The sequence below is a fragment of the Muscardinus avellanarius genome (assembly GCF_963383645.1).
Source record: "Muscardinus avellanarius genome assembly, chromosome: 22".
NCBI lineage: Eukaryota > Metazoa > Chordata > Mammalia > Rodentia > Gliridae > Muscardinus > Muscardinus avellanarius.
This window is the reverse complement of record NC_137808.1, coordinates 10,534,789-10,606,877: the sequence shown is the minus strand read 5'-3', so window position 1 is coordinate 10,606,877 and position 72,089 is coordinate 10,534,789. Positions and strand designations below refer to the sequence as shown.

At 43.4% G+C, this 72,089-nt stretch overlaps 1 protein-coding gene across 3 annotated transcripts; it reads right to left on the bottom strand.

The window, feature by feature from the left end:
* Positions 1 to 45,037: 45,037 nt before the first annotated feature.
* PPP4R2 (protein phosphatase 4 regulatory subunit 2) lies at positions 45,038 to 71,739 on the bottom strand (the record flags this gene model as incomplete). 3 transcript variants are annotated; one of them, XM_080718106.1, is made up of 9 exons in its annotated part: positions 45,038 to 45,357; positions 45,831 to 46,117; positions 47,282 to 47,425; positions 47,670 to 47,744; positions 48,594 to 48,631; positions 50,480 to 50,573; positions 58,006 to 58,176; positions 70,911 to 70,992; positions 71,706 to 71,739. In XM_080718106.1, the coding sequence occupies 9 exons, from the start codon at positions 71,737 to 71,739 to the stop codon at positions 45,038 to 45,040; spliced, it is 1,245 nt and encodes a 414-aa protein (XP_080574232.1). The 3 variants fall into 3 exon arrangements, with proteins under 3 accessions (XP_080574232.1, XP_080574233.1, XP_080574234.1); XM_080718107.1 differs by lacking the exon at positions 58,006 to 58,176; XM_080718108.1 differs by lacking the exons at positions 48,594 to 48,631; positions 50,480 to 50,573; positions 58,006 to 58,176; positions 70,911 to 70,992; positions 71,706 to 71,739 and having other exon boundaries at positions 47,282 to 47,363; positions 47,670 to 47,712.
* Positions 71,740 to 72,089: the final 350 nt, after the last annotated feature.

The window sequence follows — 72,089 nt, the reverse complement described above, 5'->3', positions numbered from 1 at the left end:
AAAAAAAAAACATGTGGTAGCTATTGGCATTGTGAATATCAAATTACAGCAGCCACAACAGGGAAAAAACTACATCTCTATGGTGTCATATGGATATTGATTGATAAGATTCCCATGGGAGGCACGTGCTTTCATGTAGACAGACCATATGAGGAAAGAGGAGGAGAGGGGGAGGAGGAGGAAGAGATGGAATGGAGAAGAGAAGAGGAAGAAAGGAGGAAGAGAAATGAGATTGGCAAAAAAGAGGAAGAGGAAAGACAGAAGAGGAAGGGGAAGAGAGAAGAGGAGAAAGAGAAAATAGATAAAGAAGGAAGAGGAAAGTTGAAAGAAAAAAAGAAGAGGAAAAAGAGAAAATAGCTGGCGTGAAGGAAAAGGAGGAAGAGACAGAAGAAGAAGGAAAAGGAAAGAGAGAACAGGGAGGAGGAAGAGGGAAAAGAAGGGAGGAGGAAGAGGAAGAAGACAGGCTATGGCCTCATAAGAGCTACAATGTCACTAGACAACAGGAATTTTTCAGCCCCATTATAATCTCATGAGACCACTACCATATATACATGGCTCATTGATGCCTGAAATGTCCTCATCTGGCCCACAACTGTATTTCAACAGTTCATTCAAGATCTCCTGAGCTGTTCTTCCTTTCTTGTATGAGGTGCTAAAATGACCATCTCTCTGAGATTATCTTCTGATCAGGCTTTTGTTAACCAGGCAAAGTCCACTGTGAGTTAGAAGTGATGGCTTCTAAAACCAAGTGAATTTCTTATAGCCACACACCCATGGCAAGAACCCACCACACTCCTTGAATTTTGCAGCTGCCAGCCTCAACTAGTGTATCCCTCTCTGGGCACCTTCCTAAATTCAAGAGCTTTATATGACGAGGAATTAGCTGTTTCTAGTATACCGAGAGAAATTAATTAGCACCCACCAAATGAACAACTATTTCATTCTCTGTGTGAATTTATATTTTGCTTTTGTCACAGCCCAGAAAACACGGAACAAAATCTCTGTGAAAATTAGCTATGCTCTCTGGTTTCTCATGGAGCTGCAGAGATTCCCCTTGGGCTGTTATTTGCAGTATTTACTTTTTTTTTTACTGAATTATCAAGTGAAAATCCAATTGTTCCTAATGGTGCTCACTCTGTGTGCTTCCCATTCTCATACACAAGAAAGGGTTTATTATCCATTTGTAGTAATTAAGGCACTGATGTTATATCGATCCATAAAAATCCTTCATTAAGCCAGTAAAGAGCTTTTCATCAAAATCATGGTACCTAAATATTTATTTAAAAATAAAAACCAAATTAAAATAAAGACTCTTCCACCAATACCACCAACCACCATCCAAAAACAAAAATGCTTGGAGTCTATTTTGAAAGGAGTGGACAAGTCTCCTGAGCAGTTTCAAAGCATTTTCTTACAGAGTAGGGAACAATCCTAATTGGTAATCCATCATGGCTGGCTATAAAGAAATGAAGTAATTAACCATGAGGAAATAATTCAGCAAGATGCTAACAGTTTAATAACACTGAAGTATTTGCATTTAAACATTATTGTTTTCAAATGGTTTCATAATTGTTTTAGATTTGCTAAATACTAATAAGAGAATAAAACAAAGAATGATACGAGGTTTTTTGATTAATATGATCAGTCAAATGTGTTATTAGATACTAGGGATGCTGTTATTAGGTATGGGGGACAGGTCTGCATTGTCCTAGGGGATTTAGAATATGGCCCTCAGCAGAGGTCTGTACAGCCCAAACTCTGCAGCTTCCCTAAGCCTGCACAGTGCCGCAGCCAGAGGCCAGGAGGAAACCCAGAAAATGTCATGCAGAAAAAAATCTAGGTTGCCATCCTTACTATCACAAGGGAAGGGTGTCCAGAAAGCCATAGCTGAGGAAGCACACATGCTGATTACAATATGTGAGGACTTCCCACTGGGTACTACTTGGGGATAAAGATTTTCTTAAAGAGGCCTTTTTTTTTTTTCTGTAATGCATCTGTTTACGAAGAGATATGTCTCTTTGTAATCAAGGTTTTGTTATCAAAACAAGGTTTTTGTTATCAAAACCTTCCACTACAGTGGAAGTTTTCTGTCAGTTCTGTGAAGGAACTAAGGGGCTGTTTCCAAACACCAGCCTACGTTGCTTTCAGCACTCCAAGGATGTATTTCAAGGTTCCATGGGTTCTGTACAAACACTTTACTATAATGTCTTAATTTCTCTGAAGTCTCTAACAATACCTGAAGAAGCAGGTATTGTCCTAGGGTCCTCTTGCAAAATTACATTTATGAACATATTGCAAGGCACAAATTAACATAGCTTCAAATGATGCAGCCTAATAATTACAGTAATAATGGAAGAATGTCTTTAGGTGAGAATTACATGAGTGCCAAGTAAAAGCCAACAGAACCCTGTGTGTGCCCCTGGAATGAAGGTTTCCTAGTAGCTTATGTAGAAAGACACACAAAGAGAAGTGAATCATCCCTCAGATATGGAGTTCAGATACATCAACAGAAAAGCAACTAGCTCCAAAGCAGTCATAACCACACTTGTGCTGCAAGTAGAAATTTGATTTCAGCAAAAGGAATACAGTTTACCGAGTGTGGTGGCACACATCTGTAATCCCAGTATTGGGGAGGCTGAGACAAGAGGATCCCAGATTCAAGACAAGCATGACTCTCAGCAACCTATTGAGATCCTTTGTGAAACAAAACAAAAAAATGGCCAGGAGTATATCTTGGAGGCAGAATGCCTCTGGGTCCAACCACCAGTCCCCCCCCCCATCCCCGCCACAAAAAAAATGTAGCTTTAACTTAAAAGTTTATAGGTTTGAATTTCAGTGGTTTTGTTGTTTTATTTATATGATGTTTGCAAATCAGTGCTCATTTTATGGTTGTATAGTAGACATGAGAATCTAAACACAGGTTCTCAAGCTCAGCACTGTTGGTGTTATGGGATGGATAATTCTCTGTGAGGGTCTGTCCTATGCATCATTCCATATTCGGCAGCATCCCTGGGCTCTATCTGCTGGATGCCAGGAACAAACACAAATCTTCATCCTGCTCTCAGATGCGACCGTCTACAGTGTCCCTAGACACTGGAAAACAAAGTAGTCCCAAATTAAAACCACTGGCCAAGAGTATGGGTCAGGGTCAGGGAGGAAGTGGATAACGTGCTCAGATCAGGAGTGTGTGTGTGTGTGTGTGTGTGTGGTACTGGGGTTCCTGGAAGCTCTTCTACCTCCAGGCTACACTCCCAGACCTATTTTTATACTTTTTGTAATCTGGAAAGTGTCTCTTAAGCCAGTGCAGCTGGCTTCGAACCTGCACGATCCTCCTGTCTCCGCCTCCCAAGAGCAGGGATTACAAGCGTGTGCCACCACGCCTGGCCAGATCAGTAAATTTTAAGAGAGTTTAATATAAAGACTATTTACAAAGGTCTGAGGAGGATGGGGAAAAACTATTATCAAAGGGTTAAAGAGACAAAATAACAGTGGAAAAAGAAAAGAGGGGAAAGGAGGAGGAGGAAGAGAAAGAGAAAGAGGAGGAGGAAGGAAGAAGAGGAGGAAGAGGAGGAGGAAGAAGCAGAGGAGGAAGGGGAGGGGGAAATGATGAGAAGCGGACATGCTATGAGCAGCTGAGACCTCTAGGTAAAGGGTGCAGTAGAAATCAATACTCTAACACCACCCCTTATGCAAACCAAGGGCTCCCCAAGGACTAACAAACCAGATGGCAAGAGACAAGGGAATCCACTGATAAGAGTTCAGATGGGCCAGCTTCCCAGGACACAGAGCGGAATGGAGGGCAAAAATGTAGTGGAGGACAGGAGGAAAACAGAAAAGGCAAACTGCACTTAGTTCTCTAGTTCTTGGATTTTTTTTTTTTTTTTTTTTGTACTGGAGGTTAAACTCAGAGGCCTTCTACTTCTGAGCCACATCCCCAGCCCAATTTTATTGTTTATTTTGAAACAGAGTCTCACTAAGTTGCTGAGGCTGGCTGAGAACCTGTGATCCTTCTGTCTCAGCCATTCAAATCCTGGGAGGACAAGCCTGCAGCCCCAAACGGGCTCAGGCTTGCTTCTTGAGTTCCTGAAGTATGATGCACCTCTAGCTGCTAGGGAGAATGAGCTTCCCTTCTACTCTGGCCTTCCTGGCCACTGGCTCCTGGTGGTCTCCCTCAGCCATCAGAGCAGATGGGGTGGGGGTGAAGGTGGCACACAAGTGGTGGTGAGGACACCCACAGGAGATAAGGAAAGTGGCCTATTAAAGCAGCTGGGGCTTCAGCTTGGACTTTCATCACCACATCCTCTGCGGGCAGGTCAAAGCAAAAGCCACCCCTGTCCCTCCCAGGGCACTCTGCAGGCGGCTGAGGTTTCTCTTTGCTGACTTCTCCGTTTTTTGTTTTTTGTTTTTGTTTTTTTTTTGGTGGTACTGGGGTTCCTGGAAGCCCGTCTATCTCCGGGCTACACTCCTAGACCTATTTTACTTTTGGAAACAGGGTCTCCTAAGCCAGAGCGGCTGGCTTCGAACCTGCGCGATCCTCCTGTCTCTGCCTCCCAAGCGCGGGGATTACAAGCGTGTGCCACCACGCCCGGCAGACTTCTCCATTTTAATGTCTACTAGTTTTCTTTATTCTGGAAGAAACCTTGGCTTTTCCCTTCTGCCTTTGTTTACAAAGACCTTCTCTTCTGTGCATCTTTCAAAGCTCGGCCCCTCCAGGAGGCTGACATCTCCTTGTTCACAGTAAGCTCCCATCCAGCCTCTGCTCTTGCTGGAGAGCCTGCTTCAGCCTCTCCTCTCCCTCCCGAGGGGCCCATTTCCTGTGCTCAGGATTCCTGAGCTGGCCTCCTGAAGCCCAGGAGCCCAAAGCCTCTCCACTCTGCAGCTGCCTGACACAGAGGCTGCCCCTTACCTGGAAGCTCTGTCCTCCTCCCACCAGTAGCCCGGACCCTCCCTGTGGTGCATGCCTGCAATCCCGGTACTTGGGAGGCTGAGACAGGAAGATTTCAGGTTCAAGGCTAGCTTCAGCAATTTAGTGAGGTCCCTCAGCAACTTCAGAGGTAGAATACCCCTGGATTCAATCCCCAGTATATACCTATACCTATACCTACACATCACACACACATACACACATGAAGTAAGCCTATCTGAAGCTATTTGCTCTAACACGTCTAGATGCTCAGGTGTCTTAGGAAAGGCTATTTTTAGCACTGCACCACATGGAGGCAAATCAGCAGGTGGAGTCTTTGGAAGTCGATGTGCAGCCTAACTGAGGCCAGCCAGGGCTCTGTTCAGAAACCAGGGATGAGGGGAAGTGTCTGCTACAAAAACAAGCGGGAATGATGGGATCCCACGTCACTGCCATCTCGAAAAAAGAAAAAAAAACCTTCTGATGATAGGAAAAGATGGTTTTGCTAACCTATGAAAAGGGTGAAATCTTAAATTGTATCCTATTTCCTATCACAGATTGTTTTTGGGGGGGGGTCCAATTTACAAGGTTGGTGAGACCTCTTTACTATTTTAATCTTGTGCATGTGTACGCACATGCGTGCACACACACTTGTGCTATATAAATATAATTTTTCTTGGGAACACAAATGAGCTGAAGAAACTAAGAAATGAAGTTTGAAATAAAGGTTAATTTAAAGAGGGAAAGAAAAAATTAGACTTATTGAAGAAAAAAAAGAGAAATGGCTGAGGCAATTCTCACTAAGCTGAATAAAAAGAGCTGATCATTCCTCAGGAAATCTTTACTGAGAATCCACTGTGTGCCTCTGGGGTGGTTTTACTTTTAGTGTGGTCACAGAATTTTTTGACACTGTTCTCTCAAAAAGTAGAACCTGCTTCCCCTTCTCCTGAACACAGCTGGACTTGAGTCACTTTCAACAAACAGATGTGGCAGAGGTGGCAGTTTGTGTCCTCCGAGTCTGTCACAGAACACACTACCAGCCAGGCATCGTGGCACACACCTGTAATCCCAGTACTTGGGAGGCTGAGACAGGAGGCTTGCAGGTTCGAGGTTACCCTCAACAACTTAGCAAGACCCTGCTTCAAAATAACAAATACAAAGGGCAGAGAGTGCAGCTCTGAGGTAGAGTGCCCCAGAACCAAGAGAAAAAAGTAGACATGTTAACTGGGAGTCCCCACACTTTGAAGTTCATCACCACCCCACCCATAGTTTGCCTGTAAATTCATTTTAACCTCCGTAGGCCAAAGAGCTATTTCATTCCTGGAGCCTGGGCTTCATCCACGTGAGAATTCAACATGATGAAAACCTGCCCGTTTTCTCTCCCAATATCCATTTATAAATAATTACATTCATATATCAAAGCTTAACTTTACAGTGAACATCTGCATGCTTGCTACATAGATTTCACAATTAATGTTTTACTATTCTTGCTCTATGCCACATCTATTTACCTCCATTCACCCACCTATCCATTTTTTAAATATATTTCAATATGGGCATAGTGGTGCACACCTGTAATCCTAGTACTTGGGAGGCTGAGAAAGAAGGATCACAATTCCTAAGCCAACCTCACAACTTAGCAAGGCTCTCAGCAACTTAGTGAGATCTTGTTTCAAAAACAAATAAAATAGGGCTGGGGTGTATCTCAGAGGAAGAACACCCTTGGGTTCAATTTCCAATGCCACATAATAGCTAGATAGGTGGATAAATGGATGGATGGATGGAATATTTTATAGTAAGCTGCAGGTGTAGGTACATTTCACCTTAAATATAACTTGCCACATACATAACATGTAGCCTGACTGTAAATGAGTAAAAAAAAAGAAAAAGAAAATTTTCACAGGCTAGAAGACCACCCACTTCACACAAGACAAAAGGGGGGACTTCAAACGGACTAATTAGATTCTGTTTGCTGCCATGGCCCAGGCTTTACCAAAAAAACACAGTAAAATACCACACCTCAAGAGCCAAACACCAATATGTTTGTCATTAGACAGAACTGCTATTTAAAGAATCAAAGGGAAAATAAGGATCTGGACGTATTTGTTGCTGTGAGCAGTTTCCAGAAGGAGCTGGTGTCTCCGACAGAGGTTCCCCCCAGGTTGGCACTGAGCCTTTGGCTTCTGGAGGGTAACACCAGCCAAGCATCCTTTCAAGTCCTTGAGATGCAGTCTGTGGCTGTTTTCCTACAAATATTTGTGTGTTGATATCCTTAAACATTCCCCCCTCTCTTTTTTTCAGGGACCTTCGTTCGTTCGTTCCTTCCTTCCTTCCTTCCTTTCTGTAGTGAGAATTGAACACACTGGCATTCTGTCTCTGTGCTACACCCCCAGCCCTTTTGATTTTTTTATTTTGAAAGAGTCTCACTAAGTTACTAAGGATCTTGCAACATTGCTGAGGCTGGACTCGAACCTGCAATCCTCCTGTCTCAGCTTCACAAGTTGTAGGAGTATAGGTGTGTGCCATTGTGCTCAGTTTCTTCTTCTGTAACTACAGAAACCACTCATGAAGCTGTTCATAGAAGGTACAATGTGTCAACCTTTCCACCCTGGCCTGAGATGTTTAAGTATTCATTGCCAAGATAGCCAGGGATCATTTCTTACTTGGCAGGTAACCTGGGGGTTAGTAAGCCATGCAAAGCACCTTCCCTTAGGAAAGCAAAGCACAGCCTCCTTCCGATGCCATGCGCCTCATCTTCCCCTGCACAGACCATAGTGTGCAGCAGGGCCCTGAGCAAAACCGTACTTGGGAGCAGAATTCAAGCTATTTGTTGTGGCGGTGCCATTGCACAGGTCCCATCAGCGGTGGACTTCCGGGCTGCCTGGGCCCTGCTCAGGAGCACAGTGCTCAGGGGGAGCGCCCGGGCAATTTTGCTTCCAGGGAGTAGTATTCTGCTTCATAGCAGAAACACCTCGGGAGTTGTAGTGGTGCACCCTCTAATCCCAGTACTTGGGAGGCTAAGACAAGAGTATCACAGTTTTGAGACCAGCCTCAGCAACTTAGCAAAAATATCCAATATGCCAAAGGTAAAAAAAAAAAGTCTGTAATAATTTTATTTATTGAAATAAAATTGGTATTAGAATATTTACCACAAAGATTTAAAGATCATTAGACTTGATAATTGTACTACCTGGACAGAATGTGTACCTCCTCTCCCAAACCCCAAATATAAAGCACAGGCGACATATTTAAGGGCAATAACGAACAACACTGAGAGGAGGGCCAAAGAGGAAAGAAGCAGCTGCCCTGCCTTTTTAACACAAATCTGTTCTAGCTTCCTTTTCATTTTTTTCTATTTAAAATTCAAGAATAAATCGAAAGCTAAAGCCACTAAGACTTTAATATGGCCTTCATGAAGAGAAATAAATGATACTACATTTATCTGTTGAGAACATCGATGGAAAACTAATTTGGGAAAGAAAGGACTAATTAATAAGAGCAAAAATGACTTCTTCACTTCCTTTGATCCCAGAAATTATTAAATAGTAAAATAACCACTCCGTTATATTAGGCGCAATAAAACCGAGAAGGTGAAGGCGAAGGAAGGAAATAAAGTTCCGACCTTGGAAGCTGGGGCATTCTCCGGCCCAGACAGCTCAGGCCTACTTGGGCTCACTGACCTCTGGGCAGCCGGGTCCAGAGTTCGAGCTCCCGAGCAGGTGGGATTCCCATGCTAGAACCCCAGGAGCCCGCCCTCCACCAGCCACACTTTGAGGGACTACACATAGAACTGGTGGAAGGGGAAAAAATATTTGAAAAACATATACCTGATAAGGGATTAATATCCAAAATTTATAGGGAATTCAACTCAATAGCAAAAAAAAAAAATTAAATTAAAATAGCCCAATTTAAAATGAGTTTTTAATATGTATTTAATTAATTTATTTATTTATTTCAGGGCTATGGATTGAACTCAGGGGCATTCTAGCGCCAAGCTAAATCCCCAGTCTTATTTTATTCTTATTTTTAAAAAGGGTCTCATTAAATAGGAGAGGGCCTCCCAAGTTGCTGAGGCTGGCTGCAAACCTGCGATCCTCATATACTCAGCCTCCCAAGTACTATGATTACAAGTGTGCACCGCCACACTCAAATGAGCTTTTAAAGGTCTCCATCCTCATTTCTTAGAACATGACATAAAAATGGCTGGCTAACAGGTATATGAAAAAAATTTTGCTATTACTAATCATCAGGGAGATGCAACTCAAAAACACAAGAGCCAGGTGTGGTACATGCCTACAATCCCAGCATGAGGCCGAGACAGGAGGCTTGTAAGTTTGCAGCCAGCCTGAGCAACCTAGTGGGAGTCCATCTCAAAATTAAAAGTGCAGTCGGGTGTGGTGGCGCACGCTTGTCATCCCAGCATTCGGGAGGCTGAGACCAGAGGATCAATCGCAGTTCGTGGACAGCCTCAGCTACTACTTAGTGAGGCCCTCTGCAACTTAGTGAGACCCTGTTTCAAAATAAAGAATAAAAATAGGGCAGGGGGTGTAGCTCGGAGGTCGAGTGCCCCTGGGTTCCATCCCCAGACTCACAAAAAAAAAAAAAAAAAAAAAAAAAAAAATTAAAAGTGCTGTGTAGCCTAGTGGTAGTGCTTGCCTAACATATGCAAAGCCCTGGGTTCGATGCCCAGTACCGTGAAACAAAAACAAAAACAAAAACAAAATCGACCTCAGGGAAGTTAAGAGCAGAATGGGAACAACTGGGGAGTTTTGGAGCATGAGATAGGGAGAGGTTGGTCAACAGGTACAAAGCTACAGTTAGATATGAATAAGTTCTGATGTACTATTGCATAGTGGGGTGACTATAGATAATAATGTACTGTATATTTTATAAAAAAGCTAGAAAAAAGATGGGGTGGTAAGGTAGAGGCAGGTGAGTCGCAGGTTGGAGACCAGCCTCAGCAACGCAGAGACTCTCAGCAACCTAATGAGACCCTATTTCAAAGAAAAAAATTAAAAGGGTTCAGCGTTTGGCTCAAAGATAGAATGCCCCTAGGCTCAATCCCCAGTACCCCCACACATACACACACCAAAAAAAAAAAAAAAAAAAAAAGCTAAAAGAGAGGATTCTGAATGTGCTCATTATACAGAAATGATCAAAGTTTAAGGCGAGGAAGATGCTGATTACCCTGATTTGATCATTACACAATATATGCACAAACCAAAACATCACATTGTTCTCAACAAATATGTAACAATTATGTGAACATCAAATAATTTTTAAAAATATACGACCACTATCTGAGAACTGTGAGCAAATTGTAGAAGCAAGCATAATCCCTGCCCTCAGATTCCTTACAACTAGCTGGGCGTGGTGGTGCACGCTTGTAATCCCAGCATTTGGGAGGCTGAGACAGGAGGATGGCAGATTCCCGGCCAGCCTCAGCTACTTGGTGAAGCCCTCTGGAAAACAGGAATGCAGGGCAGAGAGAAGCAAGAAAAAAAGAAGGTTCTGGAAAGAAGAAGGAATAAATCTCTGGACTCTTAGGAGACTGGCAAGTTAAAAGCTTGGGTCTAGCTGAGATCGCGCAGGAGCTCGAAGCCACACAGGCCCCCAGCTTCCGAAAGTCAGTTTGCCCACATATAGAAATGAATCTAACAGTAGAATTACAGTGTCTGAATCCCCAACATTCTACCCCCAACAAACATCATTGCATATCATAAAACTGTAAACACAAAGGCCTGTGCACAATTTCTATAAATTCTGTAATGGTGTAATTATATCTGAACTATTCTTTTGTTCCCAAGACTTAGCAAGAAATTCCTGGTACTTAGGAAGTAAAAGGTAAAGAAGATCAAATAAATGGTCACAAAGAAGGTAAAAAGAGAGTCTGGTATGGTGGTGCAAGCCTGTAATTGCAGTACTCAGGAGGCTGAAACAGGAGTGCAGGTTCAAGGCCAGCCTTAGAACTTAGTGAGGCTCCCAGCAACTTACTGAGACCCTGTTTCAAAATAAAGTAAATAAAATAAAATAAGGCTGGGGTGTCATTCAGAGGTAGATGCCGCTGGGTTCAATCCCCAGTTTCATAAAAGAAAAAGTAAAAGGAAGCTCTCTATAGGTAAACTTTAAACCACACAAAGGAACCAATATTATATATATATATATATATGTGTGTGTGTGTATATATATATATATATACACACATCATATATATACACACACATATATGCATACATGTATACGCATACATATATATATGCATTCACATATATACATATGTGTGTATGTGCGTGCACACGAGAGCTGGAAATATATAAAATAGGCGTATTTCTGTGGGTTTTGATTTAGATTTCTAAAAAGGCAAGATTTTGCTGAATGGATTATTTCTCAGTACAGGAAGGTGACATGGAGAAGCCATCTGCCGAGCAAGAGGCCCTCAGAGAACTAGTTGTGTGGAGTTTCAGTAAATGAAAGCACCAGCCAAGCAGAGGAGCTGCAGGCACAGGCAATGCACACCATCACTGTTCACAGGCAAGGGCTGAGGACGCCAGGGCTGCGGAGCCTGTCCAAAGACGCAGGGCAACTAAGTGCCACATGCCTCCAAGCCCTGCTTGTAGCACATCACTCTATTACCACCACAAACCGCATCACAGGCACCCTGTCACCTCCAACCTCAACTACAGCATGTCCTAAGCAGGGCCTTAAAGAGGCCCTAAGAATGATAATTCTCTCATCTTGTTTTAGTTCAGATGAGAGTAATACTAGCTGAGAGTATTATCAAGGCCCAGCATGGTGGCCCATCTGTAATCCCAGTTCTTGGAAGGCTGAGATGGGAGAATCGCAGGTTGGAGGACAGCCTCGGCAGTGTAGCAAGACTCGCAGCAACCTAGTAAGGCCCTGTTTCAAAACATAAAAAATAAAAAGGGCTGGGGGGTAGTTCAGAGTTACAATGCCCCTGGGTTTAATTTCCATTACCACAAAAAAAAAAAAAAAAATCTTAGTTGCCTAAATCACACAAGTCCAGAGGTGGGCAGCACAGGGCTGGTGAAGCAGATTCGTGGATGCACTCAACATGTTTCTATCGTGCGTCTCTATCATCCTCATAAGATGGCGCTGAACTCCAGACACCAGCAGGAAGTAGGAAGATAATAAGACGACAATTAGTTCCCAGAAACTGCACACTTACATCCACCATATGGCCACATCTAGATGCCAGGGAGATTGGGAAATGTAGCACTCATTCTTGGTGCCCATGTGTCTAGCTAAAAACTGGAGATTCTATGCTAAGGAATAATAGCTTGTCTCTGTCACACACATACGATTAACTTATAAGCAGACATGAGGACAATGTGGGTACAAAGCTTGGCACCATCAGAGACAGAACTGAAACAGACGTAACCATCATTTTGTTCTTGATAGCTTGCTCTGTTGGTTGCAGCAAAAAGTTTTCTGGGGAAAAAAAGCAAAAGTTTGAGGGGTTTATTCTTATTTTCTATATTTCATCATCTTTTTCCACTTGGAGCAGTGCTTACTAACTCACATTGTTTCCCTGCAGCCTGCATACCCACCTAACATGGACTGAGCATTTCACAGTGTCCAGGTACATTCCCAGCACCAGGCACTAAATGGACGCACGCTGACCTGGGCCTGCCACTCACATTACACAGCAATCGTGCCAGAGAGGAGGGCACGAAGGCTAGCTCAAAGGTGCAGGCCAGGGCCCAGACCCATCCTCTGGAGCAGTCTGTAAGGAGATTCCCAGACAGATCACACATCCTGAGTCCAGGTAGAGCATCCCTGGTGCAGGGCCACCAGTCCAGTGCCTCTGCAAAGTCTCCTGGCATTGGGTCCCTACAGAATAAAATATACACACACACACACCCCATCCAACAGCCTTCCCGTGTAAACAGTCTTCCTAGCTGCTGAGGAGGACAAAGGACCTGAGAACCACCTCACAGTGGGTGGCTTGATTCACAGGCTGCCCAGTTACATAAATGCAAACCCAAACCCTCAAGCAATGTTTTAGCTTAGGCTCCTTTCCCCTTAATTACAAAATGAACTAAAGCAGAGCAGGTCTCTAGCCTCCTGAGGCTCCCCTACACTGCAGGAGCTGGCCTTTCCAAGGCAGCTGCAGGTGACAGTCTTCCCTCAGAAGGGCACCCTGGACAGGGACAGAGATATGCCAGTCCAACAGAGCTGCTCAGTGTGTGGCTGCAGGCAGTGTCCATATCACATGGAAATCTGCTAAAAATGTAGAGTCCCTCAGAAGTAGAAAGCCCCTGGGTTCAATCCCCAGGACAAGAAAGGAGGAAGGGGAGGGAAGAGGAGGAGATGAAGGAGGGAAGGGAGGCAGGCAGCTGGGTGTGGTGGCCTACTTGGAAGGCTGAGACAGGATTGCATGTTCAAGGACAGGCTCAACAACTTAGCCAGACTCTGTTTCAAAATTAAAAATAAAAAGGGATGAGGGTATAACTTAAAGATAGAATGCCCTGGGTTCAAACTGCAATAAAAAGCAACTGGAAAGCTAAGTCTCCAGCCAGCCTCCACTCACTGGCCAAGCAGATACGTATACAGGCTGTCAGTGTCCTGGTGACGGCTGTGACTTCCACCCTGGGGATGCTACCAGGCACTGTGATCCCGGGGGCTGCGTGAGACCTGCGAGCTGCACGTGCCAGCTCATTCGTCCAGGTGATGTGACGCCGCCAGCTGGTGCTCGCCTGACCAACGCTGCGGTTTAATGATCACACTATGAAATCAAAGGGCAGGGCGCTCCCAGACAAGAGGAGACATCAGGACATGGGCATGAAGCAGGCGGAGCAACTCCTTAACATGCTGCATACAAACGTGCCTGTGTGCAGCTGTACAGCACGGCGTAAGGACGTGGGCGTCCCAGGTGGGGAGAGGGCTGGAAGAGGTTTGGAATAGACCTGTTCCTAACAAGGACTGGAGGGCATCTGACTCGCAACTGCTGTAGTTAATTGACGGGAAAGTTCTGTGCTCTGTAGTTCATGGGCTGGGGAGCTGTGTTTAGTCTAAGATGACATTTTTTCTATTGTAGATTCAGCCCAAAGGGGAACTGTCAAATTTCCATTAACTCTTCACGATCCAGGTGAGATGGATTTTGGGGGGGTAAGGGGAGAATAAAACTGGGGATTGAACTCAGGATCATTCTATTTTAAGCTATATCACCAGCCCTTTTTATTTTTTATTTTGAAACAGAATCTCAATACATTGTTGAGGTTTTAGCTAAGTTCCTGAGGCTGGCCTGGAACCTGCAATCCTCCTGTCTGAGCCTCCCAAGTACTGGGATGACAGATGCCTGGCTGGTTTGTAAATTTTGAAATAGGATCTAAGTTGCTGAGTCTTACTAAGTCACTAAATTGCCAAGGCTGCCCTCAAACCTGCAATCTTCCTGTCTCAGACTCCCAATACTGGGATTATAGGTGTGCACCACCATGCCTGGCTAAGAAAGATATTTATAGATAAGGGAAAAATGTCTTTGATTTAGAGGCAGACTAGGCTTCCAGAAGCACCTGGGAAATGCCAGCCTAGACAAAGACACTTGCATGGGGACCTCAGATGACTTTTTACTTATGTACTTCCCCGTGCTAGGAAGACAGAAGGACTCTGACAAGGGCACCTGGGATTCACTATCGTTCAGAGGTCCCTCAGTGTTCTGGTGATCATCAGCTTTGAGAAGCACAGAACTTCCGTCTTCTAGATGAGAAGAGGTGACCTGCTCACAGCCCCAGCTTTGGCTCCCTACCCCGGGCCTGCAATATCAACCACCCAGAGCCACCCCTGGGTGAGCCTGGGGCACTGCAGCACCAGGCCGGGGACTGCATACAAATCATGAGCTGCTCTCCCTCCAAAAGGCAGCATGTCATGCCACCCGGTGTCCCTGCCTCACCCCAGAGGGACCTCAAACCCCAAGGGTCTGCCTTGTGAACAGTGCTGGTGTTGCCCAGTGCACATCTGCTTAGGATTATCCACAATGTTCAGTGTGCGGGAAAGAGCAATAAAATTCACACAGGCTTTATCACATTCCTGCCCCAAATCTCACCCTACAAAGGATTACCAACATGGGCTTAAAAACTCACAAAACCAGTGTACTTAGTTTGCTACCACTGGGGTAAAATAAAAATGATATACAAACATCTATACACATATGTGCACACATATACTATGCTTTGATTTGTATATAACGTCTCCTAAATTACATGACAAACCAGAGGATGAAGGTGACAGAGGGTTTCTAGTGTACCGTGTGGTACACTGCTGAAGTTTTAAACACTGGTATTGCCTAAGTCATTACATTTACTTTTACTTTTGTTTTCAAATAAGATTATATTATGCCAGGTGTGGTGACATGTACTTGTAATCCCAGTACTTGGAAAGCTGAGACACAAGGATCCCAGTTCAAGGCCAGCCTCAGCAATTTAGCGAGGTCCTCAACAACTTAGTGAGACCCTGTTTCCAAATAAAAAGGCCTGGGCTACTATAGCTCAGAGGTAGAATGTTCCTGGCTTCCATCCCCAGATTGCTGGGTTGGTTCCCATAGGTGTGGGCTAGACAGCTCTGTCCCAGCACACTCCAACCCCTCTCAGTGGCTTGAACTGCACAAGATTCTGTTGTCCTAATTCACTTGAAGCAAGTCACCTGCTAGCAAGGAGAAAGGCTGAGAAAACTCTGCCGCCTACAGACCTGATAATGTGACACCCAGACATTGCCAGCAGCCACCAAGGATGCCAAGACCCTTCAGTTCTTTTTTTTTTTTTTTTTTTTTTTTTTTTTTTTTTGCGGGTCCAGGGAAGGAACCCAGAGGCATTTGACCTCTAAGCTACACCCCTTGCCCAATTTATTAATCTTTATTCTGAAACAGGGTCTCACTGAGTTGCGGAGGGCCTCACTAAGTAACTGAGGCTGTCTGCAAACCATGATCCTCCGGTCTCAGCCTCCCAAATGTTGGGATGACAAGCGTGCGCCACCACGCCTGGCGACCCTTCAGTTCTTGAGCTGAGCAGACTCTGGGGTCCCACCAGGAGACTTTGCATGGCAGCAGGACAGAACCTCTGTGTGTTTCCTGGCTCAGTTCCTTCTCCAGGTGAAACAGTTCATCTAGCCCCACTTAACAAAAAATAAAGTACACAGGACTTTCTAACCCATAAAACCAAGACTTTTTTAAAATATGGTTTTAAACAGTGTGTACAAGCCAGATGTGATGGCACACACTTATAATCTCTGTATGTGGGAGGCAGAGATAGGAAAATCACAGGTTCAAGGACAGCCTCAGCAACACAGGCCCTCAGCAACTTAGCAAGACCCTGTCTCAAAATAAAAATAAAAAAGGGCTAGGAGTGTAGCTTGGAGGTAGAATGCCCCTGGATTCAATCCCCAACCAAAAATATAATGCTAAATTTGATGAGTGTATATGAGCCAGGCACGGTGGTGCACACCTGTAATCCCAGTACTTGGGAGGCTGAGACAGAAGGATTACAGCCTCAGCAACATTAGCAAGGCTCTCAGCAACCTAGCAAGACCCTGTTTTAAAACAAACAAAAAACCTTGGAGGTAGAACACCTCTGGGTTCAATCCCCAGTAACACACACACACACACACACACACACACACACACACACACACACACACGTACCTGGCTTATATTTAAAGGTTAAAAGAAATTCTGACTTGTTTATTGATCATTCACTTAATTACGAAGAATAACAGTTTGCATTCTCAATATGTGATTTATTAATGACATAAGCCTAATATTACCCCATGCCCAAACCTGATACAATGATCGATGGACTAATACTTGGAACTAAAAACATCTTTTTAATGCCTTCTGGGGTTTGATTCCAACCTGTCTGTTGATTGAAAAACCTCATCTGGTCCTGAGGGGTCCCCTCTACCCAGCCCGAGTCCTTCCTTCTTTCTGTCTGTCCATCCTTTCTTCCTTCCACCTACTTATTTTTTTGTGGTACTAGGGATTGAGCCCAGGGATATTCTACCCCCAAGCTACACCCGCAGCCTTTTTTGTTTTTAATTTTGAAACACAGTCTTACTAGGTTGCTGAGGGTCCGGTAAATGCTGAGAGTCCTCAAATCTGCAATCCTCCTGTCTCATCCTCCCAAGCCCTGGTATTACAGACATGCACCACCACTCCTGGCTCCGAGTTTTCTTATTATGAGTCAAGGTCTGTCCATGTAAAATTCCATTTATGTCAGTATTTTAATTGAACACTAAAAAATAATAGTTCATGAAATACAAGATTTAGTACAGCACATAAAGAAATAAAATGACAATAATAAAAAAATATCCATCTCACTCACATAAATTAAGGCAAAGCCCTAAAAATTCAACCCTATGAATATCATATCTTTGGTTGATTTTTCCATTTTCAGCCCCAAAATGCAATAAATTACAAGGTATTAGCATGCAGCCACGCAGCTTGGGAAACCGATCAGACACATAATTCTCTCCTAAAACATCGAAGCCATTTCTTATCATATATGTCTTTCTAAATCTTTATTAACTCCACCAAGAAGCTTATTGCAGGCCTACCTTTATTTTGACCTCAGGGGCTTCGCCCAGTAAAAACAAAACAAATTAAAACTCTGATATTCGCATACATTTGGGGGGGAAGAAATCAATAGTTTTAATTTTCACACAGCGGCCCCACAATGTTCAGCTGACGGCCTCAGCAGGTTTTAATGGACACAAACAATTTACTTTTAGTGTTTTAATTGTTTTTAGTCAATCACTTTTTATTGCCCCTCTACATCTGACTAAACAAATTAATCGAGCGATATTCATAAATGATGACTTGGTAAAACAGCCAGTTATATCTATTTTGCTATCTGAGTCCCGATTACAGGCAGTATGAAGAAATAGCCAGCCCAAAACGGGAGATAGTCATTAAAGTGGAAAGCAGTCCTCAGTGGCGAGGACACCGCGGGGCAGCTGCGAGCAGGGCCTGCCCTCTAATCTGAGGCAGAACAGCTCTCTTTCCCAGGGAAAAGTGGCAGGGTTCAGGGCATGGCTAAGGCCTGGGAAGCCTGAAGGCAAGGAAGAGCTGTTTGTGTCCAGTTAATTAGAAGATTCCAGAAGCCGGGCCAGCTTGTGGTCAGATCCACAGACTGCAATGTGCACACCCATTTTCTTAGTAACCAGTCCTCTCCACTGTCCAAGCACCGGGGCTGCAAGAATCACCTCTCAGCCCCTGCTTTGGCCCTCTTCATGTCTAGCAGGCCGGTGCTGCAGAGGCCCCTCTGCTGGAAAGCTCCACCACCACACAACTCAGGAAGCTTCCAACTAATGTCCCTAAGTGTTGACGTGTAACAGTATTGCCAAAGATAAACTTCCACACCGCCAATATAATGTCAGGTTTTAACTCTTAGATCTCTTCTGATCCTAGGATCAGAGGTGCTCCTAGGTGGTTCACAGACAGCCTCAGCTACTTAATGAGTCCTTCTGCAACTTGGTGGGACCTTGTTTCAAAAACGAAGAACAAAAAATAGGGTTGGGTATGTGGGTCGGAGATAGAATGCCCCTGGGTTCTAACCTTAGTACCACCAAAAATAAAAAAGCAACCCAAGACTGGCAGCCTCAGTCCCCCAAAGTCAACCCAAGACCAGCAGCCCCAGCTGGTTCTTGATCCTATTTAGATGTTTTTGTAGCAGGACACCACTCTGCTTAGGTTCGGTGGTATGTTCATGCCTGACTTAAGAACCGCTGTTTCAATGACAATTTAGTTTTTTGTTTTGTTTTGTTTTGGGTGGTACTGGGGTTTCTGGAAACCCTTCTACCTCCGGGCTACACTCCCAGACACCTATTTTTATATTTTTATTTGGAAACAGGGCCTCTTAAGCCAGCAAAGCTGGCTTCACACCTGCGTGATCCTCTCTCTCCACCTCCCAAGTGCAGGGATGACGAGCGTGCCCCACCACGCCCGGCACAGTGTAGTGTTTTAAGCCCTTGCAGTATTACTCTTCTCGGCTTTTTTTTTTTTTTTTTTTTTTTTGTCTGACTCTTTGAAGCCCCTGATGGTGCTGTCCAGGTGGGGGGACTTGAGGATGGGGAGTTTGGGTCAAAACATACTTTTCTATGCCACTTGTTACTACCAGGTAGGACCTGAAGGTTGTGACCTGCAGGACAACCCCGGACAGGGGAGCTTCTAGGCAGTGAGAATGCTGACTAAGGCACTAACCTTTGGGTGGAGAGCTAGGGCTGCTGCTCTTGGGTGGGAGTGTGCTCATCTCCCTTGGGCTTCCACCTCTGCCATGTGAGGACACCACAAGAAGTTCCTCATCAGAGGCCGGCACCTTGATCTGGACTTCCTCAAGTCCAGAACTGTGAAAAGTGGACTTCTGTTCTCTATAAATTACCCTGGCATTATGTTGTCAGCCACTGGGGCATCCTGTTACAGCAGCACAAATGGACTAAGACACACACACATGTAACCAAACTGATAAAGCTGAAAGGAAAAGCGGGTAAGTTTCCAGTTAACATAAGGACCTCGGCACCCACTCTCAGCTCCTAGATAGAAAATAGGTAAGAATGTAGATGATCTGAACAATCTCACCAAACTACAAGAACAAACTGGCATTTATAAAGCACCCTAGAAGCCGGGCGTGGGGGCGCACGCTTGTCATCCCAGCAATTGAGGCCGAGACAGGAGGATCGCGGTTCACAGACAACCCTAGCTACTTAAGTGAGGCCCTCTCTAACTTAGTGGGAGCCTGTTTCAAAATAAAGAATAAAAAACAGGGCAGGGGGTGTAGCTCGGAGGTCGAATACCTCTGGGTTTCATCCCCAGACCCGCAAAAAAAAAAAAAGCACCCAAGAGCCAGCATATATTTTTTTCAAGCACCCTTAAACATTTACCACAATACACTGCATCCTGTATCACAAAGCAAACACCAACAAATTTAAAATAAGTCATAGAGATTTTCAACCAAGTGGAACTAAACTAGATATCAACAACAACAAAAAAAAAAAAAGAAAAATCTTCAAATGGTTGGAATTTAATGTTTTGTGGGGTTTTTTTGGTGGTACTGGGTGTGGAACCCAGAGGCTTTCTACCTCCAAGCTACACTCCCAGACCTACTTTATATTTTATTTGGAAACAGGGTCTCACTAAGTTGCTGAGAGCCTCACTAAGTAGCTGAGGCTGGCTTCGAACCTGTGAGATCCTCCTGTCTCAACCTCTCAAGCGCGGGGATTACAAGCGTGCGCCACCACGCCCGGCAAATGGTTGGAATTTAGATGAATCACATACTTAAACAACACAAAGGTCAAAGGGAAAAGTTTCAAATGCACAAACTGAATGAAAATCAAAATGGAACATGTAAGCTGTGTGTGGTGGTGCACACCTAGAATTCAGTATTTAGGAGACTGAGATAGGAGAATCACAGGTTCAAGGCCAGCCTCAGAAAGAAGTGAGAGGCTCATCAACCTAGCGAGCCCCATTTCAAAATTAAAAAGAAAACAGAGTTGGGAGTATAACTCAGGTAAATTCCCTGGGTTAAATCCCTAGTACCAAAAGAAAAAAATAATAGAACATGTAAAAATATGTATGTCACAGCTAAAGGAATGCTGAGAAATTTATAACCTGTAACTGCTTACATTAGAAAGAGGAAAGATCCCAAATCAGTAATCAAAGTTACCACATCAAAACCTAAAAAAAGAAAACAAAAATACATCCAAAGCAGGCAAAGGAAGGAAAGAGTGATGCCAATAACCACAGAAACTGATAAAACTGGACACAGGAAGAAAATAGAGAAATGCAATGTAGTCGACCTGGTTACAAGAAAAATAAAATTAACCAACCTCTAGCAAAGCCTCTCCCCTGCTCTCTGTCTGCCTGGACGCCCTCTGCCATCTAATGGCACAGGAACACCTTAACAGCTGGCAGAGCTGTGCTCCTGGTGGTTCCCAGCCCACAGAACCACGAGACGGTGTTCTCCTGCAGCACTCGGAGCAGCAAATAATCGACTAAGACAGAGGCTAAGATGGAAATGCTAAGAAATAGCTCTGGCCAGGCATGGTGGTGCACGCCTGGAACCCAGTACTTGGGAGGCTGAGACAGGAGGATCGCAGCTTCAAGGCCAGCCTCAGAAACTTAGTGAGACCCTGTTTCAAAATAAAAAACTTAAAAGGGCTGGGGTGTAACTCAGAGGGAGAACACCTCTGGGTTCGAGCCCCATTACCCACCCTCCACAAAACAGTTTGGAACCACAATTCCCCCCTTCACCATGTTAGGGAAGAACAACCTGGGGAAAGCAGACCACACTGACTGCCAACAGGACAACATGGTTAGGAATATTTGGACCCTCGAACAGTCTGTGCAGACTTAAATTCCCTGTTCTGCAAAATTACAAACTTCGCACGATAAATTAAGTTGAAAAAGTACCACATGCTATGTCCAGAAATTAAAAAGATTTGATACACATTCAAAGCTCCAAGACGCCGGCATAATGGTGCGTACCTGTAGTGCACCTGTAACGACGGTGCAGGACAGCAACTTAGTGAGATTGTTTCAAAATGAAAAACAAAAAGGGCTGGGGAGGTAGCTCAGAGGTGAGGCGGGCCTGGGTTCCACCCAGCACCACTTAATGTCCTGTGCCTCAGTGGCCCCACGTGTTAAATGAGAACAGTAACGACTTGCAAATTACTTAGAATAGCCGGGCGTGGTGGCGCACGCTTGTCATCCCAGTACTTGGGAGGCTGAGACAGGAGGATCGCGGTTCGCGGACAGCCTCAGCTACTTAGTGAGGCCCTCTGCAACTCAGTGAGACCCTGTTTCAAAATAAAGACTAAAATGTAGGACTGGGGATGTAGCTCGGAGGTAGAATGCCCCTGGGTTCAACCCCAGTATCACACTGATTTTTAAAAAGTACTTAAATTAATGCCTGAAGTCTAACAATTCCCCTGTGAGTGCTGCCTATTAACTCCTCCTTTGCTTAATGAAGAATCCCCTTGCTTTACTTACACTGCCCCCCACTGGCCAAAGACAGCATGTACAACACCAGACCTGTTTCAGCAACAGGAAAGCTGTATGTCAAATATCATCCCTCAGCAAGGAGAGGGGGGTAACTAAAGAGCCATCATAAATCCCCACATCTTCACTGTAACGGCTACAGTGGCTGAGCCTTTGATACAGACGTCCCATTTCACTCTTGTAGGCATCTTGTCCCTTTCAAGGTTCCAAAGGGCTGCTTTATGACCATTCCTTCATTGATCCTACGGCTTTTTGACACACCACAGCTGGGCCGACAGGAGGGGTCTTAACGGCTCGGAGCAGCGCTCCCCAACCCCCTCTGCAGACGTTTGATTAATAGTCATAGGCCTCCCCGGCTCTGTGGCCATCCCGCACCGCACCACACAGGAATTAGATTAAAGGACCGCTCTGATGGCACAGGTTAAAGAAGCAATCTTTCATCTCTGGAGGCCTGGGTTCAAACCTCCCAGAAGCCACGAAAGAAGCAGGTTTTGAGGCTCCAGTCCATCCTACAATTTGTCAAAATCCAGCAGGAGGAAAATTCTCCTTGAAGGCCATTAATCAAAGGAAGTGGAGTCATCATAACCCAGGACCAAGGGGGTATGGAAAGTTAAGAAACTACCGTAGACACTGCCAGCCAATTAAAAAGACTTATTTAAGAACGCCTGCATGAGTTCCATTCCTAGTACCAGAAATAAATAAAATTAAATTAAATAAATAAAAAGGGAGCTGGGAATGGTGGTGTGCACCTCTAATCCCAGTACTTGGGAAGCTGAGGCAGGAGGATCACAGGTTTGAGGCCAGTACCAGCAAGTCCCTCAGCAACTTAGCAAGACTCTGTTCAAAACAAAAGAATAAAATAGGTCTAAGTGTGTAATCAGAAGTTAAATGCCCCAGGTTCAATTCCCAGCATCACAAAAGAGAAAGTACTAAATAATAATAATTTTCTAGTATTTACATTGTTTTAAGTAGTGTATGTTTACATTTTAAAGTTCCTTATGGTCTTGTGGAATATACTTTTCCCTGTGTTTAAAAATGAGAGAATTAGCTAGCATATGTAAGGTTCCCAAATCAGAAAGTAGTTTCACTTCCATGCTGAGCAGTGCCGGGGAGACAAAGGTTTGGAAACTGCAGAGGAGCCCACAGAGGCCAGGCTAAGAAGTCCCGCCACCCTGACCCCAGCTTGTCTATACGATCACCTTCCCATTGCTGGAGAAATGCCTGAGATAAGCCAACTTAGAAGAAATGTGGGTTTATGTTGGCTCAAAGCTTTGGAGGTTCCAGCCCATGACCAACTGGCCTGTGGTGGCACACCATGGCGGTACCATAAGGCAAAGGAAGCAGTTCACTGCCTGGTAGCCCAGAAGAAAGAGAGGGGAGATTGGCGTTCCACAATCCCCTTACATGGCGCGTCCCAACGACCTAAGACTTCCCATTAGGACTTACCTCTTAAAGGTTCTACCATCTCCCAACATAGCACCAAGTTGGGGACCAAGCCTTTAAAGCCCAGGGTTTGGGGGATTTTATGGGGAGGGGGTACTGGGGGTGGAACCCAGGGGCTTTTCTACCTCTGGGCTACACTCCCAGACCTATTTTATACTTTATTTGAAAACGGGGTCTCACTAAGTTGCTCAGAGCCTCACTTTGCAGCTGAGGCTGGCTTTGAACCTGTGTGATCCTCCTGTCTCAGCCGCCCAAGTGAGGGGATTACAAGCGTGCGCCACCACGCCCGGCGTTTGGGGGATTTTTAAAATCCAGACGACTGCCAGGTGCAAAGGCGCACACCTATAATCTCTGTACTCGGGCAGCTGAGGTGAGAGGATCGGATTTGAGGACAACCTCAGCAACTTCATGAGACTCTCAGCAACCTAGCAAGAGACAGCTTCAAAACAAAAAATAAATAAATAAAAAGGGCTGGGGATGTAGCGCAGAAGTAGAATGCCCCTGGGATCAATCCCCAGTACCACAAAAAATACATACATAAATAAAAGAAATCCAAACCATGGCACCCTCATATGCACGTCTCTCTAGACCTATGACAGGAATGTAGTTCACCTTGCCAGTCGGCTGTAATCTGAATTAACCTAATACAGTAAAGGGAGATTTGCAAAATGTCCTCTGAGTTCACAAGAGAAAAAGATGCTGTGATTAATTACCAATGCCCGTCATGGGCAAAGGACAGAAAATTGAGCGTGGGTGCTATGTGCTTAGTAATTTTACCCCACAATTACGAGGCAAGAGAACATCAACCCTGACTCTTTTAACGTCTAGATTGTTGCTGCTGCTGTTTCTCTCTCTCCAACTTTCCACGTACTTTGGAACAACAATGCTGTCTGTCCTGGCATCACTCTTGCTCTATCCCCAGGTTCCTGAAACATTGCCTTGGTCAAAACATGTATTCCCACCCCCCTTTCTGCACTCTGCCCTTCAGCATCAGCGTCTCTGTTCTTCTCACCCAAGCAGGCCTCTTGCATCATTCTCCGCACACCAGGTTCCTGCACAGCTCCAGGCTCACGGCTGTAGCCTCTGGCCTTGTCTTATTTATCAGGCTTCCAGGATAAGCAGGGTCTTCGTCCTCTGCACCAGCCCAGCTTTCCCTCAGCCCATACAATATATATAATCACATAAGTAATTCATGTAGGAAGATTCTATCATCACTCAACACACAGCTATGAGGATGCGAATGCAAAAGCACATATGTGTGCACAGAACACGTCTGATTTTTCTTCTCCTACCCCACAGGAAGTACTGTAAACCTGAACCTTTTGGGGATGTGTATGGGGGAGGGAGAAGGGCTAGGGATATGGCCCAGTGGTAGAAGACTCACCTAGCATGTGAGGCCCCAGGCTCGATCCCCAGCAACACAAAAAGGGGGAGGAGTATGCAGACTAGTGTTTGCTGGGTATGGTGGCACATCCCCGTAATCCTGGTACTTGGGAGGCTGAGGCAGGAGGATCACAGGTTGGAGGACAAGATTAGTAATTCAGCGAGACCCTGCTTCCAAAGGAATGAAATAAAACAGAGTGGGGATATAGCTCAGCAGAATGCCCTGGGTTCAATATCAAGAAAGAAAAGGAAGGGAGGGAGGGAGGGAAGAGGAGGAGAAACGGCAAAGAAGGGGACAGAGAAAGAGAGCTTCCAACTTTACATGCTCATCAGTGAAACAGACCGATTCATCCACTCATACAATGAGACGCCAAAGTTCCTCCTTTGTCGTGGCACTGAGGGTTTAGCCCAGAACTATTTTACCTCAGCCCTATTTTGTTTTGATTTTGAAACAAGGTCTCCCTAAGTTGCTGAGGACCTGGCTGAGTCGCTGAGGCCGTCCTCAACCCAGTACTGAGATTACAGGCCTGTACCAAAAGTCTTCCCTCTAATGCAGGATCGTCACCACTTTGAGACCCAGAAGCCCATTTTCAACTACCTGCATACAGCGAGAGCCACCACAGACTGGCTGACTTTTCAATGACTGCAGTGTGCCAGGAGACAGGGTATCTCTCCCTCAAGGCCCAAGCACTTGGGCTCCTTGCTTGGCCTGTCTGAATCACTGAGGCATGGGATCTCTGCCTCGGTCCACCACTGAACTTTGTTTACTTATGTTCTGACCCTGGGCATTGAGCCTAGGGGCATTCTACCTCCAAGCTATACCTTCCAGCCCTATTTGATTTATTTGGAAATAGTCTAAGTTGCTGAGGCTGGCTTTGAACCTGCTGCCCTCTGGTCTCGGCCTCCTAAGCACTGGGATGACAGGTGTGCGCCACCACACCCGGCTCTATCAGTGAGCTTTTCAGCATCATGTCCCGTCCAGCAAAGCTTCTCTCTTGGGTACTTCCGCTCCCCGGGAACGACACTGATTTCCTTTTTCTTTTCTCCCTGCGACCCCGGCCCTTCTAACTGCTTTGTCCTGAACGAAGCACATAGGCCGTTTGGCTCAAACATTACATCTCAGGTGGAAATGCACTTCTTGACATCTTTTTTGCCAAATTATTTCTCCTTTAATTGCTTCATATGCGGCTGGATCCCATTAGCCCTTGAATGACAGCTAGGCCTCACCTTGCTGGCTCCAATCTCCGGCTGCAATCTCCTTGTGGCCATTTGTTCAGTTTTCAGACAGGGCAGGAAGTTGTTATTTCATCTCAGAGACTTCATTCTTCCCCACAAATTAGCTGCTGGCTCCTCTCATCCCGGACCCCGCTGCGTTATTGCTGCGACACACATGTCCTTCCAGTGGAGGTGGCCTTTCTGGGTTTTCTTTCAAACCTCGGTTTGCTACAATTTATGCCTTGATTAAAAATGTGCTCTCGGGTGAAACATACCATTCAGGGGAGGGTTATTTGTTAATTAGCAAAAACAAATCGGGTCAAATGTTTCTCATAAAGATTTTGCATGTCTGCAATTCTAAAATGGCTTAAATTTGGCTTTCCTAAGTGATTTTGTTTTATAAAGAATAAAGGCAATAGTAAATGTACTTTATTTATTTTATTTTTTTTTTTTTTTGAAGTTTAAGTAGTGGCAAGAGATGTTATTATTTCTCTGGCTATGTACTTTTTTTTTTTTTTTTTTTTTGGTGGTACTGGGGTTCCTGGAAACCCTTCTGCCTCCGGCCTACACTCCCTGACCTATTTTTATTTGGAAACAGGGTCTCTTAAGCCAGTGCGGCTGGCTTCAACCTGCACGATCCTCCTGTCTCCGCCTCCCAAGCGCAGGGATTACAAACGGGTGCCACCACGCCCGGCCATCGGCTATGTACTTTTGTGTGTGCCTGCAGAACTGGGAAATTGAACCCAGGGTCATTCTACCTCTGAGCTACACCCTAGCCCTTTTTATTCTTTATTTTGAAACAGGGTCTCACTAAGTTGCTGAAGGTCTTGCTAAGTTACTGACGCTAGCCTCAAACCTATGATCCTTCTGTGTTGACCTACCAAGTACCGGGATCACAGATGTGTGCCACCGCACCCAGCTCTCTATCCTTCCTTCTTGTTTTGATACTGGGGATTGAATCCAGGGGCATTCTACCTCTGAGCTCACCCCCAGCTCTATTTTATTTTTTATTTTGAAACAGAGTCTCCCTAAATTGCTAAGGCTGATCCCGAACCTGCAATCCTCCTTTCTCAGCCTCCCAAGTACTCGTAACTCATTTTTTTATTCCTGGAAACCAACAAAGAATCCTATGAAGAGAGAGAGAGAGAGAGAGAGAGAGAGAGAGAGAGAGAGAGAGAGAGAGAGATTGAGCCCAGGGGCGTTCTACCTGCAAGACACACCTCCAGCCTTTATTAATTTACTGTTTTGAAATGGGACCTCACTAGGTTGCTGAGAGTCCTACCACATCGCTAAGGCTCCGTGAGAGCGCCTCCCAAGTGCTGGGGTTACAGGCATGCACCTCCGTACTGGCTTTAGTAATCATTTTGAAACGTTTCCAACCTCCAACTATATTCCAGGAATTGTAGAATATACAAAGAAAAAAACCAATAGGACTGCAGCCTGTGCTAACCTTAACATTTATTAATAGTAACAGAGATGAAAATGACTAACATCAGAGTGTTTAAGATGGAACAGTGTAACGCACATGTACACTGTCTCATTTCATCCTCCTGACAGCCTCTGAGGGTTAGGGTTTGATTCCTGTTGTACAAACAAGGAAACTGAGGTTCTGAGGAGAGAAACGAGCCCTGGCTCCAGGGGACTCAGTGTACATGGGAGGGTCTAGGGAGAACATGGGATTCAGTGGGGCTCCAGGGCATAGGAGAGGCAGGGAGAGCTGGGCTCGGTGGGTGTGGGCAGCTCAGGAGACACTCGGCCTTGCTGTTGCCACACCTGCAGCCTGGTCCAACGGCCACAACTCTGCCTCTTCCTGAGGGCTTGCTCTGAAAATGCAGGAGAATTCGTATCCACACTTCCCCAGAGCGGCCTTCTGGGGTGCAGGCCCGCACTGCAGCCCAGCTGTTGGCAGGACTGAGCTCCAGGTGTCTGCAGCTGTAGCCTGGGAGGTAACAACCTCCGTGGCACCTTTCCCTTTCCTGTCCCACCTCCCAGCTCCCCTGAAGATGTTTCTTGGGATTCCCTGCTAAATAAACTACTTGCATGCAAATCCTCACAGGGTCCTATTCTGGGAAGTATTAAGGCATGATGGCGCACACCTGTCATCCCAGGATTGGGAGGCTGAGACAGAAGGATCGCAGGTTACAGGCCAGCCTCAGGAACTTAACGGGGCCCTCTGCAATTTAGTAAGACCCTAATTCAAAATAAAAAATAAAATAGAGCTGGGGACGTAGCTTGGAGGTAGAACACCCCTGGTTTCAATTCCTGAAACCACTAAAAGAAGAGGAAGAAGCAGCTTTGCCATCAATGGTTCTCAAAGTGCAGCCGTGGGTCAGCAGCCACAGCCCCCAGCCTGCTAGAAATGTACATTCTCAGGCCCACCCTAACCCGCTGAGCCAGGCCTGCTGGAGGGGCCCGGCCACTTGCATTAAAGCTTCTGGCGATTCGGGTGAGCTGTAGTGCAAGGACGACGGCTTCCACCCTGCACTGCGCGGCAGTCTGGGGAGGCCCCTGGGCTTGTCAGGTACAGCCTGTCTGTGCAGTCTGAGCTGTCCCCAGGCTGGGCGTGCTGGGAGCACAGGGCAGAGAGGCAGTGGCTGCCCTGCAGGGGGCAGCCTGCAGGCCTGACAGTGCCATCTGCCTGCCCACACCACCAGCTGAGGCCAAACCAAAAAGCCCCCACCCCAAGATAAACCAAAGGATCTGCCAGAAATCAGTCTCAGGATCCCCAGAACCCACTGACATCCAAATCCATCTCTTTTGCAATATACATAAACCCACTAGCAAAAGCGGTCAAGCACAGGCCCTAAACTGCGCTTGTTTCTGCATCAGGTTTTAGAATTTTACTTCAGTTCCAGAGACAGAACTCTTATAAACAGTAGTCCATCTTCAGAACAAATATCGAATTTCAAATTAAATTAGCACACTTGAGTTCCCTGTCTTATACTCCCTGGAGCATTAGTTCTTAAAGCTGTTAATGAGAATGTGTATAAAAAGGGTGTCTGCCAGGCACATGCCTGTTCCCAGTGCTTGGGAGGCTGAGATAGGAGGATAGCAGGTTCAAGGCCAGTTGCAGCAATTTAATGAGACCCTCAGCAACCTAGGGAGACCTTGTTTCAAAGTAAAAAATAAAAAGGGCTGGGGTGTAGCTCAGAGATAGATGTCCCTGGGTTCAAACCCCATCTTTTGAGACCCCAACGCACATGAGCACAGTAATACTTCGAGAAGTCCTGCCAATTCACAACATGAATGTTACAGACTATGAGAAGGCCTTCAAGAAGAACAAGCCAGGCTGTCACGACCTCAACCCATTTAAAAGGCAGCAGGGCACAGCAGTCAGACCAAGTACTGGAGCCAGCATCTGAGTTCTAATCTAGACTCGGCCAGAGGCTCGGTGACCTCAGAGAAGTTGGTAACTCTCTGGGCTTCATTGACAGATAAAAAGGGTCTAAGTTCTAGCCAGGCATGGTGGTGCACACCTGTAATCCCAGTATTAGGGAGGCTGAGACAGGAGGATCGCAGGTTCAAAAAAAGCCTTGGTAACTCAGCGCCACCCTATTTCAAAAGGAAAAATAAAATAGGGCTGGGGTGTGGCTCAGAGGTAGAATGCCTCTAGGTTCTAAAATAAATAAATAAATAAATAAATAAATAAATAGGCTGAGAGTAGAGGATTGTAGTTCATGGACACCCTCAGCTACTTAGTGAGGCCCTTCCCTTTGCAACTCAGGGAGACCCAGTTTCAAAATAAAGAAAAAAAAATAGAGCTGGGGGTGTAGCTCAGAGGTTGAATGCCCCTGGGTTCCATCACCAGTATCATAAACAAATAAACAAACAAATAAATGTATGTGACCAAGTTCTTGAGATGTGATGGGGATCTGCTGGGAATCGGGCACAATGCAGGCTCATGAGGAAGGTCTTCAATGAAGATTTGAAATATAACCCCACAGGCCAAATATGGCCCCAGGCCATTATTTGAATGGCTGCTGGTCACCCTCTTGCTCTAGTAAGAGGTCTCCACTGGCTGGCCAGCCTCTGCAGGTCGACGGCGAGGCTGCCTCCATCCTGCCATCTGGGGACGTGTGTGCTCCTCCGGGGATCCCCTCCACCTACATGAGGCTGAACCCTCTCTTCCTCCACCCATGCGTGGTCCACGAAGGCCTGACGTGCCCTTGATCTGAGGGCCTGGTGTCAGGCCCACCGGGTTAAAGAGATGGAGGGCTTGCTGGCCAGGGCGGCAGTGCCAGTTTACACCCAGGTCCACACCAGATGGAGGCTTCAGAGAAAAACCAGGATAAAGAGGAAGCTGGCAGCTGGCTCTTCCTTTGGGAACTGGGGCGGCCAGCAAGGACGGATTAAATGTTTAAAAGAAAGAGGAGAAATGAGCTGGAATCAGGCCACGGCTTGTCTTGCATCTGAGGGTGACATGTGCAGGAAGAGCTGGACATACACTCGGGCACTTCTGGGCCCTGGTATGGTGACAAGGGACGTGGGGTCCATGGGCCCAACATCGCTCACGGTGCCCTGCCTCGCCACCTGCTTTCTCTTACCACTCCGTGCCCACCTCAGGACCTTTGCACAGGCTGGGCCCTCCCCCGGATGCCCTCCCCACATCTTGCCACAGATGGAAATGTGTCTCATCGGCTCTCTCTTGACTGCCTCTTCTCTCTTATCTTTGCCAGACAGTACATTAAAGCAGCCCACTTCCCTTGCTGCCTGTCAAGTGTCCCTCTCTTTCCTCTGGATACCTATGCAAAGCATCTTGGGCATGCTTAAAAGATAGCAGACCAGAGGTGCCCAGCACTCTCCAACTTGTCTACAAGGGTAGCTGTTTGCTGAGTGATTATTACTGTTTGCATCTTCTTTATTTTCTTTTTAGGTTGCCCAGGCTGGCCTCGAACCTGCCATCCTCCTGAATTTTTAGGATCATAAGTATGTGCACCCTTTTAAGTTTTTTTCAAGCCCACCTTTTTAAGAAAAAGTTTCTGTGTACCATAACTATTATCATTGTTAATACTTTGGTCCTGGGAACCCAGGGGCATTCTGCCTCTGAGCTATACCCTATTTTCTTCTTCATTTTGAAATGAGGTCTTGCTAAGTTGCTGAGAATCTCCCTAAGTTGCTGAGGCTGGCCTCAAAGCTGCCATCCTCCTGCCTCAGCCTCTGAGTTGCTGGGATTACAGGTGTTGGCCAGCACCCCCGCTCTTTTATATTTCCTTTCTCTTCATGGTGCTGGGTTTGGAGCTGGGGACCAGCTCGTTGGGTGGGAGCTCTGCACCAAGCTGTGACCTCAGTGCAGCTGAGGAGCTGTACCTTGCTCCAACCCCAACCTCGCCCTGCTCAAACCCTGGCAAATACTGCAAGTTAAAGAAAGGGGGGACAACCCCCACCCCTCCCAAAGGGAGCACAGTCGGGGATCTGATGGCTTGCTTCTGCACACTCCCCCTGCAGCAACACCAGAGAGAAAGAATGCAGCTGTCATGAACACCACCCTACAAAGGTCCTCAGCATGGGTCACTCCCACGCCCACCAGAGCACATGTGGTTGACAAGACCAGAGGTGAAGCCGGGCATGGTGGCACACGCTCGGGAGGCTGAGACAGGAGGATTGCGCAGGTTCGACACCAGCCTCAGCTACTTACTGAGGCTCTCAGCAACTTAGTGAGACCCTGTTTCCAAATAAAGTATAAATACATCTGAGGGTATAGCCTGGAGATTCCACCTCTAGTACCACAAAAAAAGAAAAGAAAAAAAGACCAAAGGTGAGTGCCACAGCAGAGAGCTGTGACTGGCCCCTGCCTCTCCTGTGGAATGCCAGGCGTTGCACCAGTGCTTAAACAAGGCCAAGAGCTTCCGGCCTTCCCCATGACCAGAAGAGCCAGAGCAGAATGGCTCTCAAGTAGCAGAACGACTATCAACAGCACCTAAGGAAACCCGTCACCTGACGGCTTCGCTCCTCTTATAGGGGCGACCATGGAGGGTATACCCCACTTACTCTGGTGTCTAGACCACATCTGTCACACTACCAGAGGGACCCACTCTCTGAGACAGCATGACACGCACTGTGGAAACCCGGAAACCACAGCCAAGGAAGCCACAGGGGGCTGCACAGTGGTGCCCAAGCGAAATCAGGCTCAGCACCACAGGTCCAGCTCATATCCCAGACAAAGTGCTAAGAGAAGGCCACTTGAGGCCCATGGTAAACACACATATATAATCCTTGTTCTTGGGAGGCTTTAGCAAAAGGATCACAGGTTTAAGGCCAGCTTCAACAACTCAGACTCTGTTTCAAACTAAATTAAAAACAAACTTTAAGAAAGGGGCTGGGCCGGGCGTGGTGGTGCACGCTTGTAATCCCTGCGCTTGGGAGGCAGAGACAGGAGGATCGCACAGGTTCGAAGCCAGCCGCACGCGCTGGCTTAGGAGACCCTGTTTCCAAATAAAAATGTAAAAATAGGTCTGGGAGTGTAGCCCGGAGGTAGAAGGGCTTCCAGGAACCCCAGTACCACCAAAAAACAAAAGAAAAGAAAAGAAAAGAAAAGAAAAGAAAAGAAAAGAAAAGAAAAGAAAAGAAAAGAAAAGAAAGTGGCTGGGCCGGACATGGTGGCGCATGCTTATAATCCCAGCATTCGGGAGGCTGAGACCGGAGGATCACAGTTCGTGGGCAGCCTCAGCTACTTAGTAAGGCCCTCTGCAACTTAGTGAGACCCTGTTTCAAAATAAAGAATAAAAAATAGAGCAGAGGGTGTAGCTCAGAGGTCAAATGCCCCTGTTTCATCTCCAGACCCACAAAAAAAAAAAAAGAAAGAAAGAAAGGAAGGAAGGAAGGAAGGAAGGAAGGAAGGGAGGGAGGGGCTGGAGCCGGATGCAGTGGCACTCACCTGCAACCTCAGTACTTGGGAGGCTGAGAAAGAATGGTTGCAGGTCCAAGGCCAGCCTCAGTAACTTAGCAAGATCCTGTTTCAAAATAAAATGTAAAAAGGGCTGGGTTGTAGCTCTTAGGTAGAATGGGTTCAATCCCCAGTACCACAAAAAAATTTTTTTTAATTTAATTTAAAAAATATAAAAAGTTCAGTTTAAACCCTAAGTATTTGACTAGATCAAGAAGAAGAAAGAATGTCAGAACTTGAAGACAGATCTTTATTTTTTAAACTGGGTACACTAGCCAGATGTGGTGACACGCACCTGTAATGCCAGCACTTGGGGTTACAGAAAGAATCACAGGTTCAAGGACAGCCTCAGCAAGTAATGAGACTCGTCAACCTAGCGAGACTTTATTTCAAAATAAAAATAAAATAGGACTGGAACTGTAGCTCAAAGGTAGAATGCCCCTGGTTTCAATCCCGAGAACCGCAAACAAACAAATATGTAAAACTGCATGCTAAAATCTCTAGCCTCGCTACATTGCCATGGAAATTAAATGGGATGACACCTTTGCAGCCCATGCTCTGTGTCAGGAGTCTTTCCAGAGGACAGCCAGCTATGACATGCACTGCTGCCACCTCACTGGGCTTCCAAACCCCTAATTCTTGCAGAACAGGCCCAGCCCAGGTCTCTTGGGCTGCTGCAGACAACAGTTGAAGATAATTATCGTATAGGTTCTAGGGACCAAAATGTTATTAATCGTCACCTCCTCACAACCCTGCCCAAAGATATGTTTTTAGCAATTAATAATGTCTCGTGGGCAGGTTTGGACTTACTCAGAGAGGTAGGAAACCGCTCTCCAACATTCACTTTAAATGCCAGTGACTACAGAGAACTGGCCAAAAGTATTAAGATTCACAGAATTTCATGTTTGCCTTACTGGACATGCCTCTCCTTGAACTCTCAAATTCCCAGTATGAAGCCTATTGTCCCATCTCATTAGCTACTTAATATGTAGCATCAACTCCTACATCTTATAGGGACTGGGGGAAATAGGCCTCCCTTTCCGCCCTTGTGAAGACACAGGTAATTTTTAAAGCGCCGTGCCCCCTCTGGTGGTCATGGTGTGAACTGCAACTCCAAGGCCCTCAGCATCCTGATCCCAGCCTGGTCCCCTGGAATAATGGCAATTGTCCTGGAATCACCTGGATGAATTTTGCTCCAATTAAACAACAATATTTTTTATTATTATTATTAGTTTTTGGTGGTACTGGGGTTCCTGGAAGCCCTTCTTCCTCCGGGCTACACTCCCAGACCTATTTTATATTTTTGAAACAGGGTCTCTTACGCCAGCGCGGCTGGCTTTGAACCTGCGCGATCCTCCTGTCTCCGCCTCCCAAGCGCGGGGATGACAAGCGTGCGCCACCACGCCCGGCTAAACAACAATATTTTTATACACATAATTTTACACATAATTTTCATTACGTTATAGGTAGGAGGAAGATGGGCATACACTTTTAATTTTTTTTGGTACTGGAGATTGAATGCAAGGGCATTCTATCTCTGAGCTACATTCCTTCCCGTGTGTGTGTGTGTGTGTGTGTGTGTGTGTGTGTGTGTGTGCGCGCGCACGCGCGCGCGCGCGCACTACTAAGGATTAAACTCAGGCATTTTACCTCTGAGCTACATGTTTTATTTTTTATTTTGAAACAGGGTCTCACTAAGTTGCACAGGACCTCCCTAAATTACCGAGGCTAATATAGAACTTGTGATTCTCCGGTCTTGGCCTCGCAAGTGCCACCACATCCGGTGGTATAAGCTCTCAAAACAACAGGATTTAAGCCAGCCGTGATGGCACATTCCAGTATCCCAGGACTTAGGAAGCTGAGATAGGAGGACCACAGATTCAAAAACAGCTTTAACAAATTAGTGAGGTTTTCAACAATTTAGTGAGACCTTGTTTGCAAATAAAAAAATAAAATAGGGATAAAAATGTAGCTCAAGGTAGAAGGACCCTGGGACTCAGAACTATATTATTAAATATTATTAAATATAATTTAATAATATTTAAATTATTAAATAAATAACAGGAATTAAGGCTTTTGCCAAAATAAGGCCACCCATGCATTCTATGCCACAGTTTTCAAAGGCCACTGCTACCTGGAGGGAAGGGTGGGGGTGTTCAGATGTGTTTATACTGAGCAAGAAAGGACTTCCTGTTGCTAAGAAGAATGCATCTGAAGCTCAGAGCCTCCAGGGCTGCCAACATTTCTAACACAACCTTTGATGAGTCTGCTACAATTAATCAAAACAAGCAGAGGTGATTTCCCTGGAAATCCACCAGGGCTGAGAATGAAGAGAAGTTGAAGCTTGGGAAAAGCTGGGGCTGCCAAGCCAGAAACAGATGGCAGCAGAGAGGGGTCTGCAATGGCACCAAAGGCAAGCCCCAGGTCATTTAAACTTGGGGCAGCACTGCCCCAAATCGACCCTCTGGGAAGAACTCAAGTTCACTTCAACAATAGTATTTTTTTAGTTGTAGGTATTTCCTACTAGAAGCCAAAGTCTTCCCCTTTTTCCTGACATTTTCTGTTGCTAAGGCTGAAAAGTCTTCAGTTCTCCCGAATAATGGCTAGGCTCCTCCCAACTCCGCACAAGCCCTGTCAATCAGAATTACCCCTTCTTATCATAAACGGCCCGAACTAAGCAGCAAGCTGAATTCCATTAGTGACAGAATAATTACCAGATTCCATAGCACACCGTAGCCTATGCTACTAGACAGCATGGGCTCCAAGAAGAAACCTGGATGAACAGACGGCCATGCAGATCTTTAAGTGCAAAGAAGGAAACCAACTGTGGGGTTCCGTGGGGGACATCCCCAAGTGGGCCTCCAGCTTTGCACTGCATTTTCACAAACAAAATGTGCCTTCTCTACCATTTAGTACAGAGTTCTTTCCACACCTGCCTCTAAAACCAGTCTTAGTGCCCATGCCTTTGAAACCCTCCCATTCTTATTACATTGTGTCAGAACCTCTCACTGCCAGTGGATTTGACATACACATTGCAGCTAGGCATGGTGCTACACACCTCTAATCTCAATACTTAGGAGAAGGAGACAGGAGGCTCACAGATTTAAGGACAGCCTCAACAACTTAGCAAGACTCTCAGCAATCTAACAAGACCCTGTTTCAGAAATAAAAAGGGCTGGGGGTATATACTTGGAGGTAGAATGCCCCTGGGTTCAATACTGAGCACACACACACACACACACACACACACACACACACACACACACACACAATCTTATTTAATTTCCGTAGTCTCAGAAACAGCAAATCACCACATACGTAATGGTAAAAACAAATAAAATAAGGCCGGGCGTGGTGGTGCACGCTTGTAATCCCCACGCTTGGGAGGCTGAGACAGGAGGATCGCACAGGTTCGAAGCCAGCCTCAGCTACTTAGCGAGGCTCTCAGCAACTTAGTGAGACCCTGTTTCCAAATAAAATATAAAATAGGTCTGAGAGTGTAGCCCAGGGATAGAAAGTCCCCCGGTTCCATCCCAGTACCACACACACAAAAAAGTGACTAAATATAAAATGCTTCTTAGGAGGCTGAGATAGAAAGAACACAGGTTCACAGACAGCCTCAGCAACTCAGCTACGCCCTCCACAGCTTAGTGAAACCCTGTTCCAAAACAACAACAAAAAAGCGTTAGGGGTGTAGCTCAGAGGTAGAATGTCCCTGGGTTCAATTCCCAGTACCATAAAAAGAAAAGAAAGAAAAAGAAAAGCCCCATGTTAGCATACACCTGTAATCCTAGTACTTGGGAGGCTGAGATAGGAGGTTCAAGGCCAGTCTCAGCAACTTAGTGAAACCCTTGGCAACTCTGTGAAATGCCCCTCCCAGACCCAGGCTTCAAAATAAAAAAATAAAAAGAGCTGGGAGTATATATATATATATATATATATATATATATATATATAGAGAGAGAGAGAGAGAGAGAGAGGGCACCGCACGCGCGCCCTGGATTTAATCCCCAGTACCAAAAAATAAATTAAAAATAAAAAGGGCTGGAGGTGAAGCTCAGAGGCAGAATGCCCCTGGGTTCTATCTCCAGTACCACAAATTATTTAATTAATTAATTAATTAATAATAAAAGGATGGGGTGCCAGGCGTAGCGGCACACACTTGAAATCCCAGCATTTGGGAGACAGAGACAGGAGGATCTGGGTTCACAGCCAGCCTCTGCTACTTAGTGAGGTCCTTTGCAACTCAGTGAGACCCTGTTTCAAAATAGGGTATAGCTGAAGCAGCACGCCCCTGGGTTTAACCCCCAATATCACTAAACAAATAAATAATATAAAAATAAAAAGGGTTGGGATATATGTAGCTTGGAGGCACAGTGTCCCTGGGTTCAATCCCCAGTGCCACAAAATAAACGATAAAATAGCCAACCTCAGCTACTACTCAGTGAGGCTCTCAGCAACTTAGTGAGAGACCCTGTTTCCAAATAAAATATAAAATAGTTCTGGGAGTAGAAAGGAGGTAGAAAAGCCCCTGGGTTCCACCCCCAGTACCAGAAAAAATATATATATTATATATTTATATATTTTATAAATATATAATATATAATAATATGTAAATATTAAAATATATATTATAAAATATATATTTTACACACATATATACATATATATATACACATACACATATACATATATATGTACATATATATATACATATACATAATGGGCTCCTGTGGTAGCTTGGAGGCAGAACACCTCTGGCTTCAATCTCCAGTACCACAACATAAGTAAAAAATAAGTAAACATAAACAAATAAGCCAATTAAAGTAAAATTAGGCAGGGCTGCGGGGTAGCCCTGACGCGCACGCCCTCACCTGCGGGCCGCAGGCGGCCAGGTGGGGAGAGGCCCCCTCAGGAGAGGCCGGGAGAGGCTGGGAGAGGCCAGGCGGCCTCGCCCCGCTGCCCTCGGGGACACCGGGTGCCTTCACTTACTCATGGACGGAGGCCCTGCGGTCGTCGAGTGACATTTTCGAGGCCACTTCATGAGCGCCAGCCGGAACCAATATGGCGCCAGGTGTTCCGGCGTGGCAGGCGCCGCGCAGGCGCACAAGGTATACTGCCGCGTGAGCCCCGCCCCTCATTTGCATATGCATGAGGGGGCGGCTCCCCGCTGAGCGCACTGTGGCACCTTCTAGAAACGGACCCCTTCAGAGCTTTCCTCTGGAAATGGGCCTTTCCAGACCCTTTCTGTGGAACAGAGCCCCTTTATAATGGCCTTGTTTTAGACTCCGGTTCCATAAATAAACCTACATTTCCCATTTGGGCTTTTTGTTTGAAATTCTCCTGGAAAACAAGGACCAAGTTGGAGAGATCACGGCCCTCCAACACTTATTTCCAGGAATCTGGGTGTGGTGGCGGGTGCCTGTCATCCTAGTAGATGTCCGGTTTGAGGCCAGCCTCAGCAACTTTGAGAGACCCTGTTTCAAAATAAAAAAAATTAAAGCCGGGCATGGTGGCGCATGCTTGTAATCCCAGCGCTTTGGGAGGCTGAGACAGGTTCGAAGCCAGCCTCAGCTACTTAGGCTCTCAGCAACTTAGTAAGACCCTGTTTCCAAATAACGTATAAAATAGGTCTGGGAGCATAGCCCAGAGGTAGAAAAGCCCCTGGGTTCCACCCCCAGCATCACCTAAATAATAAAATAGGGATAAATAATAAAATAGCTCAGAGGTAGAACACCTCTGGCCTCCATCCCTAAGACCAAGAAAAAAATAGATATTTCTAGCTGAGCATGATGGTGAGCGCTTATAATCCTAGTACGTGGGAAATTGAGACAGGAGGATTGTTGGTTTGCGGCTGGCCTCTGCTACTTTGTGAGGCCCTCTGAAATTCAGTGAGATTCTGCCTGCAAATTAAAAAAGTAAAATCGTGTGCCACCGCCCCTGGCTAAGACGGCTTTTCTGTGCACTTTTTGGGTACACTTTGGGTTATGCGTTGCCTCTACTTCTCAGCTCTCAGGTTCCCTATTCTAATTCTTACATACCTAAGTGACTTACCTGGCTTCTCCTTCCCAGGTCACTGTGCTTCAAATGTTTTCACAGCTCTCCTTGCCAAGCCCCGACAGGCCCGCTCCAATACGCAGCTCAATGTTTTCTGTTGCAGTTACTTTAAAGATTGTTGAATTATATTGTTTTGACGGGGCTGTCACATCTTGAAACGTATTGCTGACTACAAACATATGCAGGACCTTTTTTCCATCTTTTTCCTTTTTTTTTTTTTTTAAGGGAAAAAAATGCCGCTAAGCTCTTGTAACTGCACATATGACCACAAGAGGGCACCCTGAGGCCACGCTTTGGCTCCAGACCTCAGAGAAGACCACGGGAAGCCTTGGAAGGCTTTTCATCAATCAGGGTTCATCCAGATTTACATCTCTCCCGTGCTAACACATACTCTAGGGCGCAGGCTGGGACACTCAATAATACTGGCACACTAATAATAGCTGAAGAGCCCTTCCATTTAGTGGAAACTTTACTATATATATATATATATATATATATATATACATACACACACACATACATACATATGTACCATATATATAATGGCCAGTCTCAGCTCAACTTAATGAGACCGTTTCAGAAAAAAGAATAAAAATAGCCGGGCGTGGTGGCACGTGCTTGTAATCCCCACGCTTGGGAGGCGGAGACAGGAGTTAGCCGCGCTGACTTAAGAGACCCTGTTTCCAAATTAAAATATTAATAGGTCTGGGAGTCTAGCCCGGAGGTAGAAGGGCTTTCAGGAACCCCAATACCACCAAACAAACAAACAAATAAATAGACTTAATGCCGGGCGTGGTGGCGCACACTTGTAATCCTCGCACTTGGGAGGCTGAGACAGGAGGATCGCGCAGGTTCGAAGCCAGCCTCAGCTGGCTTAAGAGACCCTGTTTCCAACTAAAAAAATATAAAATAGGTCTGGGAGGTGTTGCCCGGAGGTAGAAAGTCCCTGGGTTCCATCCCCAGTACCACCAAATAATTTAAAAAAAAAAAAAAAGGTCTAAGGGAATAGCTCGGAGGTAGAATGCACTGAGTTCAATCCTCAGTACAGCAAGAAGAAAAAAGAAAAAAAGAAAGAAAAAGGAAAATAAAAGAAAAAAGAATAAAATAACAGCCGAGCATGATGAAGCACACCTGCAATCCCAGTACCTGGGAAACTGAGACAAGAGGGCCACAGGCTCAAAGCCAGCCTAAGCAACTTAGACCCTCAGCAACTTAGTGAGACCCTGTTTGTAAATAAAATAGGGCTGGGGATGTAGCTTGGAGTTCCAACCAAAGTAAACTCAACTTTAGGTGCCAAGTCAGGCTGAAAGTAGATGGCAGTCAGTCCTAAATGCACAGGGGAAATCCATTTTGTCCCCACTACACAAACTTATCCTTCTATTATGGAGCACTGCATGCCAAGAAAAACAGCGTGATCCAAAGTGGGTGAAGAATACTGCCCCAAGGTACCCCTAAAATCCTTAGCAAATGTAAGCAGCATTCCAAGCCTCAAAAGACCACTCCGCGGCAATATTTCTTGACATGAGTATTTAAGACCCAAGAAAGAGTCCTCTGAGTGTCTGAGGCAGGACTCAGATGAGCACTTAGCAGGTGAAGAGATGGCTCTGCTCCATTTAGGTTAGGGATAGCTGGTCTGATACTCTGGGAAATGTGTTGGGATGGTCACTGCCTGTTAACACAACCCAACTGCCCACTGATTTCCCTTTGAAGACAGCCAGCACGTTTATAAAATGTGTCTGGGTTCAATCTTCAGTAGAACACACAGACACAGTAAACCTGAAGTCAGGTATGGTGGCATATGCCTGCAATCTGAGTACTTGAGAGGCCGAGACAGGAGGATTGCAGGTGCAAAGCCAGTCTTGAAAACCTAGAGGCTGTCAGCAATTTAGAAAGACCCTGTTTAGAAATTTAAAAAATTTAAAATGGGGCATATAACTCAGATGCTGAATGCCTCTGGGTTCAATCCCTAGCGCCACACACATTTTTTTTAAAAAAGCAAGCAAAACCAAAAAGTAACCTGAAAAACACTCTTAATTTTTAAACTAAATTGTTCTCTAAAACTGCAAGAAAAGACTGACAACTACCTTCATCTTAGAACAATCACTATGCCTATTTCCTACTCCATCAGTTAGCAAATAAAATTTTCTGGGAAGTTAGATCAAATGTAAATCAGAGGCCGAAAGAAAAACATACTGTGCCGCCTTCCAAGCCTAGTGGGTAGGTTGAAATGACTGTGTACAGGGTGTTCCTACAACGCTGCCTGCCAGGTAGCTGTCTGAACGTGGGATTTCTAAAAAGATTCCAAGCACACTGAAACCTGTGCATGCAAGCGAGTGCCAATTGTGTCAAGAGAAAAATCTCAACAAGCAAAGGTGGAATTTGGCCAGATGGTTGAGCTTGAAGTGCCTGGCAACTCTGTGACTTCCCATTCACCTCAGTTCCATCCCTTCCACCCCCAGTGAACCACCCACCTTCACCTCAGACATGGGTAATAAAATCATGCATTAAGCTCTTTTACCCATACATCAGAAAATGTGGGAGGACCATCAATCTACCTAAGGTGGGGGCAGGAGAGGCAGGCAGGGGTGGGCTAGTACAGTAAACAAAGTAATTACACACAGGAAGATAATCTTCTATTTATATTTTATTGCATTATGAAAATAATACATTTGTTTGGCAAAGTAATCTAGGCTCCAAGTTGAAATAAAATTCTGAAGTGTACTTTTTTTTAACGTGAAGTAGATGTAGGCTAACCCATACATCCTAGCATCCTCATAATGCCAATAGCCCAGTAAACCTAACTTTATAGTTCCACATGAAATTACAAGGTGGTTCAGCCATTCATTCATCTCGAGATTAGCACAAATCTCAAGGGAACTGACCTCCATTTTTATCAAGACCAACCAATGCATCTTAAAAACTCCTGTTCAGAAGACAATTTGAAGCACTACCCCAAATTTTTATCTGCTTTGGTTCTACAAGTTGTATGTTCATATTATCACAGTACATTTTTTTCGGAATCAAACATCGTAGCAGCTTCAGATTCTGCCCAAGTACCTTTATAAGTAAACTAGTATATTACATTTACATTATTTGAAAAGTTGCTGATTTTACAAATGCAAAACTGCATAAATACATGCCTATCTACACCAGCAAAATAAAATACTCTCAGCCTCAATGCTTTAAATGCCATGCCTCCTAGCCCAGGATTTCTGGGGTACAGGTCCAAGCCAAAAGGTCGAGGCTCCAGGGGCCTGGCAATCCCACTCCGCAGGCCACACTACTCAAGGTGTAGCTGTGAGCTAACACGAGGTGGACAAACGTACAAGCCATCACTGAAAATAGAACATTTTCAGTATTTCTGTTCTGCTACACTTTCAGGATTGAAAAGACTATTTTTGAAAAATGTTTGAGGACTATTTGTTTTTAATTTTTGAAAGGGAAAAGTGCTAAAAAATATATCACACGGTATGTTCTCACTTCCTCTTCTGGCATCTCCAAATTCTTTTTACATGATGGGTTCAGAAACTAGTAAGGAAATCTGCTCAAGGTTCAAAACCAAAATACCTATTGTCATGTAAATCTCACTTCTCCAACCTTTTAGTGGGGCTTTGCTTGATGTTAAAAAAAAGTCATAAATTAGCGTTTTAAAAATTCATCAATGAATTTTACTATTAGACCTGATGTTTTCATTGAGCAAAGTCTGAGTTAAGTGCACCTATGCAGTTTTGTAGAAATTTATTTTCAAATGGCCACCAACCAGGTTTCCCAATTTAACTACAGGATCCCATCCATCCTAAAAAAAAATAGTCAATTAGCATTCTACAATTATCTGTATAAACAGCAACAAGTTTGATCTATGATCAACATATGAATATCTAATAAATATTAAACTATTAAACTATAGATTAAATGCAGGTCTCTCATAGAGTTAAGTGATGTCATTGTGGTACATTCACCATTATTGTACTTTATTTAATAAAGAAATACATTTGCCCTTGCAAAAATGCAATTGCAAGCTCACAAATAAAACCACAGACCTCAAAGTCATGATGCTAAACTTTCGACTTAGATCCAACCAAAGTAAATAGATTTGTTTTACAAATGGTCCATGGCACTACTACAATTAAAACAAAAAATATCAAAAGGTCACAGGAGATTAAAGAATAGGTTTATTGACAATAAGTTCATAAATATTCTAAAAGAATTCCTACACTTAAAACGTTTAAAATCTGTTCTCATTGGTGAAATATCCCTCAGCAAAATAAAGTAATATAGGTCACTACAAAAGAATGTCACATTTAAAATTTGCTTCACTTTAACATTGTCGCAAAAATTATTTCTAAATTCACAATGTTTGACCCTTGCCCCCTGGGTACAGCGAATTTAGTTTTTACTTCGACTATCAGACATATCCATAAACATATCATCGAGCTGCTGTGAACCTGTCCGGTCAGTCAGTAGCATATCACCCTGTGAATAGACACGGAGCCAAATCAATTTTGGTGTGTTTAGTCACAGCAATTTAAGTAGTAAAATGCCAAACCTGTGCTGTTCCTCCACATCGCCTACAGCACGACACGGGGTCAGACCGTCTGCCTCAGCCTTTAGAAGTTCATCTGTGTACTTTGGGTATCGGAAACTAAAACGGGGAGTCTCGTGTATTTTGATAAAAATGTACTCGAATATTTCATAACATTAGTATTTATTGCTTTATAGGAATACTGTATTGAAAGCCCAAGCATTCAGTTTACACACAGAAATTATACAATTATATACCGCTTCACAAAGGCAGTGGACACATTACAGTCTACAAAATCTACTTTACAGAAATTTAAAAACTCTAAATATCAAAAGGTACAGCTGAAGAAACAGGTATAAATTTGGCAGCCAGTTATTTCGACAGGGAAGTTGTGGCTTGCATGACTTTAAATAGGTGAATTTGAAAATATTGAGTTTAGAGTGATCATTGTGCTTTGTATTGATCTGAAAAATAGAACACTGGCTGTCAAAGAAGCATGTTCAAAAATATTTAATTCACTTCAAAATGTCATACAAATTATGGTGGTTTCTATGCACCCCTAAAGCTTCAGTCGTTTTAGCTCAGGTACATTACTAAAGTAATATACTAATTCTTCCAGTACAGTGGTGTTTCATACCATTGACACTTGCATACTCTAGAATAATTTAGAAAGAAGTATGTGATATTCACAATGTTCAGAAAAGCAACCAGAAGATGAAGGAACCTGCCCGGTTCTTATGAGATGGTCTCACGTCAGCTTCGTAAGTGTTCAACCTACAAACCGGAAGCTGAAGTCTGGACACAATTTCCAAGATAAAGCACATTTTCTCATAAATAGTGAAGTCTTTTTATCAGGCACCTCAGAAGTATACAAAAAAATTTCAGTTTGAACAGATCTCTTGGAATGTGTTTAACCTGGCATTTCAACAGACTTAAAAGATTTCCAGGGTTTCACAAGGGCCAGATTTTATTTGAATTATTCAGAAGAGAAAGAAAATGTCTCCTGAAAGAGGTGAACTCAATCATTACCAATAGAAAAAGTATCCACTGTATTCATCTCTTATAGAAACAGAAAAATATAACATTTCCCCCCCTTAGAATAATATATATATATATATGTATGTATATATGACGTAAAGTTCCATTGTACACAGTCAACCAATAAAATCTGGAAACCAGCGTGAAACCCTATAACTCACATGTTAAAATGTTTTAACTATGACCGAAATAGGAAAACTGCTATAGCTGTCAGGAAGAGACAAGACAAAAAGGGTTCTTGCCTATGTATAAACTAGATGTGATAATCTTGAAATGGTTTTCAAAATTATAATTATCTTCCAGTTTAAAAACTTTCATTCTAAGTCTGAAAAAAAAATCGGCAAACCACTGATTTGACCAGAGCTCCCTCCCCCAAAAAAAGGTGAGCACAAGCAGGGCGCGTGGGACGTGCCGCTCACGGCTCCTCCCTGCTCCGCTTTCGGGAGCGATGCTTCCAGCGCTTTTTAAAGTACTTTAGCTTACAGCCTGCTTCTCTTGTAAAACTAACGGTCCTCTTTGTTACATAAAAGTTTTGTACAGTGTAAAACCAGAACTGTGTGTAAAATGCTGTACCTGCAGGTGTCTGAGCAGCTAGTCTTGCTCCATGGGCTCCTCTGTGGGCTCTGTGGGTTCGCTGTCGTTTTCCATGGATGATTCGGAGAGAACCTCTCCCGTTTTCCTGGAGCTCGATCCTCCCAACTCCTCTGTGTGACGGCAGTCAGAACCACTACCGGCGGGGCCTGCACTGCCACCACCCTCAGAAGGCGCACCTTTCTCGGCATGAGACAGGTCAGAACCCTCCACCTGGTCATTTCCCACAGGAGTCTCTTCAGTCACAGTTAAGGCTTCATCTGACTCTCTGTCTTGATTTTTTCTTTCTGGGATGACTTCTCTTGATGTCATAAAAGACTCTAAAAAGAAGCAAATGTGGTTGTAGTTAAGTTTTATTTTCAAAATACTACCATAGTTAAGTCTCATGAAACCTAATCCACCATTGAAATCATAGCCCCTAACACTCAGCAACCACTATACAAGGGCAAGAGAAGAGCCCCTCTATGAAGCCGGGCGTGGTGGCGCACGCTTGTAATCCCAGCATTCGGGAGACTGAGACCTGGAGGATCACAGAGGATCGCGGACAGCCTCTGCTACTTAGTGAGGCCCCCTGCAACTTAGTGAGACCCGGTTTCAAAATAAAGAATAAAAAAATAGGGTAGGGGGGTGTAGCTCGGAGGTCAAATGCCCCTGGGTTCCATCCCCAGACCCGCAAAAAAAAAAAAAAAGTCCCTCTATATTAACTTCTTTTGGGGTGGGGGAGGAAGGACGGAATGAAGTACAGGAATGGGAAGAGCTCCTTCTCTGCCCTGTACAGGGAGCCTCTGAATACCTTCCTCCTCCTCGTCCTCCTCGTCCTCCTCCTCGTCCGTACAGTGCTGACCAGTACAGTTGCTTTCTCTGTCTCTGTCCTGAGCCGTGGGCGCCTCTGCCTCTGCCTCTGGCCCCGAGGCACTCTCACTGGACGCCGTCTGACTGGCCGTTTCTCTGACTGCACCCTCCTTGTCAAACCTGAGTCTCTTGACCTCGCGCCCCTCGGCTTCCACAGCATCTTCATCCGGGTGTTTATTTTTTAAGGGACTCACTGAGGAAACTTCTGAGTCAGAGGCTGGGGAGTCACTGCAAAGTTTTTTAAAAAATAGTAGAATCATTTCCTCTACATTCTCATCTGTATCAAAGTTAAACTGTAATATCTGTATAACCTAAACTATGTCATGCGTAGTTCCCATTAAGCCCACGACAGCAAGGTGCATGACCTTTCTGTACAACTCTCTAGGAAGTAGAGTACCTTCTATACTCAAACTCGAGGTTCTCCATGTGGAAGACTCCAGTCCTCTAACTCTGCCTGCTTTCCCTTGATGTAATACATAAGATTTGAAATAACTGATTTGCTTTTTATAATCTACAATGAGAAATTTCACAGAACTGCCTTTACTTAAAAAGATCTTTTCTTTTCAAGTTACTTTCAAAAAGAAGAAATAAAATGCACCAAGATTTAGACCATATATAAATAATCCTCCCACATTATCTCTTCTATGTCCACCTTCAGCTATACTAAAGCTGTAAATAAAAGCCGTAACTCCTACAATCATTAAAACCCTGCCCCGTTGGGCACGGGAGGCTGAGATAGGAGGACTGCAGGTTAAAGGACAGCCTTAGCAAGTGGAGAAACATTCATCAACCTAGCAAGACGTTTCCAACTAAAAATAAAATTGAGCTAGAGGTTTAGCTCCTAGGAAGCCCATGGGCTCAATCCTCAGCACCACAAAAACAAACCCTGTCTGCACCTGACAACATGAGGACAGGCTAACTCCTAGACAGGCAGTGGTCCTGAGCAAAGCTGAGGAAAGCGGGCGGCGAGGTCATGGTAAAGCCTGGAGGCTCGCCCTGGGCCTAGAGTTCTGCCTGTCTGGAAAACAGCAGGTGCCCTTGAGTAACACCATGTGAAGGCTTATCCAGCCCTTCTCCAGGCTTCCTTCTGTTCATGTATGAAGACTTGTTGTAGTAAAGCTATGAGACCTCTAACTGCATACATAGTTACTATTTTTAATTTAAAACAGGGTCCTGCTAAGTTGCTGAGGCTGTCCTCGGACCCATGATCCTCCTGTCTCAGCCTCCCTAAGTACTGGGATTGCCAGCTTGAGCCACCATGCCTAGTTTCTCAAGCATTTCTATCTTCAGTCACTTGACTCCACAGATGTGAAACACTAACTCTCCACTGTGAACAAGCAGGTCCTGGGAGCTAACTTTCCTGTGGGCAGTTAACATGACAAACATACAAACCTGTGGGTTTTGTCTTCATTCTGTGTTGAGCTTGACACTTTGCTGTCTGTGTTCTCAGGCAAACCATTCGTTGTCAACGGGCCTGACAAAGAAACCTTGGGCCGATTAAGTGGCCTGGGTGTTCCTGGCCCATTCACATTAGACCTGCGTAAGATGAATCAGCGTCACTTCCCATTTTGTAAGGAGCTATCCCTCCCAAAGCACGCGTATATGAACATGTCACATAATTACTCTAATTTTCACTTTTAAATCCATGCCTTATCAAACTAGTTCAGTGTAATATCCCATCTCCTCCAAAAGCTGTCCAAATCAAATAAAAAGTATCCTGCACCTGTATTTAAAAATCAGAAAAACACAAATCAGCTGGATATTAAGTCAATAATCTCACCTGTCAGTATAGCTTGGTGAATTTCCAGGAAACATAACACCATTCATTCGATTTAAGCTATTGGAACTGTTTTTCCTATAAGAGAAGATAACATACTGTTACTTTAATTGTGATCATCTTGAGACTCCAAAGAATTTTTTGGTGATAAAGATCCAAACAAAAACTTTGTGAGAATAATATAAATGCCCACGAATGAGTAGAAAAATGTTTAGTCACCAAAACTTGATTTTACACTTATGTTTCTTAGATTATCTCACGTTTGTCAGCAAAAGAAAACATATTAATTCAGAAGAAAAGCAGCTTTTTGAACTGTATCTTACTGAGTGACACAGGTAGATCTGAATTCACTATTATTATCTAGGAAAGGAGTACCTTCCAAGTCAAACAATGGCTCTCAAGGAGGTAAGCCCCTCTTCCTGTCCTTTATATCCCCAGAGAACAAAGTCTGAAGGTGTTAGCTTGTTGGAGGAAGGAGGTAGGCAAAGCCCAGGGACACTAGTAAACCTCCTACAATTCCCAGGACAACCCTCCACAACAAAGAATCATCTGATCCACATGTCAGTAGGGCCAAGGTTGAAAATATGTGCCCTAAAATGAGGCCCTGCTTCACTGTACACATCAGGACAACCAAAAATGCTTTTGCATCACGAAGAGGAACGCCATTGAGTAGCTGCCTCAAACTTAGGAGCTGTGCCCTAGAAAGCATGCTCGGGATGCCTAACAGCACGCAACAGCGTTAGAATCACGCCACACCGCCAATCTCTTTAATCCAATCTCATTACAAGAAAAGCACACAGGCATTATTAGCAATAATATTCTACTTTATGAAATGGAAAAGTGCTATCTAAGAATATACTAGAAATAACATATTATACTATAACAACTAAATTATATACCGGAAATAGAAAAAACTTCTGTACTTACTCTGAAGAAGGATAAACACAGCTAACAACCATCACATTCTGTAAAAAAAAAAAATGGGGGATTTAATATGAGGAAAAGTACTAAAAACATAAAGGCTTAATCATTTTTTGTTTTCTGAAAATCACCCCAGTGGGTTAAATTCTCAAACTTCCAGTTTTGCTAATAAAGGAAAATAAATGGTTAAATGAAAACTGGTAAAACAATAAACATGCCCCTGGGTTCAATTCCCAGTACAGGGGGAAAAAAAATTAAAGCGTTTTGTATTTAATACCCCCTCCTCACAGTCCCATTTCATTATCCAAATTTTATAGAAAAGTTAAGAGATTTAGCCAGACATGGTGGCGCACGCTTGGAATTCCAGAGCTAAGAGGATCCATGAGATAAGAGGACTGCACAGGTTCGAAGCCAGCCTCGGCTTAGTGAGAATCTCAGCAACTTAGTGAGACCCTGTTTCCAAATAAATTATAAAATAGGGCTGAGGGTATAGCCCAGAGGTAGAAAGCCCCTGGGTTCCACCCCCCAGTACCAAAAAAAAAAAAAAAAAAAAAAAAATTAGGAGAAGTTAGGTAACTGGTCCAAAGTCATACAATCATGAAGCGCTATGGCCTTGATCTGAGGGCAAGGTCATGCTATGGTTATTGTAACATATGACCTCTTCATCCAAAAATATCCAAAATGGAATTATAATAAAGGTCCCTGAACTGGAAAGCAAGTGCAGAGAAACCACTGCTGTTTCTTACCCACTGAATACCTTAATTAAGAGCATAAAGGCTCCATGAAAACACTCGAGTCCCGTAAGGCCCTAGAACTATTCTCAACCACAATGGTTCTAGATTCCAGTCCCCAGGGCAAAATACAGTGATTGTGAATGAGAACCTCAAGATGAGAATGAGCGACTCACAGGTCCAACCTCGTCTCCACATGGGTTCTTTTTCACAACCAAGTCAACTGCTTCCTTCTCCCCTCAAACACCACCTACTTATCAAGTTGTTTCCTTTTTCCAGACTGTTTTTTCCTTACCAACGCCCTGTCTCATCAGAAATCTGACCTGATACCTCTGAGTTAAAACTCAATGCTCTGCACCAGCAAGTTTCCAAAGTTGAATACCTCTGAACTCCAGATTTCCATGAGTAAACAAAACTCTTTAAAGCCTAACAAATAAACTGTACAACTTCCTAGAACCTTTAATATGTTTATATATACTATGAATATCCAGGACACAATAAGATGCTTTCTTTCCCCAAGCATCAAATGATCACCTCAAGCCAGTGTGGTGGTGCACCCCTGTAATCCCAGTACTTGGGGAGGCTGAGACAGGAGGATGGCAGGTTCGTGGCCAGCCTCAGCTACTTAGACTCTCTACAACTTAGTGAGACTCTGTTTCAGAATAAAAAATAGGGCTGGGAGTGTAGCATGAAGGCAGAATGCCCCTGGGTTCAAATCCCAGTGTCACATACACACACACAAGAATAGATCCCCTCAATCCTTTATCTCCCCCTCCTATAAATCTCTCTCTGAAACATAAAACATAATTTGAAAAACTATTTTGGAAAAGCTAATGGTAATTAAAAGCTAACAAACCTCATTTCAAGAAAAGGTGCCTGAAATAGTTTGTGGGGGTGGGTGGTGCTGCTAGGGACAGAACCCAGGGCCATTCTACCTCTAAACTACACCCCCAACCCCTTTCTTTACTATTATTTTTAATTTTGAAACAGAGTCTAAGTTACCACTTGCTAGCCTCAAACCTGCAGTCCTTCGTAGCTTCCCAAGTGCTGGGACTACAGGCATCTACAACTGCACATGGCTGGAAATACACCTTACCCAATGCTCTTTCTTGAAGTCTATTAGATCTCAGATTAGTGCAATTCCCATAATAAGATAAATACCTTTTCTACTCCTCTGAGGAATTTGTCTGTTCCTGTATAGTTTCTCCTTGGATCTGTTAGCAATTCACATAGTCGCTGAATTGTAAAAGGGATACTGCAAAAGAATACAGTTGTACAGACTGAGGTCATTAGTCACCTGAAGGAAGGAGCACTCTTATCTTGGCAAGCAAAGCTCTGAGTCACCCACTTGTTCAGCTACAGAACGATGCTACAAAGGGGAAATGAATGGATGAATAATTTAAAAACAGACAAGACAGTAAGTATACCTGACTTTTTATTTGGCAAGAAAAAGCTTTCCTTGCTCTAAGAAGCAATAAAGAACATCTAAAATTAACAGAATACTTCAAAACTGATTAGAAAAAACTAATATTCTAAACCTTGATCATTAAACTTTAAGTTTACAAGTGAGGCAAACATAACAAACTGTATTTATTTACATACAGAAACTTCAACTACTCAGCTGCACAGGCACATTTCTTTACAATGTCTGACAAACTATAAATGATTTTATTTTGGGGTAGAATAAAACAAATTATATCGATAAAAAGGGATTTTAAATGCCATTCTGTCCCATTTTACAATTTTATAAACAATTTACACATTTCACCTGACAGAATATACAAAAACATCAAGTTTTGTTAAAAACCTTATTGTGATATCTGCCAAGTACTTTGACCAGAATGCAATTTTCACATATCACAGCAAAACATAAATTGGAACAAGTCATTTTATAAACAAAGTATGAGCTCTCGTAACTATTAGCATCCATCAGAATTACAGCAGAACAAAGCAACAAAGACAAGATACAACAAACTGAGCTTAAGACGACAAACAGCAGACTTCAACTTCAGTGCCTGCCGTACAAGTCGGCTGACCCTTATACGGTGAATTACTCAGCCCCAAATTAACAGTACACACCTGTGACACTCTTTACCTTTCACTGACAACTGGGCACAGCACCCAAGTTGGGCACGGGGGAAGCAGCCGGTGCCTGAATGGCAGGACTCGACCCCAGACCTCTGTTTCATGGCTGTGCCACACACATGCATGCACACATGCATGGAGAACAGAGCCATAGGTGCTTGAGCGGCCTCACTGGGAAACTGCATACGGCTCCTAGTGTTTAGCACAAGTAATTAGGATAGAATAAGATTTGCAATAAACCTTGGAAGCGTTTAAAGGATGTAAAAACAAATGATTTAGTTATATGGTAAAGTCCAAGAATCAATCTCTACTCAATTAGCATCCAAACCTAAAAGTGAGAAAACTCTATTTCTGCCAAATCAAAGGGCATAAAATCAAAGATGAAATGTTTCCCAGACACCACAAATATTCAGGAGCAACTAGAAATACAGAACTTCTTTAATGCTCATCATGACCATCATAGGAAATTCCTCTGGGTTTCTGAAAATACTCTTTTCCTTACTTTTGAAATCTACTTCAGTGAGGTGCGCTGTTGAGCGGAGGCGTCTTCTAAAATGGAAAGCAGCACAGCAGCAGCAGCGCTAGCAACCACAGGACACACTCTCAGCCGGCCCCGCCCTATGAGCCACCGCAGGCAGCCAGAAACCTAACACCAGAGCAGCGACTTCACCACATCCAAGATGCAAGCGACAACATCACATTCTCCATCATCTGTCCTTGCTCATACCTGACTGCGAGCTTCTCAAAGGCAGGGCATCATCTGCACATATTCTAGTATGCTGAATATATAATTTGTCTACATACATAAATACATAATGCAGGATCAGGAAGGACAAATATTACTGATGCACACCTGCACCTTACCCCTCCTTCCACCTCATGGCTCTTCAAACTTTAAACACAAGTAACACCACACCTAAGCTATTCTCACTAATTACCCATAGTAATAGTATAATTAAAAGTGTACACATTAGCCAGGCTTGGTGGTGCATGCCTGTACTTGGTACTTGAGAGACAGAGAGGGGTCAGCAGGACCAAGGTCACTCTGAGCAATTTAACAGGACCTTGTAACAAAACAAAAAGTAAAAAACTAAAAACAAAAGGGCTACAGGCATAGCTTGGAGGTAGAGGGCCCCTGGGTTCAATCTCTAGTACCGAAAAAGATATTATTTGAGATACCAAGTATTTAGGTATTCAAGCAGTACTTAACTGACAAATACTTAAATACTGTCCACTAGTCATGCATTTTTCCAACTAAAATTCTTCCCACACCTAAAACCAGTAGGTTCCTGCCGGGCGTGGTGGCACACGCTTGTAATCTCTGCGCCTGGGAGGCTGAGAAAGGATCGCACAGGTTTGAAGCCAGCCTCAGCTACTTAGTGATGCTCTCAGCAACTTAGTGAAACCCTGTTTTTAATAAACTATAAAGATAGGTCTGGGAGTGAACCCCAGAGGTAGAAAGCCCCTGGGTTCCATCCACAGTAGAGAAAGAAAGAAAGAGAAGAAAAGGAAGGAAGGAAGGAAGGAAAGAAAACTAGTAGGTTCCCTTAACATATGAATATTTTTAAACTTCCTGTTTTGCTCCCTAAACGTTTTGACTAATCTTGAGTAATGCTTGCAAACTATAGCCAATTGTTAATACGGTACATGCTGGTGAATACTGACACCAGTATTCAGGGCAGGAATTAAACACCATGTCAGCCTATGATAAAACAAATTTAGCCGGGCGTGGTGGCACACGCTTGTAATCCCAGCACTTGGGAGGCTGAGACAGGAAGATTGCACAGGTTTGAAGCCAGCCTCAGCTACTTTGTGAGGCTTTCAGCAACTTAGACCCTGTTTCCAAATAAATAGAATATAGGTATGGGAGTATAGCCTGGAAGTAGAAAGCCTCTGGGTTCCACCCCCAGTACCACAAAAAATAAAAATTAAAATTAAAATTAAAATTAAAAAATGTACACGCTTAGGATACTTTCTGAAGCTTTTAGAGTATTTTACCAAGTATCCGACAGATGGCACTAAAATGCTACACAATACTCTTTCTCCCGTGGCAGGCTAAAACATAACCATCGTTTGTAAATACAAGCATCTTGCAGGAATATTAACATAAGCCCTGAAAGGCTTCTATATCCGGTTTGCATCTTTTAGCCCATTCCATAAATATGAATGTCTACTGTCGACTACACACCCATGCTTGTTCTACAGCAGAGCAGACAGAACTGTCACCAACTGCAGTAACAGACGCACATACAATGTGTAGACAGTGCTGTGGAGACAGGAACTGTATGCCAGGCCAGTGAGCACAAGCCCAGGAACAGTTCATTTGTGGTAGGTCTTCAAGAAAACACCTACAATAAACTACATAAACCAATATAAAAATCTGGTATAGCCACACAAAAGGTTTGATTTCTTACTCTTCTAATAGACACGGCACACAAACATTTACTCTTTTTTTTCCCCTGGGAGGAGGGACAGGCTGGGAACTGAAGCTGGGGGTGGGGTTTCTATCTCAGAACTACTTTATTTTTTTGAAACAGGGTCTTGCCAACTTACTGGGGCTAGCCTTGAATTTGCAATCACCATGTACAGCCTACAAACATTTATTCTACCTCATGAAAATGCTACGGCTTTTTCTAATAAAATCACAATAAAGAATCAACAGCAAAAATGGGGGGAGGGGCTTAAAACATGCATGCCACTCATCCTCAAAGAAAAGAATTAACTAGTACCCTTAACTGTGGTGGAGACTAGGGAAAGGATGTTCATTAATAAAGATATTATTGTAAAATAAATAACTCTACCAGGCAATGCTGGCATATACCTGTAATCCCAGTATTATTTACAGTAAGATAAACTTAGTGAAGCCCTGTTTCAAAATAAAGAATAAAAAATTGGGCTGGGAGTGGAGCTTAGAGGCACAATGTCCCTGGGTACCAGGTACAACACATTATAAAAAGATAGAGGTGTAGACCAAAGGTAGAATGGCCCTGGGTTCAACCCCCAGTACCACTAGGGAAAGGAGGAATAAACAAACTAACTTTACAAGCCAGTTGTGGTGGCACACACCTATGATTCCACTACTTGGGAAGCCGAGACAGAAGATCACAGGCTCTGGGCCAGCCTCAACAATTTAGTAAGGCTCTCACAACCACACAAAGATAATTAAATAAGCCTAAACCCTTAAAAGACCATTCCTAGCCAAGCCTGGTCACACACACTTACAATCCCAGACTTGGGAGGCTGAAAACAAAAATTGCAGGTTCAAAGCCAGCCGCAGCAACTCAGTGAGATTCACATCAACTTAGCAATACCCGTTTCCAAATAAAAGGAGCTGGGAGTATTGCAACACACACACACAACCATTCCTAATTATATTTTTATCTTAAAATATGCACTAACATTTACTTTCATCTGTTAAAATGTCTGACCATAAAGTTACAAAAATATCTGACTCTGTGCAAAGAAATTAAACTAGAAAGAAGGCACACCAAAATGCAAATCACATTCAGGTTCTAAAGTAAACAGAATGCTATTTTACCATTTTGTTATAAAAAGCAAGTTTCCACAAACATAAAGAAATAGAAAATATCACAAAGGGAATCATCAGAGTACAAAGCTACAGATGACCATAAAATCAGACAGATTCATTTAAAGAATAAAAAATAAGGCTGGGGACGTATCTCAGAGGTAGAATGCTCCTGGGTTCCATCCTCAGTACCGGGAAAAAAAAAAAAAAAAGCCAAAGAGCCATTCACTTTTAGGGTGTGTGTGTGTGTGTGTGTGTGTGTGTGTGTGTGTGTGTGTGTGTGTGTGTGTGTGTGTTTTCTGCTCTCTTTTTTTTAAAGTAGTATGACCTGAACTAAATTATTTAAGGAAAAACTAACTTCTCTTACAGGTTCTGGTGGCACACATCTGTATTCCGAGTGCGTGGGAAGCTGAGACAGGAGGATAGCAGGTTTGAGTCAAACCTGGAAACTTAGCAAGACCCTGTTTCAAAAGGATTGGGGGTGTAGGACAGAGGTAGAATACCCCTGGGTTCAAACCCCAGTACCACACAGTGGGGAATAGGGATAAATAAATAACTTTAGAAAAGCCAATCCTGGTGGCACCTACCCAATAATCCCAATACTCTATTAGGTTAGACCAGAGGATTGCAGGTTTGAGGTCATGTCCTACTGAGCAGACATTTCCTCCCTTCCATCTTTCTCTGGCTGCTGGAGGACTCACACAGTCCAGGCACTCGCTGCTGCTCCAAGGCCCCACGTGGAAAGGACGGCTACCCCGGATTCAGGACCTCACGCACTCACGGATGGAGAGAAGAAAAAGTAATATTCTGACAACATACTAATTCTGGAAACTTGATGGGCTTTTTGTTGCAAAATACTATGAAGCATTTAATATAGAGCCTTTACAAATTAAGAGCAATAATGAAACAATAAAACTTACCAATAAGAAAAACAAGATAAAAAAACAAATGACAATGTTTACATTTAAAAATACACATCAAAGCATATATGAACACTTTGTGAAGTAGATTTTACAATACTGATAAGTTAAAAAATTGTGTACATGCTATTTCCTAGCAATTACATTAATATGAAATATAGAAAGCATCTATATACATATGTTGAATACACGGCAGATAACAACACACGTTCTACAATCACTGCTCTAAACAACCAGAAAATAAACACCCACCAACAGGGACAGAAGCAAATGAATAATGCAGTCACATCAAAATTCTTGTCAAAGAAAATAAGCATATAACATGATTTGACTACACTCTCTATATATCCTTTTGGGGATCTTTAAAAATATGAACATACACTGACTTTTGTAATTTAAAAGACAACCTACAAATAGAGGAAGAGGCATACTAGAAAAGATACTCTCAAACTGACTTGGGAAAAAAATGCTTCTTAGTTAGCCTTTAAAATTAATTTGTACATATTCAAAGCATGAAAATAAAATTGAAAAGACCACAGACACATTTTTAACAAATCAACAGAATACTGGCCAAAACAGGACAAATATAAAATGAAAATGTTTACTCTTATCACCAAGACTTAGACTTTGTCTGATTAAATGATCTATGAGATGTCGCTCTGAAAAATCTAATTAAAAATTAAGTTTAAAATACTCATGGTTGAAGGATGCAAACCATTTTAAAAGCAATTATATTTAAGTATACTTAGGCATTTATTGATAGTTCAAGTAATTTTCTGAAGTACATAAACTGCCTATTTTAGAGCTAAGAAATTACAAATATTTAGACTTAGCTAATAACCTACATATTTGCATCTAATACAACTTAATTTGATGGAATCAAAAATTCGCTATTTCTTTTTCAGAATGACAAGTAAATTAGCTTAATATTTACAAAGCAGTGGTAAAATCTGATTTATTTCACCATAACTTTTTCTTTTTCCATGGGACATAATTTACCAAAAAAGTCACTATACTTTACTTCCACGTGTCTATGTGTGTACTATTTACAAGTACCTGATAAGAAAATTCTTTTCTTGAACACAGTTCAATTGTACATCTTACACACCAAACTTTACTACATATAGCTTCTTCAGTCTTTTTAAAAAGCAGTTTTAACAGAAACAGAGAAGGAAATATATGCTAAAGTAATTTGAACAGGACAATAGGGTACAATGAGAGCAAGTCTCCTTCCCATCGCAGAGCCCCACGGAAAGCGGGGTGAGGAACCTCAAAGACAGAGCTGTGACACCTCCCCTAAGTCTGTCTTAGCAACAAGCCCAAGGCCAATGCGTAATCACCTGTTATTTGAAGCAAAATTCCTAAAACTCAAAACCATTTGACAAATAGCACACTATCTGGTTTCCAACTCACGTGACTCAGGCCACTTATATAACCTAAAAACACAACAGAAGCCCCTTCAAATAAAAACTGCTTTTAAATATGAATCTATGATTAGCATAAACACAGTTCGTTATTTTAATACTGCCATTCCACACCCTACATTGTTAATACCCAGCAAAATGCTGCACAATTCAACTTCACAAATACTTTTCTTCAATAAAAAAAAAATCGAATAACAAACATCCTTAAGCCAAAAAAACTGAGAATGACAGAATATGAGGCACAGCAACGTTTTTAAAGGATCATTTTTATTTTATTGTGTGTCATTTTGGTGTTTTTAGTGTTTTACAAAGAACTAAAAAAATGTTACTTATTGGGAGGAACTGGGACTCAAAACTTCTAAATAAAAACTCAGTAGAATACTTTCATATATTGGTATTTTTCATTTTCAAAGAAATGTAGCTTATCTTAATGATTTGCTGTTCTATACAATATAGAAAGATTTATCATACAAAATATGCAACAGGAAAGAAAACATTAAAATATTTCCTCAAAAATGAGTCCACTGTCATACCTATTTGAAATCTGAATGTTGAAAGGCTATAAATATTTCAAATACTTGAAACCTAGAAGTCAGTAAGTACTATTTGTTCACTAGAAACACAAAACCTGTTCTAATAAAACAATTAACAAGGAACCAGACATATAAAAACTAAAAGAAAAATCTAAGTTCTACTAAAAATTGAAGCTTTAAAACAGTACTAGGTGCATACCCATTAAATCCAGTGACAATTTTCAGTATTCTTTCCTTCATTTCATCAAAAGGAATATATTCGACGTTAGGGTTGGGAGGACCTCTTGGTTCAGGAGCTGAAGTTCTGAAATCATCCATCACTTTCTCCAGTTTGAAAATAAAATAGCCTTTAAACTGGGACCACTGAATCCTATAAGCAAAAAATTAAATACGAAGATGTAATTTCATGTGGCTTTACAATTCTTGAACACGAATACACACAACAGAAAGGCAGCAATGCTAAGAAGCTTAAGATGCATTCGTGGTAACGTCCTCGTTCAGGAGCACGCACCATTCAGTCATGGGCTCCAACAACTGCCTCAACTTCCCGGACCCACACAAAGTACACAATCTCTTGGCTAAAACCTTTAAAATAACAACCTGAAGCTGAAAGCCTACAAGTGCTAGGTCTCTCTTTTCCTATCTTAAAAATATTTAATTTTAACTCTACCCTTCATAATAAATCTCAGAAGGGAGATTACTGCTCCTCTTAACACGTTCAGAAATGATAAAAAAAAAAAAAAAAATCACGAATCTCTTACATCCAACCAGGTATGACAAAGCCTAGCTGGAATTTCAGGACTTGGGAGACTGAGACAGAAGGACTGAGGGTTCAAGACCAGCCTCAGCAACCCTTTTTCAAAATTTTAAGGGTAAAGGTGTAACTTGGAAATAGAATGTCCCTGGATTCAATTCCCAGAGCCAATAATAAAATAAATCTCTGAACACCCAAGGTACAATACTGACATGGATTAGTCAAGAATCTTTTTAAATGTTAAACAACAAAATAAGCTTGACTTTCTCCGATTTTGTTTCTTTGCAGTAATATTTTGAGGCTCTTTTGTCATTTACAAGGAAACACATCATTGGTACCCAACTACCTGACATAGGAAAAGTGTATAATAATGTATTTCTGCTATCTATTCACTGAATATTAACAGTTTTTACCCTTTTTTAACAGTTTTTATAAAATATGTATGTATGTATGTATGTATGTATGTGGAAATTTACTATGATACCTGTATGAACAGCCTAAGTTTCAAGAGTTGAAAGTCAGGACGGTCGACCACTACCCCAAGCAGACAGCTGACACTGGAGGCCGACCACAGGCCGACCTCTTACACACCAACAACTCCACAAAGCAAGGGGAGCGCTGCTGGTCTAGGGGTCTCCCACACCATCGAGCAACCCTGAGAACACTAGGACAGCAGTTTTCAGAACGAGTGCAAGAGACACATCACTGAACCGATGGCAGGAAGGTGGTGGGGCGAGGACAGCAAGTTAGCTCAAGGCAAGACAGTATCAACAAGTTGAGTGAACAGCATCATGGTCACCTACCAAATGCGAGAGGGGAAAAGGCAGTTTCTCTTGAAATAGCAAAATCAAACTGCTAACTTCATTGATATATACTTTTTTGGTATTTTATGTAACAAAAACAGAAATGCACACAACGGACGTCTACTGCATGTCAACATAGAATGGGGCCAGGAGGACAAACCCTTCAACACTAGTGCCAGGTGAACTGCCTGCCTTGTTCAGAGAACACCACTTCCAGCTGAAAGGACTGCCACCAACAATGCTTACTCAGACCAGCACAAGGGGCGGGTATTTTCCCAAAAATCAGCGAAGCAAGCCTGTCATTTTGAGAGACACTGACAATATGTGCCACTGATGATAAAATTTAAACTTCTGCCGGGTGTGGGGGAGCTGGCTTGTAACCCCAGCATTTGGGAGGCTGAGACAGGAGGATCATGGTTCGTGGACAGCCTCAGTTACTACTTGGTGAGGCCCTATGCAACTCGGTGAGATCCTATTTCAAAATAAAGAATAAAATATATATAGGACTAGGGTGTAACTCAGAGGTAGAATGCCCCTTGGGTTCCATCCCCAGTACCTCCAAAAAGAAAAAATTTACACTTCCAAGCCCAAAATTAAAGTCTGGGGATTTTTATTTTTCACCATGAGTTTTGAAGGTTGCTGATACATTCTCAAGATATTCTGAACTTGCTACAAAAGATACTGGAGTGACACCAAAGCATCAGCAACAAAACAATCAGGGAAGTTCAACTATATCAAAATCAAAAACATTTTTTCAAAGGCCACCATCAATAGAAGAGGCATGAAGGGATACTGACAAATCCTTATCAAATAATGGACTAACGTCCTAAATACAGGAAGAACTTCTACAATTCAAGAACAAAAAGACAACTTAAAAACGGGCAAAGTACTTGAAGACATTTCGACATAAAGACACTCAGGAAAAGATGTTCAGCATCACTAATCTCAGGCAAACAAACCAAAACCAAGAAGTATCACTTCACATCCATTATCCTCCAAACGACAAAAAATAACAAGACCTGAGAGATGTAGAGAAAATGGACTCCCCTGCATATTGACGGGAATGGTGAAAATACGCCATACAACAGCATGGTTCCTCAAAATAACGTCTTTCTGCGGGACATGGTGGCATGGGCTTGTAATCCCAGTACTTGGGAGGCTGAGACAGGAAGATCGCAGGTTTGTGTCCAGCCTCAGCCTAGTGAGGCCCTCCACAACCGAGTGAGACCCTGTTTCAAAATTTAAAAAAAAAAAAAAAAATTGGGCTGGGGTGTAGCTTGGAGGGAGAATGCCTCTGGGTTCAATCTCCAGTACTGTGCAAGAAAAAAAGGGAGGGAAGATGGGAGAGTAGGGAAGATAAGCAAATGAGCAGAACATATCACAAAGTCTTGAAGGAAACTGGGCCATGCCATGACACACACCTATAATCCAGGTACTTGGGAGGTTGGAGGATCACAGTTTCAAGGACAGCCTCAGGAACCTAGAGACCTAGAGTGTTTTTTGTTTTTTTTTAATCTATCATCTGATGATTTCCTGGCAAACTGCATGATACACTTTTTGTTGTTGCGATTTATAATTTCACACTTAAATTTGTTTTTGTAAACTATATGTGTACTTGTTTAACTATATTCCATTTGTCTTCACAAAAATCTGAATATGAAAAAACTGTCAAAATATAAAATACGAAATAAAAAAAGGCTGGGAGTGTAATTCAGAGGTAGAATGTCTCTGGGTTCAATCCCCTGCACCAAAAAAAAAAAAAAACCAGAAAATGTTCTCTTTCAAGAGGAAAGAGAATATTATGCATTCATAAAGACAAGTACACAAATATTCACAGAAGCTGTACATTTACAAAAGAAAAAATCTTAATGCCAATCAAATAGTGAATGTATAAAAACTGGCATATCCATAAAATGCCTATTATTGAGACACAGATAGGAATGAAGTATGGTGGTACACACCTGTAATCTCAATATCTGGGAGGTTGAAAATGGAAAACCACAGGTTCAAGAAACAGCCTCAGTTAGCAACCTAGCAAGACTCCATTTCAAAATAAAAAATAAGAAAGGAAGAGCTGAAGGTGTAGCTTAAAAGGAAGAATGCCCCTGAGTTCAATCCCTAGTACCCAAAAGAAAAGAAATAGAAGCCGGGCGTAGTGGCGCACGCTTGTAATCCCCGCGCTTGGGAGGCAGAGACAGGAGGATCGCGCAGGTTCGAAGCCAGCTGCGCGCGCTGGCTTAGGAGACCCTGTTTCCAAATATAAAATGTAAAAATAGGTCTGGGAGTGTAGCCCGGAGGTAGAAGGGCTTCCAGGAACCCCAGTACCACCTAAAAAAAAAAAAAAAAAAAAGAAAAGAAATAGAAATAATTTGTTGATACCCACAATATGATGTACCAATCTCAAAAATAATTAGGTTAAAAAAAAAAAGCCAAAGAATTCCTATGTATTGTTTCATTCAAACAAAATTCCAGACTATGCAGGCTCAATGAGAGTCCTGAGGGAAAGGAGTGTGCACTGGAAGATTTCTGAGGGGCTCTAGGAGACACAAGGAGTACCACGCACATCACCATCCTAACCGTGGTGATGGTTGCATGAATGTGGATGTCAAAAACTGGAAACTGTTCTCAGTGTACAAAGTATGTTATACCTCAGCAATGACAGGTACTGAAGAAAAGCAAAGAAGATTCAGGAGGCCAGTGTGCTGGTGCATGCCTGTATCCTCAGTACTTGGGAGGCTGAGACACCAGGATCACAGGTTCAAGAACCTACTTTAAAGGGACTCGTTACTAAAGGTGGCCAGGAGTATAGGTTAGAGTTGTAGAACACCTCTGAGATTCAGACATTAGTACCAAAAAAAAAAAAAAAATCAACATAAGAACAGGAGTCTCTGAAAGACAACAACAGCTGAGCCTGCCAGTAATCCCAATTCCTTTTTTTTTTTTGGGTAATCTCGGTTCTTGGCAGGCTGAGGCCAGCCTCAGCAACCTAGAGACCTTATTTAAAATGAACACAATAAGGGATGGAGATGAAGTTCAGGGTAGAATGTCCCTGGGTTCAATCCCCAGCACAAGAGAAAGAGGAGGGATGGAAGGATGAATGATTTCAGGTCTCAATTTCCTTAAAATTTTAACAATTTGGAAATATATTGAAACATGCTACCTATTTGAGACTATACTGACACAAAATGAACAACACTGACTTTTAAATTTTTTTATTTAAAGATACAGTAATAAATTTTTAAAAATGCAGCAGGGAGTCACTGTACTTCAAATTTAGGAATCAAAATAAAGAACAGAGCGGGCGTGGTGGTGCACCTTATAACCCCAGCATTCGGGAAGCTGAGACCGGAGGATCGCGGTTCGCGGACAGCCTTAGCTACTTAGTGAGGCCCTCTGCAACTCAGTGAGACCCTGTTTCAAAATAAAGAATAAAAAATTGGGCAGGGGGTGTAGCTCAGAGGACAAATGCCTCTGGGTTCCATCCCCAGACCTGCAAAAAAAAAAAAAAAAAAATGAAGGAAGGAAGGACGGACGGACAGGTGGTACCCAGACCTGGTGGTGCACACCTGTAACCCCAGTACTTGGGAGGCTGAGACAGAAGGATCAAAGGTTCACAAAGCCAGCCTCAGTAACTTAGACTCTTTCCCAATAAAAAAACAGGCTGGGAATGCAGCTCAGAGGTAGAAATCTCCCTGGGTCCATCCCCACCCCACCCCAACCCCACACAAAAGAATAGATGGTTTGTAAGGTTTTTAAAAGTATAAGATTATGACCGAATTTAACAGAAAGATTTGAAACAACAGAAGTAACATGTTAAAATATTCAAAGATAGAAAATGTAAACCAAAGATCTTATTACTAGACAAAGTGATCTCAAGAATAGAGGGCAGAGACAACAAAGAGGACACACACACAAACTCAGGAGCTAAATTCCATGCACCCTGTCAGGAGATCCCAAGAGGCCAGGATATAAATCAAGAAAGTACTTGCCTAGCTGCCAAGAGGTCCTGGTTTAATCCCTAGTGCTGCAAAAATAACAACAACCCAATAGAAAGTTGAGCTTCAGATGACCAAACCACCTAGAGACACGGTAGAAGAACTGCTGTGAGCATTGGATATGCACAGCTACTGTAAAACTAAACTAAATCAGACATCTACAAGTTAGGTTACAGAATTTGCTCACATTCTGTAGATATAACTACTTTATAAAAATGGGGACTAGGGATTGGGTGAACTGAGGTAAAAAGAAAAATGTCCCTATGAATTTTATCAGTGTAAACAACACAGTATTGTATGTGGGTGTGTAGTACCGGGGATTAAATCCGGGGGTGTGCTACATCTGAGCTACCAGCCGCATTTTGTTAATTTTGAAATAGGTTCTCACCAAATTGCTGAGGCTGACCTCAATCCTTAATCCTCCTGTCTCTGACTCCCAAGTACTGATTACAGTCATACACCACCACACCCAGCCAGACTATTATTCTTTGTGTGTGTGTGTATGTGTGTGTGTGTATGGTACTGGGAATTTAACCCACGGGCTTTCTACCTCCAAGCTACACCCCAAGCCCTATTTTTTATTCTTTATTTTCAAACAGGATCTCACTAAGTTGTGGAGTACCTCACTAGGTAGGCTGAGGCTGGCCATGAACCTGCAGTCCTCCTGTCTCAGCCTCCCAAGTACTGGGATTACAAGCATGTGCTACCACACCCAGCTTAAAACTATTAATCTTACAATTTCTCAGGTATGTTTTATATATAGTAATTATGGGGTATTCTAATCCCACTATTTGTGTGCCCAGGGAGTAGGAATTTTGTGTGTGGAAAAAGACTCTAGTTCTGATTTCGAGCTGCAAGTCTTAATAAATCATTTTATCTAGCTGTGTCCACTGAAGAGGCTGAAAAACACCACCAATTCAGTAACCACCAATTCAATAATAATAAGCATATCTAGCACCCAGATTACAGTCTTCAACACCACTTCCCACTAAAAGGCAGGGCTTCTTCAAAAAGGGCTGATGCCAGGTCTACAGCAAGCACTGAGCCTGGAACATACTAAGAGCAGAAAACAAGGACGCTACCTAACATTGCTCATCATGTCAAAAGGCTCTGGAGCCCCCTGAGAAGGGGCCCCACTGGCCAAGTGGAAGACTATCTAACCGCCTAAAGGGTAAGTGAGCTGGGCATGGTGGCACACACCTATAATCCCAGTACTTAGAAAGCTGAGATGGGAGGATAGAAGTTTTCAGGCCCAGCATGGCAACTTAGCAAAAACTTTTTCAAAATAAAAAGTACAAAGGGTGAAGGTATAATCCAGTTGTAGAATACCCTGTCTTTTTTTTTTTTTTTTTGAGAGTGTGTGTGTGTGTGTTGTAGAAATTAAACCCAGACACATTCTACCTCCAAGCTACATCCTCAGAGTGCTTTTATTTGGAAAGGGTCTCACTAGGTTGCTGAGAGCCCCACTAAATTGCCGTGCCTGTCCCTGAACCTTCAATCCTCCAGTCTCTGCCTCCCAAGTACTAGGATTACCAGTATGGGGCACCATGTCCAGCTCCCTGGTTTCAAGAGTGAAAGTCCATTTAATTCATAAATGAAATCCACCATCTATTTATTCAACGCATATATATTTAGTATTATTAGAAACCGTATTACTTTCAGAAAAACAAGACTTGCAAATGTCTCCCTTTTTTCCCTTGTGGTACTGAAAATTGAACCCAATGGCAGTGTACCTCCAAGCTACACCCCAGCCCTCCCCCCTTTTGGAAAGAGGGTCTTGCTAAATTCCTGACAGCTTCACCAAGTTGTTAAGGCTTGTTTTGAACCTGTGATATTCCTGCCTCGGCCTTCAAAGTATTAGAATTACAGGGATGAAGCCGGGCGTGGAGGCGCATGCTTGTAATCCCTGATTTTGGGAGGCTGAGACAGGAGGATCGCACAGGTTCGAAGCCAGCCTCAGCTACTTAGTGAGGATCTCAGCAACCTAGTGACACCCTGTTTCCAAATAAAATATAAAATAGGTCTGGGAGTATAGCTTGGAGGTAGAAAGCCTCTGGGTTCCACCCTCAGTACCACAAAAATAAATAAATAATAACAAAATAAATTTTTAAAAAATCACAGGCATGAACCGCCAAGACAACTAGTGAAAATGTCCCATTTTCAAGATAAAGTAATCTTTTCAACAGAAAACATTTCATTTATTTTTTTTTTTTTTTTTTTTTTTTTGCAGTACTACAGATGGAACCTAGGGGCATTCTCAGAGCTCCACCCCCAGCCCTAATTTTTATTCTTTATTTGAAACAGGGTCTCACTGAGTTACAAAGGGCCTAAGTAGCTGAGGCTGTCCGTGAACTGCGATCCTCCTATTTCAATCTCTCGAATGCTGGGAATGACAAGCATGCACCACCACACCCAGCAACTGAAATCATTTTTGGTCAGAAACAACTATTTTGTTTGGCTATACACATATGCAGCACCCCTTCCTAATAGTTTATACCCTGTGTCCTGCTATCTTTCCTGACTTCCTATGTTACATGTTTATAGGTAGTTGTAATAGACAAGCAAGATAAAGTTTCAATGCTCTTTAATTTTCCTACCACCTTTAACTCTGTAAAAGTCTACACTTAAAAAAATTCTTAAATAAAAAATAAAAAACACAAAAAGTCTATACATTATAATTCTAAAATCTCTTCAAAGCTAAAAACTTAAGCATAAATTTTTTTTTCAAAACAACAAAAAAAAACAAGCTGGGCGTGGTGACGCATGCTTGTAATCCCAACATTTGGGAGGGTGAGACTGGAAGATCACGATTCATGGACAGCCTCAGTTACTTAGGCCCTTTGCAACTCAGTGAAACCCTATTTGAAAAATAAAGAATAAAAAATTAGGGATGGAGGTGTTGCTCAGAGGTAGAATGCCCCTGGGTTCCATCCCCAGTACCACAAAATAAATAAATAAATAAATAAATAAATAAATAAATAAATAAATAAAGAAAAGCCAGGATGGCAGTACATGCCTGCAATCCCAGTATTTGGGAGGGTGAGACAGGAGAAGTGTAGGTTTGAGGTCAGCCACAACTTAGACCCTGTTTAAAAATAAAAATAAAGTAGGACTGGGGGTATAGCTCCAAGGTAGAATGCCCCTAGGATCAATCCCCAGAGGGAAGGAAGAACAAGGGAAGCAGGGCCTGTTACAAATTTTCATTTAAAAACAAAGTTTCACAAACTTGTTAATGTTTTCTTGCTGTCCACTATCAATGAAAATAAAATGGGTCAAAACTACAGAATTCTTATCTCAACCCACCTCCCACCCTAAAATACCCTAGTGATCTTAACTGTTTTTCATATTTTTATTCCTCTGTTACAATCTTTACATAAGACAAAGCTTGCTTTCGACATAAACGAAAGATAGCGCAAATTTCATCATCAAAAGTTAAGGCACAAAGCCAAGTGTGGTAACACACACTTGTAATCCCAGCACTTGGGGTGTGAGAAAGGAGGACCCAGGTTCACGGCCAATGCTATTCAGTGAGGCCCTCTGCCACTCAGTAAGACCCTGTTTCATTCAGAGGTAGAATGCCACTGGGTTCCATCCCCAGCACCACAAAAAAACAAGTTAAGGCATGGCCTGGCAAGGTGCCATCCACCTGTGCTTCCACTACTTGAAAGGCTGAGAGAATTATATAGGTTCAAGGCCAGTCCCAACAACTTAGAAAAATAAGAAATAAAATTTTAAAAATAAAATGGGTTTTGGTTTAATTTGAAGGTAGAATGTCCCTGAGTTCAATCTCCAGCTCATAAAAAAGAAAATTAACCCATGCCTGTGTTTGTACTGAGAAATCAGGATGGATACAGCTCAGTTGAAACGCATTTGCCCAGCATTTAAAAGTTCCCAAGTTCAATCTCCAGCACCCTGAAAAATATCCGTGTCCTAGCTTCAATCCCACCACCATAAAATAAAATAAAAAATCAACGGCTAAATACCGGCTGTTTGAATGACAAAAGAAAAACTAATTTTCATAGGCAATTAAACATTAGAATAAAAACATTAATTTCAACACAAAATAGTTGGATTTTTTTTTTTTTTTTGCGGGTCTGGGGATGGAACCCAGGGGCATTTGACCTCTGAGCTACACCCCTGCCCAATTTTTTATTCTTTATTTTGAAACCGGGTCTGAGTTGCAGAGGGCCTCACTAAGTAGCTGAGGCTGTCCGCAAAAGGTGATCCTCCAGGTCTCAGCCTCCAGAATGCTGGGATTACAAGGGTGTGCCACTGCGCTGGGCTCACAAAATAGTTTTAATAGATATGCAAATACCTAATATAGGATGAGGAAGAGGGGACTTCAAGTTCTTTATCAGGATAAAATAAGTGTCCAAAAAAAACCAAAATCAGATAATTTTCCCACATACTTGGTGATCCAGCAAGACAGGATATTTTTAAAGCTATCTTTCAGAAACTTTCAACTATTTACACATTTATAGGTAATGTGCTTTATCAAAAAAGGGAAGGCAGTTTGTATAGACCTGGGAAACTAAGTTTTTTTTTTAATCTTTTATTGATAGAAACTAAGTTTTAGCCAGATGTGGTGGTGCACACTTGTAATCCCAGCATTTGGGAAGCTGAGACAGGATCAGGTTCACGAACAGCCTCAGCTATTTAGTGAGGCCCTTTGCAACTCAGTGAGACCCTATTTCAAAATAAAGAATAAAAAATAGGGCTGGGGTGTAGCTTGGAGGTAGAATGCCCCTGGTCCCATCCCCAGTACCACAGGAAAAAAAATCCTCCATTACCGCCAGGTATAGTGGCGCACACTTGTAATCCCCTTGCTTGGGAGGCTGAGACAGGAGGATCGTGGTTCGAGGACAGCCTCAGCTACTTAATGAGGCTCTTTGCAACTCAGTGAGACCCTGTTTCAAAATAAAGAATAAAATAAAAGGGCTGGAGATTTAGCTTGGTGGTAGAATGCCCCTGGGTTCCATCCCCAGTACCGCAAAAAAAATAAATAAATAAAAAACAAAAAATAAAAAAAAAACTCCATTAACACACACAAAAAAAGGAAACTAAGTTTAAAATATTGATGTGCAGCTAGGCATGGAAGCATAAGCCTGTAATCCCAGTAACTTGGGAGGTTGAGACAGGGGGATCACCTGTTTAAGCCAGACTTAGCAACTTTGCGATCCTCTCACAAACTCAGGAAGAGCTTGTTTGGGGAAAAAAAAAAAAAAAAAAAAAAGACTAAGGGAGAAGCCCAGAAGTAGAATGATCCTGGGTTTCACCCCCAGTACCACACACAAAAAAGTAATCATCTCTAAACAGTTTGATAATCTCATGGATAAAAAAACTTCTGACCATAAAATACTTCTGATACTCTATGAAGAAATGTTTAAATCAACCAGCAATTCAAGAGAACAGCACCAATTTAAGCATTTACATATTAAGAATTTAGTACTGAGCCGGACGTGGTGGCCGCGCTCGCAATCCCCTCGCTTGGGAGGCTAAGACAGGAGGATCACACAGGTCTGAACCCAGCCTTCAAATAAAATATAAAATAGGTCTGGGAGTGTAGCCCAAAGGTAGAAGGCCCCTGGGTCCCATCCCCAGTACCACCCCCCCAAAAAAAAAGAATTTAGTACTAAAAAACAGCTTCTAGTCATTTTTAGGTTTATTCATATGAAAATTTCTTAAAATCGAGATGTTCTAGAAAAGATATAATCAAAGCCAGGCATGGCACCACCCACAAGTAATCCTTGTACTTGGGGCTAAGACAGGAAGATCACAGGTTCATAGTCAGCCTCAGCAACTTAGCAAGGCCCTCAGCAACTTAGTGAGACCTTGTTCCAATAAATAAATAAATAAATAAATAAATAAATAAAAAACTGAAATGTAGTTCAGAGGCAGAATGTCTCTGGATTTTATCCCCAGTACTACACAAACACACACAAAAAGTATAACTGATAGATCAAAAACACTTTTTTAAAAAAGGTGCCATTTTTAAAATATAATTAGCAAAAATATAAGACTAAATAAAACTAGCATATTTTAATGAAACACTGAGGTTTAATTTGTATACATGACCATTAAGTCATACACTACTGATTAAGAGGTTTTTTTCTCTCTAAAATTAGGATATACTAGGTTAGACTATGACCATAAGCAAACAGTGTAAAACACTGGATAATAAAGACAAAAATTACTAAGATTGCAGCCTTGTACCTACTAATCCTAAACCCAAAGAAAATTTTCTCTATCCTGACCACACCCAAGACTATAAAGAAGATGCCAAAGATGTACTGTCCTATACAAATTAACTTGGCCAGAGAGTGATAACAACTCATATATATGTGCTTATATTCACAGTACTTGAAAGGCTGAGACAGGATGATTATGAATTGGAGACCGGTCTTAGCAACTTAGGGAGATCCTGTTTCAAAATAGAAAATAAAATCGAGCCAGGCGTGGTGACGCACGCTTGTAATCCCAGCATTTCGGAGGCTGAGACGGGGATCACAGTTCGCAGACAGCCTCAGCTACTTAGTGAGGCCCTTTGCAACTCAGTGAGAACCTGTTTCAAAATAGAAAGAATAGAAAATAGGGCTGGGGGTGTGGCTTGGAGGTAGAATATCCATGGGTTTTATCCCCAGTACCGGAAACAAAAATAAAAATAAATAAAATCGGCTGGGGTGTAGCTCAGAAGTAGAATGCCTATGAGTTCAATCCCAAAACAAAAACAGCAGATGCTCATAATCCAGTACTTGGGAGGATGAGACAGGCTTGCAGGTTTGTGGCCAGCCTCGGCTACTTAGGCCCTCTGCAACTTAGTGAGACCCTGTTTCAAAATAAATAAAAAATAGGACTGAGAGTATAATTCAGAGGTAGAATGACTCTGGGTTCCATCCCCAGGACCCTCCCCCCAAAAAATCTTTTTCCACAGAAACTGTAATAGAATAAACTAGAATCTTCCTTTTGAAAATAGCTAGCACTTTCTCAGTTTCAGATTCACAGCATTTGGAAACAAGCCTACTAAAATGCTGAGCATATGTAACAAATTATCCTAGAAAAGTTTACAGGACAGTCAAAACTTTAGCATCTGGAATCTGTCAGATAATCAGCTTGAGTCCTCAAGACAATGAGTAGAAATTACCCTTCAAACACCCACATACATAAATATGACAACAAAAGGTTGAATATAGAACAGGATGAGAAAATAACAAAAGACTGAAACAGAATCAAAGCCACAAAATAATAGGAATAAATCTGTTATGGCGAAAAAGAGTTATAATGGAGTAGGCAATTTTTCCGTGTTCTGGTGCTTTCAGGCTAATAAGCTCTCTAAGAATGCCAAAGCACAGGGGGGAAAAAAAAACTAACGCATACACAGAATGAATTAAAAATAAAGAACATACACTTACTACATTCTTCAAATAACCAGGATGTCTCCAATTAAAGCAGATAATTTCTCAATTCTCCCAAAGCAGACTTTTTTTTCTCCCCGGAAGCATTTCTGAATGATAAATGGGAGTAAAACAAACCGAAAAACATGTTTTCAACTCACATTGTTTCTCCAGTCTTGGCTACGTGACAGAGAAACTGATCCAGGACAGGACAAACTTCCTTTTTCCCCCTCTTCTCAAAATCTAGATAAGAAAAGAACTGTTATCAGCGCTTCTTAAATGTCCTTCAAAGTTTATTCCCAATCCTCCCCCCGTATTAAGCAGCAAGTTATTAAAAACAGAAACCAAAACAAAACGGCACTGGAGAGTTAAGAATCCACCTAAAGGTCCGAGTGTGGTGACACCCGCCTGTAATCCCAGTACTTGGGAGGCTGAGACAGGATGATCCCAGGTTTGAGGCCAACCTCAGCAATTTACACCCTGTCTCGAGTAAAAAATAAATAAATAAATCCAAAAGGCGAGGGGTACAGCTCGGGGTAGACCGCCCCCGTGTCCAACCCCCAGTATCCCCCATACACAAACCAATAGAAATGAGCCCTCCTAAAGGGGGCACTCAACTTCTCCACCAACTAACCTTCACGCAGTGTTCTCAAGTGTGGGGGGCGAGGGGGGGCAGAGGCGCCAGGCTCATCCGGGAACGCGACTGAGATTAAATCCCCGGGCCGGGCCGGGCCCCGCAAGGTGTTCATCTGGGGAAGCCTGCCCGGCCCCCTCCCCACAACGCCCGGGACCCGGGGGCTCCCGGCGCCCCCACTCCCAGGGCCCCGCGCCGCCGGCCGGCCCCTCCCCCGCCCGCGCCCCGACACAAAGCCGCCGGCGCCCGCGCCCCGGCCCCGCCGCTCCCCCCGCGCCGCCAGCCGGCGCCCGAGCCGGGCAGCGCGCGCCGCGACCCCCACCTCTCAGCGCCTCCTGCAGCCGCTCGACGTCCATGGCGCCCCGGAGTCCTCGCCGCCGCCGCCGCCGCCGCCGCCGCCGCCGCCTCCCGCCGCGGGCCCCCGGGCACCGGCGCGCCGCTCCCCGCCCCCCGCCCTCCTCGCACTCCCGCACGCCGCGACCGGGGCCGCCCCGCAGGGAGCCGGGGCGAGCGAGCCAGACAGCGAGGCCGACGGAGCGAGCACCTCCCCGAGCCGCTACCACCAGCCCTCCAACATGGCGCCCGCACGTCACCGCGCGCACGCTCCCCTCCGCCGTCCTCGCGCCCGCCGCCGGGGGCCCGGGGCGCGTGCGCGGAGCCGGCGCGCCGGGGGCCCAGGGCGCGTGCGCGGGCGGAATCGCGGCCG